The sequence below is a fragment of the Nicotiana sylvestris genome, chromosome 1 (assembly GCF_000393655.2).
Source record: "Nicotiana sylvestris chromosome 1, ASM39365v2, whole genome shotgun sequence".
NCBI classification, from domain to species: domain Eukaryota; kingdom Viridiplantae; phylum Streptophyta; class Magnoliopsida; order Solanales; family Solanaceae; genus Nicotiana; species Nicotiana sylvestris.
Window position 1 is genome coordinate 107,334,610 of NC_091057.1, and position 72,089 is coordinate 107,406,698.

Genomic DNA, 72,089 nt, shown 5'->3' on the forward strand with positions numbered 1-72,089 from the left:
TGCAAGTATCTCTATAATTAGCAAACATAAGTCTTGGCTCGAACTCTTATGGCTTAGATCCATAGCACAATGTGAATTTGAAAGAAAGGTAAAATACACCTAAAAGCCTTGTAGCTTCTTGTTTATATAATGTGATGCACAACACACTATAAACAAGGATCCACTAGACATGACTTGTAGACTCTCTAGGACAAAACTGCTCTAATACCAAGTTTGTCACGCCCCAAACCTGAAGAGGTGTGGCCAGCACCCGGTGCCATACTCGGCCCGAGCGTACCACTCTGTACCTGTGAACTCTAGAGGGGTAAGCCTCAACTTATTCCGATGAGATCATATTCAGAATCATCTAAAAATAACATCTCTCTCATCTGTGGGGTAATACCCAAAAGCTGATATATATAATTGTGTAGGCCGATGAAGTCGCCATGAACATCTACTAATATATAAAATATACAGGACCCGTTTACAAACCTCTAGAGATAACTGAATTGTACCATGGTCGGGACAGCGTCTCAACCTACCAATCAAACCTGTATATATAAAATGAATTCCAAGGTCTAGGCCTGGTAATTTCGAGGAAGTGGAGCTTACCAACCAAGCTAATGTTTGATTCTGTCTACTGGGAGGGTCTGCCCAACTATCAATCAGGACCTGTAGGCATGAAATGCAACGTCCCAGGCAAAAGGGACGTCAGTACGAAATAATATACCGAGTTTGTAAGGAAACGAAATAACTAAAAGCTAAAGCTGAACTGATAATATAAACTGAAAGTAACTGGGAGTCAAAGATAACCTGAAGATATGCTTACCTGCTGATACTAACTCAACTCTCTCAATATAGTAAGTAAAATATTGGTCAGGCCTTATAAGGCTCGGTATGTGTAACTGCTCTGCTGTAGTAGGTTCGCTCATAGGCGCTCGGCCATTATAGGCTCTGTATCTCGGCCATTCTGGGCTCGCTCATAGGCGCTCGACTACAGTAGGCTCAGTATATAACTCACCATCTGGTCAGAGGTTGCCCAATAGGGGCCTGCCCATCGATTATAGCTCGATGGTAGTGAAAATACTATAATACTATATATATATATATATATATATATATATATATATATATATATATAGACTCTCTGCCCTCTTGGCTGAAAAAAGACAAAACTAAACTGAATATGAAGTCCCAATAAGGGAGAATGCTATAACTTATGAGACAAGAAAAATGTGCATAAATTCAGGAATATGAACTTCTCTATATGTCTTGTTATCAAACACATGTAGTTTACTAGATCATGCCAAAATGAAGAAAATGTTTAGCCTTAACATACCTTATCACAATATGTCCAATAATCACGTTAAAATCGTCTATTTGCACCTTAATCTACAACAATGATAACAATACTATCATCAAGTTATGGAAGGTACAACTATCACACAACGAACGAAAAGCTTATTCTGTAACAAAATGGGCAGCATCTCCCTTATAATCTTCACCTAAGTCGACATAACACCAACAATGCAAGAATACAACAATAACCACATATATACATCATTTTCCAACCTTATATCCATCACAAAATAACAAAATAGCCCAACATACCCCTATCACTCCATACACAAAATGACAACCATAGTAGTGTCAACTACCCTTCCATTATGTGGTGTTTTCCACACCATTCCTCCTCCAAAGCTCCACAAAACAGCAGCAAAAGAGACCACCCAACAGCAACATGAAACAACCCACAGAATAGTCCACTAAGAGTTGAAAAACTCGATCTCACAGCTTACGATCCCCATCCCATAAGTTATTACAATTAGTGAATGAATTTCTCTGCTTTAACAACGGAAAAATGGATTAAAAAGGGCAGTATACTTACCATATTTGGTAAATATCTCAGCTCATATCTTGACTCTTCAACCCTTAGGTTTTTCTCCAACTAGAACTTGAAAAGAAAAGAAAATTATTTAGGGTTTTGTGTTGAATTTTTGGGAGGATTTTGCTGGGGTGTACATCTGATTTTTTTATCTATTATGAGTGTAATATCTGAAGGAAATCAGCCCTTAAAATGGCTCTTTGGTCGACCTTGGAGCTTTTAATTGAGGCATCTCCTTTTGGTAAGTAGGTGATGCACCTACTTGTCACCTACCAATGTGCGCGGTCTCGCGAAAATGTGAATATATCTTTATTTCAATGTCGTATCAATGAATAGCTTACTCCATTGGAAAGTAGACTCATATATCTTCAATTTGGTAGGTATATCATCCCGTAATTCCATGTACATTAGGAGAAATGATCAGCTACATTTGACCTAATCTTCAACATATTTATAAATGTAACTTGTGATGACCTTTGCCAACTTTTGTTCCACAACTCGCTTGAATTCAAAATGTAATACACAACCATCATAATACTAAAATAACTCATAACACAACTTCCTTATCATGTTAAGCACCCTAATATCACCCCAAAAGTACATGTTATAATATCCTCAACTTGTCGACATTCGACGAAACTTATTTTCTTCAATTGGTTTAGCTTCTAAGCCTTCCAACCCTCTTGGTACTTGAAGTTCATGATCTTAAATATTTGTAACCTCTAAGTTAACATGATTAACTTACTTTATGTACTTTCAAAGATGATCTCATTTCAGAGCTTGCATCAATTGACTTACGACATACTCTCACGTACGAAAATATGAGGTGTAACAGGTTCGTTCAGGGTTTCTCGTATTTTGCATCTCCCTTGACCAAATTAACCCAAAAGGGTTCTCCTTTCAGGTGGTCAGATGAGTGTGAGACTAGCTTTCAAAAGCTCAAGACTGCCTTGAACATAACTCCAGTGTTAGTTCTGCTATCAGCTTCATGCTCTTATACAATATATTGTGATGCTTCTCGGGTCGGCATTGGGTGTGTTTTGATGTGTTATGGTAGAGTGATTGCTTATGATTCGCGTCAGTTGAATCCCCATGAGAAGAACTACCATGTTCATGATTTGGAGTTGGCTGCCATTGTTCACGCGTTGAATATTTGGAGGCATTACCTCTATGGTTTATCTTGTGAGGTGTTTACTGATCATCATAGCCTCTAGCACTTGTTCAAGTAGAAGGATCTCAATTTGAGTCAAAGGAGGTGGTTGGAGCTACTAAAAGACTATGATATTACCAGTTTGTACCATCTGGGAAAAGCCAATGTGGTGGCCGATGCCTTGACTAGGAAGGCAGTGAGTATGGGTAATCTTGCATTCCTTCCTATTGGTTAGATACCCCTTGAAATTTATATTCAGGCCTTAGCCAATCGGTTTGTAAGATTGGATATTTTGGAGCCCAGTCGAGTCCTAACTTGTGTGGTTTCTCGGTCTTCCTTATTTGATCGCATCAGAGAGCGCTAGTATAATGATCCTCATTTGCTTGTACTCAAGGACAAGGTTCAACATGGTGATGCCAGAGATGTGACTATTGGTGATGACAAGGTATTGAGGATTCAAGGCCAGATATATGTGCCCAATGTGGATGGGTATTCCATCCATCCGGGTGCGGCGAAGATGTATTAGGATTTGAGACAACACTATTGGTGGGGGAGAATGAAGAAAGATATAGTTGGGTTTGTAGCACAGTGCCTCAACTGTCAACAGGTGAAATATGATAATTAGAGACCGGGTGGCTTGCTTCAGAAGATAGAGATTCCAGAGTAGAAGTGGGAGCGGATCATCATGGATTTTGTAGTTGTGCTCCCATAGACTTCTAGAAAGTTTGATGCTATTTGGGTGATTGTGGATCGACTGACCAAGTCCATGCACTTCATTCCTATGAGCACTACCTATTCTTTAGAGCGGCTGTCTGAGATTTACATAAGAGATATTGTTCGCCTTCATGGGGTGCCAGTTTCCATCATTTCAGACAGAGACACACAGTTTACATCGCAATTTTCGAGAGCTGTGCAGTCAGAGTTAGGCACTTAGGTTGAGTTGAGCACAATATTTTACCCTCAGACGGAGGGACAGTCCGAACGCACTATTCAGATATTAGAGAACATGCTACGTGTTTGTGTCATTGATTTTAGGGGTTCATGGGATCCGTTTCTACCATTTACGGAGTTTGCTTACAACAACAGTTATCAGTTGAGTATTCAGATGGCTCTATATAAGGCTTTGTATGGGAGGCAGTATAGATCTCTAGTGGGTTGATTCGAGCCGAGTGAGGCTAGGCTTTAGGGTACAAACTTGGTTCAGGATGCATTTGTCAAGGTGAAATTGATTCAGGAGCGGCTTCACATGGCACAGTCGAGATAAAAGAGTTATGCTAACAGAAAGGTCTGTGATGTGTATTACATGGTTGGGGAGAAGGTCTTGTTGAAGGTTTCACCCATGAAGGGTGTTATGAGATTTGGGAAGAAGGGCAAGTTGAGCTCTCAGTTTATTGGGCCGTTTGAGGTGCTTCGGAGGATTGGGGAGGTGGCCTATGAGCTTGCTTTCCCGCCCAGCTTATCGAGTGTACATCTAGTATTTCATGTTTCTATGCTTCTAAAGTATATCAGAGATCTATCTCATATTTTGGATTTCAGCACGGTTCAGTTGGATGGTGATTTAACTTATGATGTGCAGCAGGTGTCTATTTTGGGGCGTCAAGTTTGAAAGTTGAGGTCAAAGGATATAGCTTCAGTGAAGGTGTAGTGGAGAGTTCAGCCGGTGGAGGAGGCTGTTTGGGAGACCGAACGGGAGATGCGGATCACATACCCATACCTATTTGAGGCTCCAGGTATGTTTCTAGACCCGCTCGAGGACGAACGTTTGTTTAAGAAGGGGATGATGTAACTACCCGACCGGTCGTTTCAAGAGTTACAACCTCGTTCCCCTATTTTTCTGATTCATTTGTGTTCTTCAGCTCTATTATGTCTTACCAGATCAGTTGGTTCGGGTCCGGAGTGGTTTTGGAGTGAATTGAGATACTTAGTCTCTTAGGTGAAAGTTTAAGTTGGAAAAGTTGACCGGTATTGACTTATGTGTAAATAATCTCGGATTTGAATTTTGATGGTTCCGTTAGCTCCGTTAGGTGATTTTGGACTTAGGAATGCGTCTGGAATGTGATTTGGAGGCCCATGGTAGAATTAGGCTTGAATTGGCGAAGGTTAGAATTTTGGCCATTTTGGTCGGCAGTGGAAATTTTGATATCGAGGTCAGATTGAAATTCTATAAGTTGGAGTAGGTTTGTGGTATCATTTTTGACTTGTGTAAAACATTTGAGGTCATTCGGACGTGGTTTGGTGGGTTTCAGCATCGTTTGTGGAATTCAAAAGTTTAGAAGTTCTTAGGCTTGAATCCGAGTGTAATTTAGTGTTTTGATGTTGTCTTGAGTGATCTGAAGGTTTGACTAAGTTCATATGATGTTATGGAACATGTTGGTATGTTTGGTTGAGGTCCCGATGGCCTCAGGTGAGTTGCGGGTGGTTAACGAATCATTTTTGGCCTTGGAGAGATTGCTGATGTCTGCTGTATATCTCTTTTGGTTTCCTCTTTCGCATTTGTGAAGAGTGTTTTCTGAGTGATGAGGATTTTGTTCTTCTTGTTCGCGAAGAAGAGGACACGAACGTGAAGGTATAGTCTATGTGTGCATCGTGAACGCGGGAGCAAGATCGCATTCACAAAGAGGAGTGAGGCAGTTGGGGACCTCATGTCCTTGTTCTACGCATTCACGAGGTGGTGGTTGCGTTCGCGAAGGTCTGAGCCGGTAAAGCATTGATTTCACGAGGCATGTGTTACGTTCAAGAAGCGTAAAGCGGAGAGGCATTCAAGTTGTCCTACGTGAACGCGAGAGGACAGTCGCGTTCACGAAGAAGGAAATTTGGGCAGATAGTGTTATATTCAAAATCGAGGGTTTAAGCCAATTTTTCATATTTTGAGCTAGAGACCATGGATTTGGGTGATTTTTTAAGGCATTTCAGGGAGTTGATTGGGTTAAGTGCTCTTTACTTAATTTTGGTAAAATTCCATGATTATATCTTGATTTCTTTATCTAAATTGAGATTTGAGGTGAAAAATTAGGGAAAAAGTGGAAGAGTTTTTGAGATGGAATTTTGAGGTTTTGAAGGGGATTTTGTTGTCGGATTTGAGTAAATTTGGTATGGTTGAACTCGTGAGTGAATGAGCTTTCAGGTTTTATGACGTTTGTCGAATTCCGAGACGTGGGCCCAGGGATCATGTTTTAGCCAATTTCGGGGTTTTAGTCTAATTTAGTAGTTTTTCTTGTGGAACTGATTCCTTTAGCATGTATTAATGGTATTGTACTGCTTGTGGATAGATTCGGGACATTCGGAGGCCGATTCAAGAGGCAAAGTCATTGTGGAGTAGAGATTTTCTCGGATTGAGGTAATTAACAATTGTAAATTTGGTCCTGAGGGTATCAAACCCCGGATTTTGTATCTTGTGACTATTTTGGAGGTGACACACATGCTAGGTAACGGGTGTGTGGGCGTGCACCGAGGGGATTGTGACTTGGTCTGTCCCATACAAACTGTAAAATGCCCCTATGTGTTATAGAAAGATTGACTGTAAATCATCCAAGATACCATGTTCAGGCCTTATGCTGGTATTGTTGAAACCCGTAGTGATCGTTTCTTGCTGTCATCTTACTATTTTTATTGATATTCCATACTCAGTCATGTTCATGCATTCTTATATAATATCTCAGTCTCTATTATTCAATTTGATGCATCATGTCATTTCTGTTGGGCTAATTATCCTGATTTCTGAGAGCCCAAGAAACTGGAGAGATTGATGACTGAGTAATGCCGAGGGCCTGATTGTAAGGATATTTATGGGATTGGGATGCAAGCCACAACATATTTCATTGATTATGCAATGATTGACATTGATATAGCACTTGAGCTGAAGGAGCCCCTCCGAAGTCTGTACACACCCCCAGTGAGCGCAAGTACCTACTGAGTGCGATTGCCGAGTGTTGAGCGATTGTGAGGAATGAGTGGCTGTGAGGTTGGAGTGATTGGGAGGACTGAGTGATGATTGCCCGAGGGGCAGTATATGATTTCATCATTATTACACATAGTTACCTTATATTCTTGCTTTGAAAACTGTTGAAAGATGATTTATCTGACTCTACTTGAACTTGAGTTAAATCAATTTATTTGACATAAACTTTGGATTGAAAGCATGCCTACACTTTACCAAATTTTTATAAAAATAAATTATATTTGCATAGCTCGTCACTACTTCTCAGTTCCCTATTTATTTCTGTTACTTATTGAGTTGGTGTACTCACATTACTCCCTGTGCCTTGTGTGCAGATCCAGGAGTAGTTGATCGTGGAGGTTGTTGATAGTCTTTGCAGCAGTTTGGAGATTACGAGGTAGCTGCCCGGCGTTCGCAACCTTGATTTTCTTCTTCCCCATCTCTCTTGAGTGGTATTTGGATTTCAGACTATGTTAAATCTTATTGTTGTCGGACCAGTTCTATTAGATGCTCGTGACTTAGTGACACCTCGATGTTTGGGGATTTTGTTCAGCATTTCCATATTGTGTTCAACTCTTATTTCCTTTTTATGAAAAATCTTGTTATAAAAAAGCTTTTTAGAATACATTTGAATGAGTTATTGAAGTATTGTGAGAGTCGCCTGGCCTAGTATCATCGATAGGCGCCATCACGAAAGGTTTGAGTTTAGGGTCGTGACAGTGCAACTCGATGATAAAAGATATAGCATAAATCAATGATTCCAAATAAGGATAAGTCAACAATGAAAGGGATAACAAAAACTTCAACTAAGGTTAAGCAATTACGGAAGAGATAACAATAACTTCAATTAAGGTTAAACAATTACGGAAAATGCAACAATAACTTCATTTAAGCCACATAAGAGTTTATTGGCAACAAGGTGTCACGCCCCGAGCCTGAGGGCGAGACCAGCACCCAGTGGCTCACTTATCCTTGCATACCACTTCCGACTAAGAGACTCTGAACATGTAATATCATACTTTGGCCATGGGCCACATTGCAAGATAATGTGTGATACAAAATATAAAGCTAAATAGAGAGCAACGCTGACTAAATGTCAACATAAAGCTGGGACGGCAAGGCGGTCATAATTACTACAACTGACAAGCCAACAAAATATATGTACATGGCCTACAAGCCCAACATAATGTACTAAATGACAAGATGTATCTACAAGCCTCTACTGATAGATGTACTATGATCGGAACAGGGCCCCGACCTACCCATAACCTATCTACATATATACACAAGATACACACCATACTGCTAGACCCGGTAACTCCAAAAGAAGGGGAGCTTACCGATAAAGTTGATCTCGGGCAACACCTACTGAGGAAGTCTACCCGTCTGTCTGTCTGAACCTGCATGCATGAAATGCAGCGCCCCCAGAAAGGGACGTCAGTATGAAATAATATACCGAGTATGTAAGGCAATATACTGAAGCTGAAACTGAACTGATAATATAATAACTGAGAACAACTGGGAGTCAAAGAAAATCTGAAGATATGCTCATCTGCTGATACTGACTCAATTCTCTCAATATAGTGAGTAAAATAGTTGCCTGGCCCATAAGGCTCGGCATACATATATATATCTACTCTGCCGTAGTAGGCTCGCTCATAAGCGCTCGGCCATACTAGGCTCTGTATCTCGACCAACTGGGCTCGCTCATATGTTCTAGGCCACAGTAGGATCGTCATATAACTTACCATCTGATCAGAGGTTTGCCCAATAGGGGCCTGCCCATCGATTATAGCTTGATGGTAACGGAAATACTTTTAATACTGTATATATATAAACTCTCTGCTCTCTTAACTGGAAGAAGGAAATACTCAACTGAATATGAATTCCTCATAAGTAGAATATGGTAATTTACAAAACTAGGAAAATATATGCAATTTGCGAGACTAGGAAAATATAAGTAAATTTTGGAATATGAATTTTTCTTTATGCCTCGTTATCAAACTTGTGTAATTACAAGATCATGCCAAAATGAAGGGAGGGCTTAACCTTAATATACCTGTTTCTGCAAAATTCTTGAACGAAATTTATACTTGGATTTGAAATTGGAACGAAATTGGTTTCTGATCTTCCGTTCTTGGTTTCAAGCCACAAGAAGATTATTGTTTCAAGCTTCTTAAATCATATGAATGAAATTTCTTTTGAATTTTTAACAAGCCTTGGCTTTGAAATTGCTTCTGTTCGTGAGTTTTAAACAAGAAAAGTAATATAACTAACTTATGCTATTTCCATTTCTTGATAGAACTTTTAACGTGAAAGGTTGGAAGATTTTGTCTAGTTTCAAAATATATCTTGAGTGGTAATTGCTTTAGTCATTACAAACAGTTATATTATAATTGGTGTCTTCAAGATAAGGCATAAGGTTGCCACCTCCCAAATAATTTTAAGAATCATTATCTTGGTTAGGGAGGGCTGCCACATGTCTCATAATTAATTTAAATTTTATCCACTTATTAGTTAATCGGGTAATGTCCTATTACCCGGTAATTAATCAATTACCCGCACAATTTAAAAATTACCACAAATTACTTAAAATTCTATTTAGTTTTAAAATACTTCATATATACTTTATATATTATACTAATGTGGTCATATTGTACTTTGCATGGTACTAGTTCCTAATTATCGGGTATTATCGCTCGACCTGTATTTTAGTCCAAATTGACCACTTTCAACGAAACTCGTTTTCTTTAATTCATGTACCCCTTTATCCTTCATAACATTTATTTATCGCTTGCTATAAATAGCGTAAGTACGTTAACGTCAAGATAATCTCATCCCTAAGTCTACGTCGATTAACCGAAGACGAAACTTTTAACGTATGAAAATGCGAGATGTAACATCCTTCCCCCCTTAGAAACATTCGTCCTCGAATGTTCAACTCCCTATGATCTATAAAACTTTGGCAAGGTCGCCTCTGTAACAACACCACTATCAATTCTCCCCATATAAGCTTAATAATTCAGTGACATACAGGACCATAATTATGAATAATGACAATGGCCTCACATGACCAATGATAATAACCAACACACGAATTTATACTTGTACCTTATGATTATGATGTCTCAGTCGGAACCTTCTCTGGAGGAGGAAATAGGTAGGGATATCTAGATTTCATGTTTTCCTCGGCCTCCTAAGTCATTTCTTCCACATTGTTATTTCTCCAAAGTACTTTCACGGAGGCTACCTCCTTATTCCGCAGCTTACGGATTTGTCGATCTAGAATGGCAACCGAAATTTCCTCGTATGATAAGTCCTCTGTAATCTGTACATCATTCGTGGGCACCACTCGGGTAGGATCGACAATGCACTTTCGTAACATAGATACGTGAAAAACTGGATGGACAGACTCCAAATCCGAGGGCAATTATAACTCATAAGCTACTCGGCCCACTCTCTGAATGATCCTTTAAGGCCCAATATACCTTGGACTAAGTTTGCCCTTTTTGCCAAATCTTATCATACCCTTCATAGGCGACACTTTTAAGAATACCCAGTCATTAACCCCGAACTCTAAATCTCGTCGCCGCACATCAGAATATGACTTCTGTCGACTTTGAGCTGTCAGCAGTCGCTCCCGAATAAGCTTTACTTTTTCTATGGCTTGCTGAACCAGGTCTGGCCCATGTAATCCAAATTCTCCAATGTCGAACCACCCTATAGGCGACCTACACTTTCGTCTGTAAAGAGCTTCATATGGAGCCATCTGAATGCTGGAATGGTAGCTATTATTATACGCAAACTCAATAAGCGACATATGATCATCCCAGCTACATTCCAAGTCTATTACACAAGCTCGCAACATATCCTCCAGTGTTTGAATAGTACGCCTAGCATGTCCGTCTGTCTGGGGATGAAATGTTATACTAAGACTTACTTGAGTCCCCAATACCTTTTGGAAGGACCTCCAGAAGTTAGCTGTAAATTGAGCTCCTCTATTCGAGATAATAGATATAGGGATACCATGCAGTCGTACTATCTCCTTGATATAAAGCCCCGCATAATCTTCTGAAGAATATATAGTTCTAACAGGCAGAAAATGGGTTGACTTTGTGAGCCTATCAATAATCACCCATATCAATTGAACTTACGCTAGGTACGAGGTAAGCCTACGATGAAGTCCATATTGATTATTTCCCATTTCCAAGTCGGAATTTCCATAGCCTGTAATAATTCACCGGGTTTTTGATGCTCAATCTTAACCTGCTGACAGTTAGGGCACTAAGCAACAAATTCTGCTATATCCTTTTTCATTCCGTCCCACCAATATATTTCCCTGATGTCATTATACATCTTTGTTGCTCTTGGATGGATAAAATAACCAGAATAGTGAGTTTCTCCCATAACCTGCCGACACAGCCCTGCAACATTAGGTACACATAATTGTCCTTGATATCTGAGGACCCCATCTTCTGTAATTTCAAATGGCGTCTTCTCCTTTTGAAGGGTGGTATCCCTATAATGAACTAACACAGGATCTTTGTACTAGCGTTCCTTTACTTCAGTTACTAAAGAGGATGTTGTCGTATCCTGAAGAGTAATTCCAATGTCACCTGAGTCCAGTAACCGAACTCCAAGACTAGCTAACTGATGAACCTCATGGTCTATTCCCCTCCTTTCTAGCTATAAGTACGACATGCTACCCATAGATCTATGGCTGAGAGCATCGGCAACTACGTTTGCCTTCCCCGGATGGTATAAAATATCAACGTCATAGTCTATAAGTAGCTCTAACCATCTCCTTTGATGAAGATTCAATTCTTTTTGCTTGAAGATGTACTGGAGGCTCTTATTATCTGTATAGATATCAACATGAATGCCATACAAGTAGTGCCTCCATATCTTTAGTGCATGAATCACCGCAGCTAACTCTAAATCATGGGTCGGGTAGTTCTTCTCGTGCTTTCTTAGTTGTCTAGAAGCATAAGCCACAACCTTACTATGTTGCATCAGTACACAACCCAATCCAATTCCTGAAGCGTCACAATAGATAACATAAACATCAGTCCCTTATGGGAGCGTTAGAACCGGTACTGAAGTTAACCTGTCCTTTAATGCCTGGAAACCCCGTTCACAAGCATCAATCCATTGAAACTTTTCTCCCTTCTGAGTCAACTTTGTTAAAGGTGCTAAAAGGGAAGAAAATCCTTCCACAAATCTCCTGTAATAACCTGCCAACCCCAGAAAGCCACGAACCTCCATCGGTATTGTCTGCCTAGGACAAGTCTTTACTGCCTCAATCTTTTGTGTATCCACCCTGATGCCTTCACTCGAAATGTTATGCTCAAGGAAAGTTACAGAGTTCAACCAGAATTCACACTTAGAAAATTTTGCATACAACTTCCTTTCTTGTAGAACTTTGAGCATAGTACGCAGATGAACAACATGCTCATCCTCTGAATGAGAATATACCAATATATCGTCAATAAATACAATTACAAACAAATCTAAGAAAGGCCTGAACACACGGTTCATCAAATCCATGAATATTGCTGGGGCATTGGTCAGACCGAACGACATAACCCAAAACTCAAAGTGCCCATATCTAGTCCTGAATGCTGTCTTCGGAATATCTTCATCCATAACCCTTACCTGATGGTACCCGAACCTCAAGTCTATCTTTGAAAAGCACTTGGCACCTTGCAACTGATCAAATAAGTCATCAATCCTCGGGAGCGGGTACTTATTCTTAATAGTTACCTTGTTCAGTTGCCTATAGTTGATACACATCCTTAGCGATCCGTCTTTTTTCCGTACAAACAATACCGGTGCACCCCAAGGTGAGGTACTGGGTCTGATGAAACCTTTCTCCAGTAAATCTTTTAATTGTTCCTTCAACTCCTTTAATTCGGCAGGTGCCATTCTATACGGAGGGATGGATATTGGTTGTGTTCCCGGAAGCAAATCGATGCCAAAATCAATCTCTCGCGCTAGAGGAATACCTGGAAGTTCATCTGGAAATACATCCGCCTACTCATTTACTACTGGAATAGACTGAAGTGTAGGTATCTCAGCATTTGCATCTTTAACTCGCACAATATGATAGATGCACCCTTTTGCGATCATTTTCCTTGCCTTTATATAGGAAATAAACCTGCCTCTGGGTGTCGCTGTATTACCTACCCATTCAAGGACTGGCTCACCGGGAAAATGAAATCTAGCTATCTTTGCTCGACAATCAACTGTGGCATAACAAGCTGCCAACTAGTCCATGCCCGTGATAGCATCAAAATCCAACATCTCTAGTTCAATTAGGTCGGCTGAGGTTTGACGACCACAAACTGTTATCGTACAACCTCGGTAAACGTGTCTAGCGATAATTGATTCTCCAACCGGTGTAGATACCGCAAAAAGATCACTTAGTATTTTAGGCACTATGCCAAATTTCCGCGCGACAAATGGGGTAACACATGATAAAGTATATCCTGGGTCAATCAAGGCATAAACATTGTGAGAACAAATGGTCAACATACCTGTCACCACGTCTGGTAAGGACTCTTAGTCCTGTCGACCTGCTAGCGCATGGATACAATTCTGGTTACTACTTGAACTGGACCCTCTACCTCTACCTCGACCTCTACCAGCCGAAGACTGAGACTCGTGCCCTGAAGGATGCACGAACATCGCTAATCCTGTTACTGAATTCGTTGGTTGCGCCATACCCCCAGAATCTTTATTTGGGCAATCTCGCATCATATGCCCTGGACGTCCACATATATAACAAGCATTAGAACCAGCTCGTCATTGGCCCAAGTGTCCTCGACCGCAGATGGCACATCGAGGCTGAAATGACCTTGTTTGTCTCAAAACTCATTGTTGCTACAAACTTGACGCCTGGGGGCTCTCACCTGGTCCTGACTGAGTATAGTGGTCATACCTGTAACCCTGTACCTGAGATGGCTAAGGTCTAGGTGGCTGTTTGAAGTACTGGGTCCTGTAGCTCCCCTGAGACTACTCCTTAGACCTGACAAATCTTGTCCTCATACGCTGCCCTGACTCAGTCCTCTCCGTACTCTACTATCAATGCCTACCCCTATCTATATTCTAGGCAAATTCCTGAATCCATGAAATATCCGTACTATCCTGTAATGCAGCGGTGGCACACGCCTCGGTCAACTCTGGGGACAACCCCGCTATAAACCTGTGGATTCTATCCCGCATAGTAGCAACTATGGATGGTGCATATATGGCCAATGAGTCAAAACAGAGACTATATTCTCGAACACTCATATTGCCCTGCTTGAGGGCTAGAAACTAATCGAGTCGGGCCTGTCGGATTTTTTGTGGTAAGTACTGGTCAAAGAAGGCATCTGAAAAATTCTCCCAAATAGCAGGAGGTGCATCACGTCCCCTGGACCTTTCCCATCCCTCATACCAAATGATGGCTATATCTCGAAGTCGAAAAGTTGCCAACTCAACTGCCTCTTTCTCCATGGCATGCATAACCCGAAAGATCCTATGAAGTTGATCTATAAAATCCTGCGAGTCCTCCCTCTGATCTATCCCCGTGAAATCTAGGGGATTCAAAGTAATAAACTCTCGGACTCTTGAACTCCCAGATCCCTCAGAAGGTCCTACACTAGCGGGTGCCCTACCTGTTGCTGGGTAGCTACCAACTGTGCCAACAAATGCACCGCACTCCTCAAGTCCTGATCTGATAGAAGCGGAGGGGGAACTAGATGTGTGGTCTCCCTAGGAATATCCTCAGGTGGCGGAGGAGCCAATAATCTCTAGGTAGGAGTCTCTCCCTGCGACTCCGATTAGGCCCCATCTGATAGGGGTACCCTGCTAGTCCCCTCACCTACTGCTGTTTCTCTCCTCTGGCTAGGCGTAGTCTTCCTAGTTACCGTCATCTATGCATGCAAATGTCAACACGTAAGTTTAAATCAAATTTCCTATAACTCAGTGCTACAACATGATTCAGATTTGAAAGAAGGGTAACCAACTCCTAAATGCCCTGTAGTCCCCTGCTTATATAATGTGGTCCACCACACATCTATAAACAAGATACTACTAAACACGGCTTGTAAATTCTCTAGGATAGAACTGCTCTGATATCACTTTTGTCGCGCCCCGAGCCTAGGGGTGAGACTGGCACCCAGTGCCTCACTTATCCTTGCATACCACTTCCGACTAAGAGACTCTGAACATGTAATATCATACTTTGGCCATGGTCCACATTGCAAGATAATGTGTGATACAAAATACAAAGCTGAATAGAGAGCAATGCTGACTAAACATCAACATAAAGCTGGGCCGGCAAGGCCGTCATAATTACTAGAACTGACAAGCCAACAAAATATATGTACATGGCCTACAAGCTCAACATAATGTACTAAATGACAAGATGTATCTACAAGCCTCTACTGATAGATGTACTATGATCGAAACAGGGCCCAACCTACCCATAACCTATCTACAAATATACACAAGATACACACCACATTGCTAGACCCGGTAACTCCGAAAGAAGGGGAGCTTACCGATAAATCTGATCTCGGGCAACACCTATTGAGGAGGTCTACCTGTCTGTCTGTCTGAACCTGCATGCATGAAATGCAGCGCCCCCAGAAAGGGACGTCAGTACGAAATAATGTACCGAGTATGTAAGGCAATATACTGAAGCTGAAATTGAACTAATAATATAATAACTGAGAACAACTGGGAGTCAAAGAAAATCTGAAGATATGCTCATCTGCTGATAATGACTCAATTCTCTCAATATAGTGAGTAAAATAGTTGTCCGTCCCTATAAGGCTCGGTATACATATATATATTTTCTCTGCCATAGTAGACTCACTCATAAGCGCTCGACTATACTAGGTTCTATATCTCGACCAACTGGGCTCGCTCATATGCGCTCGGCCACAGTAGGATCATCATATAACTTACTATCTGATCAGAGGTTTGCCCAATAGGGGTCTACCCATCGATTATAGCTCGGTGGTAATGGAAATACTTTTAATACTGTATATATATATAAACTCTCTGCTCTCTTGACTGGAAGAACGAAATACTCAACTGAATATGAATTCCTCATAAGGAGAATATGGTAATTTACAAAACTAGGAAAATATATGCAATTTGCGAGACTAGCAAAATATACGTAAATTTCGGAATATGAATTTTTCTTTATGCCTCGTTATCAAACTTCTGTAATGATAAGATCATGCCAAAATAAAGGAAGGGCTTAGCCTTAACATACTTGTTTCTGCAAAATTCTTGAACGAAATTTATACTTGGATTTGAAATTGGAACGAAATTGGTTTCTGATCTTCCGTTCTTGGTTTCAAGCCACAAGAAGATTATTGTTTCAAGCTTCTTTAAATCATATGAATGAAATTTCTTTTGAATTTTAAACAAGCCTTGGTTTTGAAATTGCTTCTGTTCGTGAGTTTGAAACAAGACAATTAACCGAAGACGAAACTTTTAACAAATGAAAATGCGAGATGTAACACAAGGGTAGGACATTAATCAATCAAATTCAAATAAGATACCTAAGAGTGGATTTAGTAAATGGATGATTTAACATGATAAGACAACTTAATTTTTAATGAACATAAGAGCCTAAGAGCCTAAAATGGTCAAATTCCCACAAATAATCCCGAGTATGTACTCATCACCTCGCGTACATGGCCTTCACATGACACAATTAGCAAAAATGACTCAAATCCTAACGGTTAGTTCCCCCATACAAAGTTAGGCAAGATACTTATCTCAAAGAAGCTAAATTGATACTCTAAAATGACCTTCTCGTGTGAAAAAACCTTCGGACGGCTCAAATCTGGCCAAAATAACTTGACATCATAAATAAAATCATAAGAAACAATTCCAAATAATAAATCTTTGATCTCGAAAGAAAAATAAGAAGTCAGCTCAATTAGTCAACCCCAGGCCCGCGTCTTGGAACCCGACCAAAGTTATAAAAATCCGAATATCCATTCGATAACGAGTCCAACCATACAAGAATTACTCAAATCCGACTTCAAATTGCCTTTCAAATCTCAAAAATTTAGTCTAAGGAGTTTTCCTAGTTTTACTGCAAATTTCTAACTTAAATCACTAATTAAATGATGAAAATAATGGATTCATGAACTATAATCAAATTGGGGTAAAGAACACTTACCCCAATAAATTTCTTGAAAAAACCACGAAATATTGCCTCTAACCGAGCTCCCTAGGTCCAAAAATGAGTAATGAAATCAAACCCTCGATAATATACAGTCTACCCAAGCCTTTCCGCGCCTGCAGAATAGTAGCAACATCTGTGGCATCGCTTTTGCGTCCAAAAACCCGCTTTTGCGGAGACCACTCATTAGCTGACCCCTCGCACTTACGGACCTTTTCCTCTTCTCCGAAACCGCAGGTTCGATACCCAAAACGCTTCTGCTCTCCAGCTCGCTTCTTCGTCCAAGATATCGCTTCTACGAAGTCGTAGATGCGCCCCAAATTTCCACATGTTCAAAAACTCCAAGCTCAGCCATTTCTCGCAGGTGCGAACACAATTCCTCTTTTGCGTCAATAGCACCTGCGTAAATCAATCGCATGTGCGCAACCTCAGTACCAACAGCTACCAACAATGCAAATATGAAGGAAAATGACCCAAAATTAATTCGAAACACGCCTGAGCCCCTCGGAAGCCCGTCTGAATATTTAAACATAAAACGGACCTACTCGAGCCCTCAAATCACACATAACAATGCCAAAACTATGAATCACACCTCAAATCGAACTTAATGAATTTATGAATTTTCAACTTCTACAACTCGTGCCGAATCATATCCAATCAACTCGGAATGATGTCAAATTTTGCATGCAAGTTCCAAATGACACAATAGAGCTATACCAACTTCCGAAATTAAATTTCGAACCCAATATCAACAAAGTCAACTCTCAGTCAAACCTCTCAATCTTCCAAACCTTCAACTTTCCAAATTTTACCAAAATGCATCAAATCAACCTACGGACCTCCAAATCCGGGTGCACGCCTAAGTCCAAAATCACCATACGAAGCTATTGAAATCATTAAAACCATTTTGAAGTCATCTACACAAAAGTCAAAATCCGGCCAACTCTTACCTCTTAAACTTCTAAAACATAAATTGTTCTTCCAAATAAATTTTGAATCATCCAAAAAACCGAGCCGGACCATACACGCAAATCATAAATATAGAATACGGAGCTACTCGAGACCTTAAGCCACCGAACGGGACGCAAATTCTCAAAATGACATGTAACGACGCGATCGGTCATTTGGGCAATTGCACTTTGCTTGGTTGTTTGAGGGCATGAGTAGCTCTGTAGGAAGTATTATGACTTATGTGAATCGTCAGGTTATTCGAAATTGATTTGGAAGAATGATTCTCAACTAGAAGCTTTAAATTTGAAAGGTTTGACCAAGTTTTGAATTTTTAGAATTTAACCTCGGATTGGATTTTTGATGGTTCCGTTAGCTTCGTTGGGTGATTTGGGACTTAGGAGCGTGTCCGGATTGTGATTTGGAGGTTCGTATTAGAATTTGGCTTGAAATAGCGAAAGTTGGAATTTTGGAAAGTTTGACCGGGAGTGGATTTTTAGATATCGGGGTCGTATTTTGACTCTGGAAGTTGGAGCAGGTCCATAATGTCAAATATGACTTGTGTACAAAATTTGAGGTCAATCGGACATGATTTGATAGGTTTCGGCATCGGTTGTGGAAGTTTGAAGTTTCAAGTTCATTGATTTCGAATTGAGGTGTGATTCGTCGTTTCGATGTTGTTATGTGTATTTTGAGGCCTCAAGTAGGTCTGTGTTATGATATGAGACTTGTTGGTATGTACGAACAGGGTCCCGAGGGGCTCGGGTGAGTTTCAGATAGGTTTGGGTTGTGTTGTGCTCGTTTTTTGATGTTTCGACGTCGTTTTTCAAGCACAAATGGTACTACATTAAGCAAATGAGCTTCGATTTCTGTTTTTATTGAAGCATTAGATTTGTATTGTAATTACGGATCCATATCAAAAATAATCATCGAATTTGGACATCGTGAGAATTTTATGGTCATTTTACTAAGAATTGGGTTGCTAGATTTTTCAGATTAATTACGAAATTGCCATTGAATTCATATTTAAAACTCTGCACTATTTTCAAATATCGAAACCAACATATATCCTTCATTATAATGTTAAATTGAGTGATTCAAGAGCCTAACTTGACTAAAATTTCACAAAAAATCCATTGGAGGTATCATAAATGAGTTTCAGAATCATTTAGCACAAGAATCGAGGTAGAATAGCTGGCAAAAAAATATATAAAATAAAAGTTTGTTCATTTGATCATATTTTGAGTTGGGGAGCTCGGATTTGGGCGATTTTGGAGGCGATTTTCACCATATGTATTGGGGTAAGTGTTCTCTACTCGGGTTTGGTTATATTTCATGAATCCACCTTCCTTTTTGGCATTTGATTGATGATTTCAAAGTGAAATTTTGGAGTTTTTGCCTAAAGTTTCATAAAGTGAATTTTTAAGTTTTGAACATCAATTCGGAGTCGAAATTGGATGAAACTAGTATGGTTGGACTCATAATTGAATGGGTTGTCGGATTTTATGAGTTTTGTCGGGTTTCGAAATGCGGGCCCGAGTTGGGCTTTTTTGCCAATTATGGGCTTTTGATTAAAGATTCGACCTTTTTCGATTGGGATCGGTTTCTTTAGCATTATTTGTTGTATTTGAGTTATTTTTGGTTAGTTTCGAGCCGTTCGGAGGTCGGAACTCGCGAGATGGCATTTTTGGAGCATTGCTTGGCTTGCTTGGTATTGGAATTGGCTTGTTTGAGGTAAGTAATGATTGTAAATCTAGTCCTAAGGATATGAAACCCCGAATTTCATATTGCTTTACTATTTTGAGGTGACAAACATGCTAGGTGACGGGCGTGTGGGCGTGCACCGTTGAGGATTGTGATTTGGTCAGTCCCGCAGCAACTATAAAGTTGTGTATTTGACTTAAATTATATGATAATTATGTGTTTTAGAAAGAATTTCCTATAAATTGGGATGAATACCATATTTGGGCCTTGTGCCAGAGCTGTTTGGACTCTTAAGGGCTTTTCTTATTATCCTCTCACTATTTTTGATTTAAGATTTATACTCAGTCATGTCGTATGTACTGCTTTCATAACTCAATCTTTATTACTCCGTTTTGATGCATAAAATGATATTTTTGGGCTGAACACCCTGTTTTACTGATAGCCCAAGTGGCTTGAGAGGTTTCTGACTGAGTGAGGCCAAAGGCCTGTGTTGTGAGGATATTATGGGATCGGGCTGCACGCCGCAGCATGTTGTTATTGATTCATGATTTTTGTGAGATCGCGGGCCTGATTTATTTATGCCACGAGGTGGCTTGTTATGAGGCCGAAGGCCTGATTGATTTATGCCACAAGGTGGCTTGTTATAGCGCTTGGGCTGTAGGAGTCCCTCCGGAGTTTGTACACCCCTAGTGAGCGCGGGTACCCTGAGTGAGTGATATGATATTTTGCCCTAAGGGTTGTTCTTGATTCATGTTGTTCCCGATGGGCTATTTACGAGCGATTGTGATGTAATGCCCGATGAGCTGTATATGAGTGACTGTGAGGTTTGCCCGAGGGGCTGTTTATGATTCATGTTCGCCCGAGGGGGTGTTCACGAATGATGTTCGCCGAGGGACTGTTCTTGATTTATGTTGCCCGAGGGGCTATATACGAGTGAGTTTTGTCGGACGGGCTATTTATGTTTTCATCATTTTTACTCACTATTTCATCACTTCATTGAAAACTGTTGAAAGATGTTTTAAATGGTTTTACTAAAATTGGATTTAAATGAGCTGAGTTGATTCGAAATTCTGATTTTAAAAGCTTGCTATATTTTACTGAGATTTCATGATATGAACTGTATGTATTTTATTGCTCGTCACTGCTGCTTAGTCTCTATTTACTTTATTACTTACTGAGTTGGCGTACTCACATTACTCCCTGCACCTTGTGTGCAGATCTAGGTATTTCTAAACCCGGTAGTGGGTATTAATTACTCAGTGGCAGGTCCATCGAATTTAGTAAGGTAGCTGTCTGGCAATCGCAACTCTGCTTTTCTCCCTCCTTATCCTCCCTTAGTTGTATTCAGTTATTTCCAGGCTATGTTAGTCTTTATGTTGTCAGACGGTTGTAATAGATGCTCATGACTAGTGACACCTCGATGTCGGGGCTTTTTTTCCGCACTGTTGTTTTGATTTAAACTCTTTATGCAGGTTTATTGTTAAATAACTTGGTTTTGTCTTAAAAATGAAAATATTGATTTGTTTTGGTAGTGTGTCAGCTTGCCTAGTACCACGTTAGGCGCCATCACGACAGGGTTAGTTTTCGGTCGTGACAAGTTGGTATCAGAACCTAGGTTACATAGGTCTCACGAGTCATGAGAAGATTTAGTAGAGTCTTGCGGATTGGTACAGAGATGTCTATACTTATCTTCGAGAGGCTGTAGAACCTTTAGAAAATCCCACATTCTTAAATTCTTATAGTGCGGCATTGATTCAGCTTGAAATGTAACTCTTGAAATTCCTTCCATGCGTTCATATGCGCGCATGAGCGCTCGGTATCAGTTGTGCATCAACGGCTTGTGATTCCCTGAATAAGAGGCGAGATGTGATTTTTGTGTGTTGATGTTGGGCCAGTCTGGAAGACTTGGGGACGGGCTTTGCCTGTAGCTTGAGCATTGAGGTGTTGATTGTGTGAGCGTGCATTTTTTGGATTTATATGTTCGGTAGTGTCCCTATTAGTGGAAGTGATGGCTGGATGACTACGTGATGAGTATGATGTGACTGTGAGATGTGTTCATATGATTTGGATATGACGAAGAGGGTTGCTTGAGGGTAGAAAGAACTATTTTGTGCTTGATTTTCATCTTGATTTGATGTATAACCCCGAGTTATAGGTGTATTGAAGGATCTTTTCATGTTGTTTAGTTGGGGAATGAAGTAGATTTCATGTCGTGATATGAGTTCAGACTCTGGAAGATTAAGTGATTGCGTGATGTTTATGACGGTGGAAGGGTATAAAGAGATGTTAGTTTGAGATGAAGCAGGTGGGCTATCTCCTGCGGTGTGTCCTGAGGGCGTGTAGTCCCTATGCTGTTTTGTAGTGAGTCCTCCTTTACCAGTGAATTATATGTGCTGCAGATTGAGTTTGGATTGCGTATGAGAGTTGTCTTGACTGTTACGAGGGTGAATGCGAGATTTGCAGATGATTTGAAGTACTAGATATAGTTTGTGTTACACGAGCTTATGAAGGATTTAGTTCAATCTCACTATGGTATAATGGCAGTAATAGAGTATGGGCATTGTGAGTTTTTTTTATGTGTTTTGACCTATTGATTTGAGCAAAGTGGGGGAGTCTGCTATTGATAAGTTGATTGCGCGGCTAAGTGTAGTATCAGTTTCAGTTTGAGACATACTGGCGAATCAGTTGTGGCTTACAGGGGTTGAGATCGAGGATGACTTGAGTAAAGGAAATTTTAGATAGGGGTTATGTTATGCATTATGGGTGTAAAAGAATCATGGAATGACTTGAGTTGTTATTGGTGAAGGATGTAATGTGCATGGAGCAGGAATTTATTGGTTGCATTAAGGTAGGGTTACTTCCTGGGGTGTTGGAGTGCTAATGGACCACAGGTCGTTCAGTGTGTTTGATCAGTCTAATTGAGCTTTGAGCAGAGTGGATGACTCTCGAGAACGGTTCTAATGAATTCAAGATTTATATGTGGTAATTGAGAATTTTTGCGGGTTCACATGTGGCTAGAAGCTGAGAGTTGCATTGGATGGTGTCGAGGCTCGCAGTATTTCTACATCGTTGTGGATTCTACATTTCAGTATCACGAAAGTAAGATGAACAACTTGAAATTCATATAAGGTCTTTTCGGAGTGAGTATCTCGGTTGTGGTCCTTTTGGGGTGCTTAAGAGAGCATTCAACGGCTTATGAGCCTTAGAGATAATGGTTTGAGAAATAAGATATTTTATTTACTAGAATCAAGATGAAGAGAAAACATTCGGTAACTTCATGTCGGAATGAGTACAATTACCATAAAGTTTTTGGTTGGGATTCAAAGACTCATTACAAGTAATAGTTACGATGTTCTGCATCAGGGATATTAAAAGTTATGTCTGATAGTCAAAGATTTAATGGGAAACTCGAATGTATTCCTACAACTTTGGGGTCATGTGCGATTTGAATTAAATTCAAGTATTGACGGAGAACAAGGAAGTACTTTAAACTATACGTGGGATTAAGTGGAATAAATGTGTGCACACTTTAGAATGAGATGAAATAGAAAAGGGTAATGTAATGCGCATTTTTTAATGAGAAAAGACTCTTCTATACAAAAAAAATAAATAAAGTAAGCCAGTAAAGGGCATGGGTTCAAAGAAGAGCACTAATATTAAAAGGGTGCAAGTACCATCATGATAACAGTGACTCTCGACTGTTGTAAAGTTATGGGCTACGGTAGCATATCTATGGTGAACATGGAGATAAATGCAATCCCAAGTTATGGTAGAAAAATATCACAAGATACTCAATAGGGTCAAGGAATTGTTAAAAGTTAAGAAATAAAATTGGAACACGTATGTCCGCAATTAGGTGGCAAACTAGTGTCATGAAATTGAATGAAGTGAGTTGAATTGCTTTTAGAATAAACTTGTGGTTAATAATAGTTATCAAGTTATGAATCTAGCATGAGCTCTAAAGGTATGAGCGAAAGTATGAGTATTAAATTACCATATGATGGATAAATCTGAGATAAATATCTTATTAATCTTTGGAAGGAACGAAAGGATATTCCAAAATAGTTTTGATGATTAGAGAATATTAAAAGTCTTAAGTGGGAAAACCTTTCTTGGAAACATGACTCAAACAGAGCAACAGATTAATTTGAAAGTATTGTTTATAAGAAAATTTCGAGACTATGAGTCGGAATGGATAAGTTTACAGGTACCAAGTGGGCAATATAATTTTTCTCTCACCAAGCATGAGTCATAGCTTTGAGGAAGCTGAGAATTTAGGTAGCATGAAAATGTGCCATTCTATGTTATTCAAAAAAAATTATTAAGGACGTCCAATCACAGAGAGATTTTTGGTTTATTTGAAGATACTTTTCAGGTACAGGTTGACGTATGCATGACTAAAGAAAATGCATGCATGTATAATAATGATATGGGAGCTATGTGTAGTAGTTATTATTGATATTTAACGGTATTCATATATGTCACTAGTTAAAAGTTTTAAAGATTTATATTTGATGGACTTATGGTATATGTACGGCCGAGTGGGGTCAAGATGATACATTATATTGTGTATTGTTGGTTGTTGAGCGATATTGTTATTGGTGCCCGTGTGGGGGCTTGTTTTGGACAGGTTAATATTTTTGGATAGTCCTTGTTATAGGAGAAACTCTGCCGAAAATTTTAAGAATTTGTAAAGATAGCCAATTTTTGAGGGCCATGAGTAAGTTGAGATTTTGGAAAGAAAGTATAAAACCCATGTAGTCATAAGTGCATATGCATAATGGTTGGAGGTAAATGGATGATAACTCTATTATGTGAAGCGACTTGTAAAATATTCGAGGATGAATGTTCTTAAGTGGGGGAGAATGTAGCACCCCGAAAAATTTCGAAGTACTTAAGCGCTATTAAGAAAGTTGACGTGTGCTAATTGTACTATTTTGTGTGCAGACGAGGACGATTAATATGATGGATATTAACTGAATATAATAATAAGTGTACGATGTGTATTTGAAGTGATATAATTCATAAGGAGATCCCTTGGGGCAAATTAAGATGGAAATTATATGTTAGACTAAAGTTCCAAATGAGTACGCACAAGACCTAACTTTGGACGAGTATATCTACATATGTATAAGGAGTTATGTGATGTACACTATAAAATGAAAGGTCGTTGAGTATATTTTCTAAAACTTCAAACCGTTCATCATTTGGACTTTCCTACAAGAAGTTATGACCAAATTACCAAAGGCTGGCGGAGGAGTGTGCGAAGCATCCGAGGTTGTGTCCAAAAAGAGGGGCTGGCAGTGAAGTGTTGCCGTAGCGTCCAGGTCAGCATCCGAGCTTCGAAGAGGAGTGATCTACGGATGCTAAGCATCCGAGTCCGCGTTCGAAACCTAGAAATCTAGGTCTATAAATACAAGGTTGGGGGAGGAGAGTATTTTGAGTATTTGGGGGTTAGGGTTCTTGAGGTGAAGGGGCGATTTTTAGCACAAATCAAGTCCAATCATCTAAGGTAAGTTGTTAATGATGTTTTGGGTTGATTCCTACTCAATATACATGAGTTCTAACATCATTCTAACATCTAAATTCTAGATTTCATCATCAAATCCTCAAGAACACAAAAATCACCAAAGTTGTGATTTTTCAAGATTTATCTACTAAAGGTAATTTCAATGCTTCAAACTCTTTTATTATGAGTAGGTAGAAGTATTTGAAGTATTTATTACAAGTTTTATTGGTGGAAAGATTGGATTATAAAACTCTAGTTCATGGCATGAATAGTATTTTTGAGAAAATAATAGAGAAGATGAATGGTGAATCTTTGTGATGAAATTGATTGAATACAATGAACCTATCAAATTATTGTTAGCAAAATATGGAATTGATCTACTAAGTAATCATCCGAATTGTATATTGTGCAAGTTTTGATTATGGAAGATGATGAATAGTAACTTGGTGGCGTTGGACAATTGATGTAGTATCATTAATGACTTCGAATGGGTATTTAAAATATAAGGATGAAGTTGAATGGTCTAGCTTGTAAATGTATTTGGCGATTTGAGTTATTGGAGGCGTGTAGCCAATTTATGAGCCATATATGGATATTGATATATATAAATATATTAGGTCATATTTTGATGTAATTAGGATATCTAATTGTAGATATCGACTTGTTGGTGATGTTGAGCTTTTTAATCAACATCGGAATGATGGAAGAGGATTGAAAGCTTGTGAATGTTAATAAAGCGAAAGCGAGGTAAGTTGATTAAAACTTACTCTTCTTGAGGGACTTTTTTCTAAAAAGCATGTTTTACGTCAATACTTAAGTTGTTTGAAAATGTGCTTTCGTGTTTGTGGGGACAAACAAGTACGGATGTCTCCATGTACTAAATATTATGTTGCATATGTAGTGTCATGTCGTTTTGTAAAAGTTTATTTTAAATCTTGTTGAAAAAATGACACTCAAGGTAAATGTTATAAGTTTTTATCAAAACTTACGTATTGACAAGAGTATACGCATTTGAGTACTAAAGATAAATTTTCACGGAAAGTTTTTCTTTTAAAAATTAATGTGCAGAATAGCTCTTGTGGTATCTTTTAAAGATTGATGTTAAATTGCTAAAGGCTTTAGCATGTAAAGGGTTGTTTATTTAATTTTTATTCAAATGATTTAGATTTTATATAAATGCTATGATTTGATAAAAATAGATCCTTTGAAGCTACTATGCTATGAATCTATTTTTGAAGTATCAAATGTTTTGGGAGTTACTTGTGTTCACCGAGATTGACTTCGGATATATTGTGTTCGTCGTCATGAAACTATACGTGCCGGTGTAGGCGTAGACGGTCACTTTGTGGTATAGACTACGGCAGAGTGCTCTCCCTCGAGAGGGTACTATTTTGTGCTATTATTAGCATGGCTGAGTCGATTCGTACGGCACTACGATGAGACGACCTGAGCAAGCATAGTATATGATACTTGCCGCTAGGTACATAACCTAGTTGACCTTCTTATGTCAATGATGGTATAGTACTCCCATTGAAAGGTAAGGATGGTTTTCTTATGATTAGGCCTAAAGAGCCGAAAGCGATTTCGATGATTTAAAGTATATGAAATGATTTTGTACGATTTATCAAAAATCTTGGATTGATGAAAATGATTTAAAAGTTTATATTGTGAGTTATATTCACTTGGTTGTTATTTAAAATAACAAGGGTCATGAATAGATAAAATTTCTTATTATTTTATATCAAATATTGGTGCATTATTTTTATAAAGTTTGTCCCAAGAACTTAAGTAGAGAGAGTCTATGACACTTATTGAGTACCGCTGTGGTATACTCAACCCTAAGGGGCCCCCTCCAGGGCCATGCTTACTTTACATGTTTCAGGATGATGTATGATACGTGGAATACGGTCAGGCCAGGATGACTCTCTTCCCGAGGTATTATGAAGCACCACTTTTATTTCGTGGTAGCTATCATGTTCTTCCTTATTTTATTTTGTTGGAATTACTCCAATCGTTGATTCTATTCTTTGGTGTAGAAGCTCCATAGATGGTTGTGAAAGGTTGTAGTAATGGGGTTGTACATGACATTCATGAAAGTATATTTATTTTACTTACTCTCATTGGTATTATCATGAAAGGGCGTCATGTGTGATTTTGAATTGGAAAATATTTTATCATTTAACTTGAGAATGTATATGGTTTTCGAGGAGCTTCTGCAGTTAAATTGGTTTTCATGCATATGATTTGGGTGCATCATATGAGTTGGTTCACTCGGGTCGGATAATGTACCGGGTGCCGGTCACGTAGATTTGGGTCGTGACAGTTTATTGTTCGCATCTTTGAACTTAGAACAATTAGGTTGTATCTTGTAATCTCTGAGGACTTGTACTGACCATTTATATAGAGTTTAATGCCTTCACATGTGCGATTCTTCTTTACACTTGGTTTATATCGTAGTTGAACCTTTAAATTCCCTCTCTTCCTTCACTTACATGATCACGTAGGACAATTATAATCCAATAATTCCACATAGCGTGAATTTTGGCCGGGAATCACAGTTGTGGACCTCGAGGAGTGTCTAACACCTTCTCTTCAAATATAATTAAGTCCCCAATCATTGGTGACGTGGACTAGTTAAACAGAGTTATTTGCAAATAGGTGCCCTAATGCACACTCAAATCGTTAGATAGCGACTCCTCTTTTAATACTCATTTAAAAGAGTTGTCATACGTTGAAACCCGCTTTTGCGATAAAACAGGACGCTACAGTTGTTGTTGTTGGTGTTATTGAGGAGGTTCTTATAGGACATGTTCTCACAATTGAATTAGTTTGTTTTAATATGCTAAAAACTGTTTTAATATATTTGGATGCGCTTTGATCCGTTTTATTCTAAATTATGGTTCAACAATAATTAAGTAATTGATATATTTATGTCTGATCAATAACAAAGAAAAAAAAAATCAACTTACAGCAATTTCATTTCAACTGTATGCACTATGGAGCTACACTTCAAAAATGGCTGCTTATAGTTGTGCATTTAGGTTATATACTTTCTACAAGTGATTTTAAATAAATTTTCAATGGGCAATATTATGTTATCGAGTCAAACACTTGTGAAGTAGATATCTTTATTCTACATTTTGATCAATATGAATTCTAATTAGCTGCAATCAAACATTCGACAAATTCGTAAATATATTTAACTTTACTCTTACTTTTTTTTTGGGGGTGGGGTGGCGGGGTTGGGGGTTGGGGGTGGGGGGCATTTACCTTTCTGCCCAGTCAATAATACCGAATTACAAAGTGCTTCCATAAGAGATGTCCTAAATACAAATATATATTTATATATACACGAACTAGCCAATTCAAGGCATCACGTGACCTTGCAAAGTAAGATGATATAGTACGTATGATTGAATAGAATATCAACAGATAGACGATAGTACCTATATATAGCTCTAGCCACATCTGCTGGAAACAACATTCTCATTAGACTGTTGACCCCTCCTCGATTAATCCCAAAGTTTTTCGAGGTCTGGTCAACTGGTCTAATCAATTTATATATTTCATTAGATGATGCATCAATAGAGAGTTACCCTTTCTTCTTTCAGTAACTATATATCTTCAGTTCACAAACCAAGCTCAATAAGGAATAGGCAAGCTGCAAACGTTCAGCAAATTATAAATGAGTATAACGTATGACACATGAAAAGTGTTCAGTTGGCGGTTTGGAATTCGGTAAGATATATACGTATATGTGTGTATATATATATATGCTCCTTCCTTTCCATTTTGCTTGGCATTATTTCCTTATAATAGTCCGTTCCAAAAAGAAATGATGCATTTATATGAGTATTTTCTTAAAGAGAAGTTTCTATAGTCACATAAATATTATTGACATGTTTAAGACCACAAGTTTAAAAAGTTTTTTTCGCCACACAAGTATTATGATATATCTAAGACCACAAATTTCAAAAGTTTTTCATTTCTTTTTTATATTTCGTGTTAAGTCAAATTATGCCAGATGAATAGGAACGGAGGGAGCAGTACTTTTACATACCCTAACTTGAGGCTAGTAACTGAGTCAATGTAATCGAGATGACCATTGACTAAGCTGCGATTGGTCGTGATGGAGTCTGCGGAATGTCCTCCCTCAATTGCATTATGGCCCTCAACTTCATTCAATCTTGCCTGCTGCATGCCACAGATTTAATGATTTAGTACTCATAGAGAAGTAAGGGAACTTGTCACAAAAAGAAGATAATAATGCAGATTTTACTTCTGATTGCTTTTTCAACTGGGAATTCTCTTCTTGTAGTTGAGCTTCCTGCATATCAAAAGCTACATATAAGGTGATAAAAGATGTTACTAAACATCAGCCCTCAGTGCGCTTAAGCTAGTAAATCTCAGGAATAATAGAATTCCTGAGATTGGATTTCACTGTTTGGCGAATAGATTCTCCCATCAAGGAAAATTTAGAAGGTCAGAAAAATGAATTAAAAAGAAAAAAAAAACTTTCAATAACCTAAAAAGCCGTGTTTGTTTTCAAAAACAAACCGAAATTCAAAGCAAAATTGTCTTCCAGCAACCAAAGACAATCCAAGGTAGGTTATCAGAGCAACCATGATAAATTTAAGGTTCTCCGTTTTTTCTCATAATCTCAACACATAAGTTACCTATAAATTATACTCCATTGTTTTCCGAAAACCTGATATTTCAAAGACCAAATTCAAACTTCATTCAATATTGTTAGAATTGTGTTTGAGGGTGAGCTTGAATTTCGATGTGGAGCTCCAATGGAGTCCTTCTAAAGAGTTCTGTGAGAGGGAGCTCTAAGAGAGTAAGAATTGGGAAAGTGAAAAGATCAATTCTTTTCACAATACAGTAAAAAGTATATACATGTATAGTACTAGGAAAATACAACTAATGCTGAGTTGGCTAAGTTGGCCCACTAATTAGCCAACTAACTCCACTAACTATCATTACATATAAAAATATAACTATACAAGTCTTAACACCCCTTCAAGTTGAAGGTATTGTAAACACAACCAACTTGCCCATATCACTATGACATCGTTTGGTAGAGTGTGTTAGAGAAAATAATGCATGCATTAGCTTTGTGTATTAGTAATGTTTTGTTTGGTACACTTTTTTTAACCTATGTATAACTAATACAAGCATTAGTTATACACTCTATTTGGTATTATCATATGTATAGCTAATGCGTAGAAAACCATGACATTAGCTATATAAAGGCTATTAATGCATGCATTAGCATGGTTAAAAATAAAATTATCCTTAAAGTCCCTTAAGTTAAAGAATATGGAGGGCATTTTTGTAAACAATAAAATTTCTTAAAAATTATGTAATGCATTTTAATTTTTAATACACCACACCAAACAATGCATAAGAAATAATCTTTGTATAACTATACTTGCATTACTAAACCATGCATTATTAACCCCTGCATTACTAATGCACCTTATTTAGTATTATTCTTATACGCCCTACCAAACGACCCCTATATGTTTTACTCCTGTTAGAGCCTTGGTGAGAACATCAGTCAACTGATTCTCTGTTACCACATGGTAGAGTGAAATAAGCCCTTCTTGCAGCTTGCTTCTGGCAAAATGACAGTCCACTTCTGTGTGTTTAGTCCGCTCATGAAATACAGGGTTTCTTGCTATGTGTAAAGCTGATTGGCTATCACAAAACACTTCTACAGGTTTAGCAAAAGGCACAGTAAGTTCTTCAAGTAATCTGCACAGCCACACCAACTCCCCTACAACTTTTCTGAGTACCTTGTATTCTGCTTCTGCTGATGACAGTGAAATGGTCTCCTGCTTCTTGGATTTCCAGCATACAGGGCTGGTTCCTAATAGAACTATGTATCCACTCACTGACTTCCTTGAGTATGAGCAAGCGGCGTAATCAGAGCCATAATAAACTTTAATGTTGTAGTTTGGATCATGTGACATAAAGATTCCCATGGTGGGATCACCCTTCAAGTATCTAAGCAAGTGAAAAGCTGCTTTCAAGTGGGGTTCTCTTGGATTTTGCATGAATTGGCTAAGGTGTTGTACGCTATAGTCTATGTCCATCCTTGTGTTAGTGAGAAAATTCAACTTTCCAACTAGTTTTTGTAATAAGTAGGATCAGTTAATGCAGTTTCTTCTTTAGCTTTCAACTTCACTATTGGATCAAGTGGTGACAAAAGGCTACTATAATCCATACAGTTGTACTCCTTCAGCAGATCAATCACAAACTTTCTTTGTGAGATTATAACTCCATCAGCTTTATAGAGTATCTCCAGCCCTAAAAAATTATGCAGCTTACCCAAGTCTTTGATGCTGAAGTTGTCATGTAGGAATGTTTTGAGCTCCTTTATCTCCTTTTTGTTTGTTCCTGTCAGGATGACATCATCTACTTACACTGCCACATATACTATTGAATTAGATGTTTTCTTATAGAAAAGTGAGTAATCATACATAGAATGAGTGTATCCTTTACAACACAGTGCTTCACTCAGTTTGGCATACCACTGTCTACTTGCTTGCTTAAGGCCATATAAGGACTTCTTGAGCTTACATACCAGATTTCCAATATCTACTACTAAGCCTTGTGGCACTTCCATATATACCTCTTCATGGAGGTCCCCGTGAAGGAAGACATTATTCACATCTAACTGGAATATGTCCCAGCCTTTCTTGACTATAGCAGCTGTGAAAGCTCTTAATGTTGTGATTTTCACCACATGACTGAATGTTTCTGTGTAATCAATTCCAACTGGCTGGGTATAGCACTTTACCATGAACTTAGCCTTGAACTTTTCTATGCTACCATCTGCTTATATTTCACTTTATACACCCACTTACACCCTATGGCTTGTTTCCCAACTGTAGTGGTACTAGCTCTCAGGTGTTATTGGTATGAAATATTTCAAATTCTTCTGTCATGGCTGCTTGCCAGGCAGGATTCACAACTGCTTCCTCATATGAATTAGGCTCTTTATCACTGCAAATGTTTTTCACAAGGTACCAACTATCCTAGTTCAGATCCTTAGCAGATATGTGATTGTGGGGAGAAGATAAGGCATGGAGAGAAAAAAGTGCATTGGTTTGGTTATTAATATTGCAAACATTGGTATTTGGTTTCAGCTAGGGTAATTTAAGGACATAATCCTTTAAGTATGTGGGAACTTTAAGCGTTCTATGAGATTGTCTTGGTTGTAAAACATGATCAGGTGAGGTATTCCCTATATGTCTTATTGGTGAATTATTTTGTGAGTCTTCTGGAACAGGTGAATCTACATTATTGGGAGAATGTGGTGAAAGAGATGGATCATATGACAAATGTGGATGTGTGACATTTAGAACCCCTTGATCATTTGGCTCACTAGTTTGAGTCTGTTTATTATCACTAGACACATAATAAATAAAAGGAATGTAGTTGAGAACAGAGGAAAAGGAAACAGTATCCTTAGACATACTAAAAGGAAAGATATTTTCATTGAACACTACATCTCTAGATACATGTGTTTTCTTAGTGGCCAGACTGAGAACTTTGTACCTCTTTACCCCAAAAGGATATCCAACAAAAACATGTGGAGTGGTTTACGGTTCAAATTTATCTTTGTGGACCTTGGGTACTGTAGGATAGCACATGCAACCAAAACTCCTCATATGAGAGTAAGTGGGTTTTCTGTTGTATAGTAGTTCATACAATGACTTGCCCTTGGAATGAGAAGAGGGTAGTCTATTTATTATATAAGTTGCATACAAGATGAAATCACCCCAATATCTTAGATGCAATTTTGACTGAAATAAGAGGGTTCTGGCAGTTTTTAACAAGTATCTATATTTTCTTTCTACTATGCCATTTTGTTGTGGTGTATAAGGACATGTCTTTTGGTAGGTGATCCCTTTAGAAAGGAAAAAGTGATTTGCTTCTGTGTTATTAAACTCTAGACCATTGTCTGATCTTATAGATTGGATAGTGGTATTGAATTGGTTTTCAATAATTGATACAAAGTTCTTGATGACACGTAGGGCATTACTTTTGATGGTTAATAGGTGGGTCCAGCTGGGCCTACTATAATCATCCACCATGGAAATGAAATATCTGAAGTCATCATAAATTGGCATATGGTAAGGACCCCAGGGATCAAGATGAAGTAGTTGAAAATTTCTGGTGGAATTGGTGGATTTTTTCTGGAAATGGCAACCTCCCATGTCTTGCCGTTGGCCAGACAGAGCAGGTAAAGGGTTATTTTGGTGAGAAAGATGCTGGAATACCGCACATTTCCCTCATCTTGGCAAAGGGTACATGATCCAGCCTGTTATGCCACAACAAATTTATATCATCACTTGAAGAGATAGAAGGACTGATGCTATTCACAATGGGGAATTGCACTTTATTATTTTGAGGGCATGCTGAATGAGATGTTGTATTTACAACTGAATGAGATGTGCAATTATCCCTAAACAATGAGCTATTTACAGTGGAATGATGAAAACAGTGTAAGTTGTGTGTGCAACAAGTGAAAGAAACAGATCAAGCAATAGAACTATTTACTGTTGATTCTGAATGGTTGTTCCTAAGACACCTTGGGCAGAAAAGATATAGGCCAATCACTGGCTTTACTAATTTCCAGAGGCCTCTTTATTGAAGGGGCCTGCAGAAGACAAATGTTATTAGTAAAGGCAACAATGTTGTGAGGGGTTGAACTGGTTAATGAATGAATTGATATGATGCTATATTTGAATGAAGGTATATACATGACTTTATGCAAAATGATCTTGGGAAATAATGTCACACTTCCAATTTGTGTTACTTTTACCTTATATCCATTTGGAAGAACTACTAATAAGGGATATGGTAGGATTACAATGTTGGTTAGCAAAGATATATTGAAGGTCATGTGATTAGAGACTCCTGAATCTAATATCCAAAAGTCGGTTTTTGAAGCATTCATAGGACAATTTGCCAAAATCAATAGAAGAAGTACATACTATTATAACTGCAAAGTTCACAACACTATTGACATAGTTTGTGCAGCTGGAACTCTCTCCTCTTGTTCCAATCTGAAATTGTTGCAGCAAATTCAGGATCTGTCCATATTGTTCCTTAGAAAGGTTGATTTGCCCAACCTTACCATCTTCTGATCCATTCTTTCCAGCTAGCATTGCTTCAGAAGAAGTCCTTTGCACACTGACTACTATTCTCCTTCCTTTGTTGAACCTTGCAGCTTGATTCGTGTTCTGCACTGCATTTGAATTTTGAGTGTGTGAACTTCCAAAGCTCTAAGGGTACCCGTATAGTTCGTAGCATTTGTCCTTCACATGCCCTGATCTCTTACAGCAGTCACAAAATGGTCGAGGCCTATTGCCTCCAGTGAAATTGTTATTTGCAGAGTAGTTTATTCTGTAGGAACAAGATTTTAATGTGTTGACATTTAGGGAAGCAGACTCAAAGAGCATTTGGTTATTTGGTTTGATCTCTCTCTGCTTCTCATCCTGAATGAGCAGTGAAAAGCATGTGCAAGAGTTGGGAGCAGATTCATCACAAGAATGCTTTCACGTACAATAGTGTAGACCTCATTAAGTCCCATAAGGAACTGTATATAGCTCGGCCTTGTGCATGTTTTCCTTGGCACCACCGGTATAGGTACAACTGCAGTGAGTCTTCTTAATCAAATTATTCAGCTCTTCCTAGAGCTTTTTCAGCTTAGTGTAATAACCTGTAATGTCTAGCACGTCTTGAGACATGTCATTTATCTCCTTTTGGACTTGGTACAGCCTATCACCATTAGTTTGCTCATGGCGATCCTCCAATTCTCTCCACAATTCAACAGTATTATAAGCATACTCCACACTATCCGTAATGTCTTTGGAGAGTGAATTTAGAATCCAAGACGTCACCATGTCGTTGCATCGCTCCCACTGTCGAAACCTCTGAGATTGAGGATCTGGTGATTTACACTCTCCACTTATAAATCCTAACTTTTTTTTGACGGACAGACCTCGGATAACACTACGTCTCCAAGATCTATATCCAATTCCACTGAAAGGAACTGAGACGAGCATTGCTCTAGGATTGTCTGATGGATGTAGGTACGGTGGATCACTTGGATCTATTCCGGTGCTCGCTGCAGCGGCAATACTGGTATCACCAACAGATGTATCTTCATGATCTAATACAACCATGAGTAGATGAATTTGTTGCATACACACTAATTTCAGGTAAAACTTGAAGAATTAGTTGCCAATTTTGCGATTCGAACGAATTAGGGCAAATGTCGGTCGAACTATAGAGATAAGTTCAGAAGAAAGAAAGGAGTGGGCTAAATTGAGAGAGACGATAGCGGATTGTCGAGCATGAGCTTCCTTGCTCTGATACCATGTTAGAACTGTGTTTGAGGGTGAGCTTGAAGCTTGATCTGGAGCTCCAATGGAGTCCTTCTAGAGAGTTATGTGAGAGGGAGCTGTAAGAGAGAGAGTCGGAATTGGGAAAGTGAAAAGCTCACTTCTTTTCTCAATACAGTATAAAGTATATATATGTATAATACTAGAAAAATACAACTAATGGTGAGCTGGCTAAGTTGGCCCACTAATTAGTTAACTAACTCCACTAACTATACAACTAACTATCATTACATATAAAAATATAATTATACAAGTCTTAACAAATATTATCCATGATAAAATAAGAAAATATCCTTCTTTTATTTAAGTAAGCAGCCTTGTGACCTGAGTTTTGCTTATAGTCCTACCTTGTAAAGAAAATATCCTAATTAAGAAATTAACAGAATCGAATGAAAAGTAGAGAAGTACTCTTGCCTTTTTCTTGAGGGAGCTGATCTCTCTCATAAACTTTTCACCCTGAAAGGCACAAAAATCCCAAAGTTAATGGAATCAACGTATGTTGTAGGACCAATCTCATTAGTGCAAAAGGAGGGGAAGTAACTATAGGACCTTAATTTTCATGACACGACTTATTCCTCCCTCGACTATTTTCTCCAATTTCATTAATTCCTCCAAGCCAAGTCCTTGCAGCTCTTCTCCATTAAGTTGCCTAGCATAATAAGTCATTTGCATTTTCATATAACTACAATTAGGTAAACTTTGGCAGCAGTAAGATATATCTAATGGCGATGGTTCTTACTATTGGAATATATTTGAGACGGAAATACTTATTAGTAGAACTCTTAACCAATGATAATAAGAGGCAACAACGCCAAAAAAAAAAAAAAAAAGATATATAGATTTTTGGATGTAAAAAGTATGTTCAAGGCACGCTATGAAAGGTGTTTGTTCTGTTCATATTAGTTTTCCGTCACTACTATAGTGCAAGAGCAAGGTGACGTCGTACTCCCAAGACACAACAAATTACTTAGCTAGCGTTTGACAATAGGTTTTTAAATTTATTTTGACCAATTTAATTTGGGTGAAGTTTGGTTTGAAGATGAAAATGTGTTTGGACATCAGTTTTCAAAACATGCTTCACTTTTTAAAAAAACAAACATGAAACATGAAACATGACTTATATCCACAAGTTCTAAAAACTATCACAAATACCCAATAATACCTTCATCAATAACATTCATTATCATTATCACAAATCATAGTCCTGAACATAAATAAATTTGATACAAAATTATCATTTTTATAACGAACTACATAATACACTATCAGATGACCGAGAAGACGAAGTAGCATTATTACAAAATAATAAATGGTGACCTCTTTTATAAAATACAAAAATTTGGGACAATTTTTGAAATTTTTAAAAATGTAATAGTAAAATTTTGGGTCAGAACTAGCTTTTGAACTGGTTTTGGGATTTGGGTTTTGAGATTTAAGAATTTGCCAAAACATGAATAAAATTTATGAACAAACATATATTTTTCAAAATAAATTTGGAAAAAAATTGGCAAATCTTCAATTGTTTTCTAGAAATCAGAGTGAGAGAAGAAAAGGGACTCTGGAAGGGAGTGAAAAGATGAAGTGCTAAAAGATGACGATTTTAGGATTTTGTAGATTATGTGGGGGTTTGGACATAAGAATTGTAAAATTCCAAAAAAAAAAAAATCAAGTGAAAATGATATTTGAAATTTAGAGTTGTTTTTGAATAAGAATATAATTTTGGGTTTTTTTTTGTGAGTGATCTGAATTTTGGAGTTTTTGAAATTTTCGAAAAATTTCAGAATTCATGTTCAAGTAAAAAATTGAAAATTCTATGGCCAAACACTAATTTCGAAAAAAAAGTGAAAAGAATTTTATGTCCAATCGGGCTCTATATTTTCTTGGTGGTAAGATAGGATATATTCATAGAGAGTGAAACATATAAACATAACCTTCTATAAAGTCCGAATACACCTCTTCATTAACGTATTGTGTGACCAACAATAATCAGATAATCTTTTCAGAAAATATTGTGCATTTTCAATAAAAAGCATAATTAAGTATGAATTAAAAACTAACAATTACCTCAACTCCCGGTTCTTCTCCGCAAATTCCCTACTAAGAATTCCATAGTTTTTCTTCTCGCTCTGGAAAATGCAATATTTGCTTCTTTTTAGTAAAGCTAGATCGAAATTAAGCTCAACAAGATTATTGTCACTAGAAGATATCAGAGTAGCAGATACAATAATATTTTACCTGAAGGTTAAAAGATTGCAGTTGGTCTGGACTATCCATATCCCTGTCTGAGTGCACCTTGTGCTTGTCAATCAGTTGCATCATACTGTGCAAGGATATATGACAATAATATATAGACAATCAACTTCTTAAAGTAGAGAAGATCACATATACATGAATAATTAGATTCGACTCTCATAAACCTAGGAATCGAAGTGTATATGCGAATATTTAGATTAGTAACGATGGAGAGTGTGGTCATTGCATATACCACAAAGGAAAATAGACATTTAAGCATCTAGTACCTAAGAATGCTTGAAAAATAAATGAGAAAAAACTAAAAAAAAAAAAGGTACTATATAGCTTAAAAAGTTTTCTAATTTGGATATATCCTACTCAAAACTCACTAGATCATTAATTCAGATTCGTGTAGTATATATAGGCCCATTAAAGGGGAAGCAATCGTGTAAGTGACATGATTATGTAAATCATTTAGTACCTTTTGCATATAAAAGACAACCCCATTAGCAATATCCTATTTTATACACCCTCTATTTTAATTTATTTTATCTTTTTTAGTATACGAGGATCAAATTGACTAATTTTTATTGTGAATTCGGACATAGATTCTTTAAGTTTGAATAAAATTTACATATTTAAAAACTACATAAAAAGCACTATAAGTCATAACAGTTAATAATTCAATATCTAAAAACTATGGTTAAAAAAAATCTTGTTTGATTCCCCAAATAGTAATAGGTTCATTCCTTTTGAACCGGAGAAAATACAGCTTTTTTATATCATATAATTTACTTTATTTTTATAACATGAGAATCTTAAGATGAACGTTTTTTATCGTTTTCTGTAGTAATTTTTATGATCTGGAAATAATTTGAATCTCTATTTTCCCTTTTAAACGTTGATAACATCTAAGTTTCACTTTAATCTATTGCTGATTTGATTAATTCTTTTTAAGGGAAATATCAAGCTTTCAATCTCTAGAGGTTTTCTGAATTCCTATTGTTTTTTTCTGAATTACTTGTGAGTCGTGATCATATATACTAATATAGGTTGCCGAGAGGGTCTATTCGTGAGGTCTAGGGTTAATTAATCATCCATCTTCCACATTTAAGGCGCAATACTAACTTGGCTATTTGTTTAATTAAAAGAGATACGCTTAGTGAAGAAGGTTATACGGCTAGACCTATCTATAACAGTCATCTTTTAAAACAGAGCTTCACTATAACAGCTAAGTTTTCTTTGTAATTAATTTTTCATGTTATGTTATAATACATGTTTTATATAACACTTTACTATAGCAGCAAGTCTGCTATAGAAAGATTTGACCGTATATAGTGGTCGGGGGTAATTGAGAGATGCGCCTATAATATAGAAGCTAATTAGATAAAGTTGATTTGAAACTTAAGGCATTTCGATTCCTTAATTGTTAAAATCAAAGAAGTACTTCTAGTTAAGAAAGCTGTAAGTTGTAACAGTTGAATGTAATCAAGGAAGGAAGAAAATTGAACACCATAGGTTAGTCATACTAACAGGTAGGGTGTAGACTCAACTCATTAAACCAACTTATTTATATCCTTTAACCATCATTTGTGTCTTGAAACTAAATTCTTAGTTTGCTTTATTTCATAGGGTTACATTCATTCCTCAACTTTTTGATTTCTCAAATAATAAATAATTCAATGATGATCCCAAATACTACGCAAAATCGAAACCTAATCCTCACGGAATCAGCAGTTTCTGTACTATATCAAATGGGAAGATACATAATAACATACAGAGAGCACAAAATTATTGTGTAAAATTTTTAAATTTTGTATTGGATGCGGAACACAGTTTGCCATGGGTATAGAGTATACTTATCTGTGTGTAACTTCTGTACACTAAACATGTAAAAAGACAAAAAAAAACTTTACATTATTAGGTGACTGGAAAGTCTACATATAATCATCTATGGTAAGCATAAATTGATGGTTCTTGAAAGGGATTGTTACACAAATAGCAGGCTAGATTAACTGCTTACTTTTTTAGCTAGTATACATTGATTATACACATGATATATATATATATATATATATATATATTGAATAATTTTAGTGTAAATTCAAATAAGATTTTTAAAATAAATCTTACATATTTAAAAACTATATAAAAAGCTTGTTTAACTCCCCAAATAGTAAAAGTTCATTCTTTTTGAAAAGGAGGGAGTTTGATAGAATTTTGTAGGGGTTCCAACCTATGTTGTGCGGACTTTCTAAAATATTATTGCATCCATGTCGGATCCTCCAAAAATACATTATTTTTAAAGAATACGACTTCTGGAGGATCCGACTCACATCCGACAATATTTCTAAAGAGTGCGAGCAACAAAGATTCCAAATAAAATTGTTTTGAAAGTTCCATCTATCAATCAACTATGAAAGGGACAAGTGCCCTTAACTTTCTTGCTAGAGAGTGGTGACAATATAATTAGCACCAAGAAGCCCCTTTGCCAATTCTGAACGCATCTAAATGAAGGTCACCCAAAATTAATCGAACACATATGCCAACTCGCTCTTTGTCAACCCACCGCCTCTTCCTAACAGTTGCCCTCGCCTAGATCTGAAGTATTTTCACCATCATTATGTTTTCTTTTCTCCGAAATCTAGATATATGAAGCTTCATTTTTGCGGTTTAATGCATAGATCATTGAATTGTTAATAGCTTTAAGTTGGACTGATGATATCAACATCTAATTATCATTATATGGACATACATTGACAGTGCAATGTTAAAGACTATCACAGTACTGTGCACACATAGATTATCTTAGACAAGAATCTTAAATTATCTGATACATTCACGACAACAATGCTACTTTTGTCACAAAAGGTATACTTCCAACTTCTAATATGCAACCCCTCAAAACTAAACATAAGGAAGAAATTCTGAAAACAAAAGAAGGATTAATTCATAGTCGAGGAGCAAAACTATGTATTTTGTAATATTTTTTTTTTTTTTGGGTATAAAAGATGACTTGCATAAATTAAAAGTTACTAAAGAATGAAACTCTTACAAATGATCATGTGTTAATTTTATACAGACGTATAGAACTTAAGCATTCTTAGTTCTCCTACCATAGTCATGAGTATTAACATATGTGTTCTTAAAGAAGTAGTTTTCTCTCTCAGTTCCCAAATTTGAGGACCCCGCTTGCATTATTTTGAAGGATATTTTTTGGATCTTTATTATATGTGTCATATTTTAAAATGAAGATTCAAGTACAAATCTCTGAAAGATACCGTACGGTAAAAATGAAAAAAGAAACAGCATTTTCTTATACATTCATAACCAATTTGTTAGTATTACACTAATATTATTACATAAAATTTCGATAAAGATAACAATCTCTTTTGTAATAATGATAACGAGTGTAGGACAGTCAAATGTAATGAGAAACTTTAATAACCTGGAAATATTTCCAGTCACTAGTTGTACTGCTTATTAATTACAAAAAGAAGCATTGCAGCCGAGTTAAAGCAAAATATTATGTTAACATCAAATATAGAATTATCAATCTTAATACTGCTAACTTTTACGGTTTTCCCCAAGGCGTGGAACTCTCCATATATAAATCTGATGGACAAGAAAAGTAAGAGATTTTCTTGGACAAGATGGATATCTGACACGCAAGTCATGGGCTTTTTTAAACTCCAAAAAATAACATCCTTTCATCAATTAGTGAACGAACCAAGTACTGGGGCGAGGTAGTTCATTGGTAAGTACCATTTATTTGAAGTATAGTTCATTCTTAATTCTTATGTATATTCAAATTGGATGAAGTACGTACTCATCCTTGGAATTCCAAGAAAATCTACCGTAACAAGTAATTGAAAAAAAAAGCTGAGAATTAAAGAAAGAGAAATATATACCTGGAGCTTGAATATTCAAAAAGTTTTCCAGTAGCAGAGAAAACGATGAGGCCAATATCAGCATCACAAAGAGTGGAGAGCTCCTGAGCTTTCTTGAAAAGCCCTCTTCTTCTTTTTGAGAAAGTCACTTGCCTTGCTGTCAAGTTGTCAATCTTCTTGATCTGAATCTTTTGTCTCACCATTTTCACCTCTATATATCATTATCATTGCACAAAGTCAAAGATTGAAGTAATAGTAGGTCTAATATATAAATAATTAAGATGTAGAAATCTAAGTGTGAAGTCGAGAAAAGGATCTTATAAATAAGAAAACCTAGCCAGTCATTCTCCAAATTTGACTACAGTCGACACAAGAATCTTTTTTTAGTTTTATATATTAAAATATAGAGGAAATTAATTTTCAGAATGTTTGTACCTCTTATCATGGACAAGGAGTTAAAAAAGAACTAGTGAACCAACCATTTATAGAAAAATAAATAGAGCATAGTACAACTAAAGAGAATCCATTAACCCTAGAATTAAACAGCAAGAGAGATAAGGGAAATTAAAGAACCTGAAATTCCAAGAAGGGAGATCAAAAAAAGAAAATAGAGGAGATCCAGAAATTAAAAGATGATCTACTACAAAATCAGAAAATAAGATAACTAGAAGAAGTGAATTAACTTAAAAAAGAAATAAAACGAAAAAGATGATGGAGATTTATAACCTAAAAATGAGAGAGGAAGAAGGGAATGGAGAGGAGATCTTGAAGTTATTACCTTTACTAGGATAGTATAATTAAGGTTTTGGTTAGAGTGCAGCTCTTCTAAAAATACACACCACACAGGAACAGTTTAGACCAATGGTATATGGAGAGAGAATAATGAAGATGATAAATGAGAAAGAGACTCATAAAAGAGAGAGCTCAGTCTTTTTCTTTTCTATTCTTTACTTTTCTTCTTAGTTTTTTTCCTTTTTGCTTGCCCTTATGGGTGAAATGAGTTTCCTATCATATTCCTTATAGCCAAAAACCCTTCCAAACTCTATATATGGCCAAACAGAGTTGCTACTAATTTTCTTTCACTTTCCTCTATTAGTAATATGGTAATCATAAATCATTTCCTGAAATTCACTTCCTTCCTTTCTTTTTTTGGTAACTTGATGAAAAAGAGATTCTTCGGCATGTTTGTTTTAATATAACACAAATTAATGGAATATAGGTGAAAAAATATTTTAAAAGAAAAATACAAAAATTTAAATTTTAATTAGTTAAATGAAATAAAATTTCTTTAAAAAGTTATGAAAGTGATATCAAACGATATTATTAGTGAAATTATACCAAACATTTGGGACTTAGTGAGCGTTTGGACATAAGAATCGTAAAATTTTGAAAAAAAAGTGAAATTCTTTTTCAAGTGAAGGTATTTGAAAATTAAAGTTGTATTTGGACATGAATATAATTTTGGGTTGTTTTTGAATTTTTGCAAGTGATATTGAGTGAAAAAATTTGAAAAATAACTTTTTGGAGTTTTTCAATTCGAAAATTTCCAATTCATATTCAAGTGAAAATTAAAAAATTTATAACCAAACACGGATTTCGAAAAAAAAGTAACAAAAAAACGAAAAAAATAAAAAGATTCTCATAGTTTTATACAACCACAATTTTCTCCCAAAATTATTTCTCAAAAACTTATTGAAAAATGAGAGACTTTGTTATTATTAAAAAGTAAAAATAATAGGAATAGTAGTAGTACTAGAAAAGAGTAGTTAGATGTGTGTGGAAGTGGGGAAACTTTACCGTACCAGGTGAATGGTGACAGGTGACTGAGGAGCCATATCATAACACAGAAATTATGACTTTATTGTACCCTCGTATTGTTCCCCACTCGTACCTCTTTCTTTCTCATTCTTCAACTTCTTACAACCCACGCACCTCTATTTCCTACATATATGAGCGGTAGTTTTCGTACTTTTTAGATTAATGGAGCTGACTTCATAACCACTCGCTCTACTTACTGCTCCATCTCCCCAAAAATTAGAGCGGAAAATGTCCAAATATACCTACCCGGAAAACAAGTTATATCATAATTAATTATTTTTGAAATAGTTATTCCATCATCCCATATAAATAAAATATATTACAATTCTGAAATAACTAATTTTAAGATTAGTTATACCACAATTTTATTCTAATCAAACATCGGACAAACTCATCTCAAATTTAATCTCGGGATTAATTATTCATTATCCCTCGTGTCAAATGAGCCTTTAAGGTTAAGTTGTTTTATATTTGCCTTCCGTTTATCTATCAGTCCATGAAAAGTCGCTCCATCGTCGCAAATATGCCCATGTCATTATGAATTTCTACCTGGAAAAATTAGTCTTATTTGATGATACGATTGATGTCACACCAAATAGCATTTTATTTTGTCTTTTTCATTTATCTATGAGTATATTTTACATTTTTAACTGTTTAGGGGATGTTCAAATGATTGCATAAGCGGATATATAAACCATATTCGATAACTTAGGGGTAAATTTACATCTTTTGTTTGTCTACGTTGCTCCACCACGGCAAATATCAGATAATAGATGGACTACCGTTAAAGGGAGAGGCATACTCAAGGGCGGAGCCACAATATTGGTTGCGGGTTCGGTCGAAACCAGTAATTTTTGTTTAAATTATGTATTTGTATTAAAAAAATACAATAAATAAATACCAATTATTAATTTAAAACCCAGTAACTTAAAAAAAAATTATAATCCCAAATCTATAAGGTTCAAATCCTAGTTTCACCTTTGGGCATACTTGAGATGAAAGATACGATTTTCCTGAATCAATGGGCATACTTGAGATGAAAGATACGATTTTCCTGAATCAAAATATAAACATTGGTCAAATGTAATAAGACAATCAAATACTTTGGAGGTAAATTTAATAATGAGATTCAAAGATTAACGATCGACATACTTAATATTTTCATATAGGTTGAGACACCAAGTTTTTAATTTAAAGTTTTAAAACTAATAAAGTTATATGTTACATCACAATCTTTATACTCCATCTATTTCAATTTATATGAATTTATTTCCTTTTTAGCAAGTTTCAAAACAAATGAATCTTTTCCTAATTGTATGACCTAAAAAATATTTTTTGATTTTATACAATTAATTTACTAAAAAATCGGGGTTAATCACAACCAACAGATCAATATTTAAGGACATATCTAGTGTTTTATGATAAATATGTTAAAGTGCAACACCAAAGAAGATAACTTTTGATAATAAATTAAAGAAGCAATAAAGATCTAGAAGTGTAAAGGGTAGCAGTAAATAAAAATAAATGACTTCTAAATAGTAAATGTGATAAAGACAACCTGACAAAGATGAGATTTTCCGATGTCTTTCTGAGAATGATGGATGATGATGAGCAACTTTGTATTCCAATCCTTCTTGGATCGGGTGAGAGGGATAAAAGAAATAAAGTATATAATAAAGTGAAAATTTTGTACAGAGAATGTTGATGAAATTCTTTACAAAAAGTTCAATGCCTTTTCCGATCTACATCCCTTCATACTTATAAGAGAACATGTGCGTCAAAACCCTAGTTAGTATAACAAAAAAGAATATCCATTAGAATATTCTATAGGAAACCTAAAACTGGTCGTCACTTCGTATCGAAGGCGGATGCTCATCCTCGTCTTCGTTTTCTGTTAAACTATTTGGACCTTCGACAATGATTTATCCTCCACACCTTACCTCGACCTTTTGGAGTTAGGTTGACACGTCACAACTTTCAGAGGCTATATTGACGTTGATTGGATCAAACACATAAAATAAATTTTTTGCCCATACAGTTAGTCCATCCACTTGTTGTAGTCGTCCTCAGGGATGGGATTGATAAGTGGATAATAACGGTCGTGGTCGTCGTCAAAGGCGAATGACGTGGAATTTTGAGAGCCACACATTTCATACTCTTGTCATCTTAATTTTTTCGAGTGACCTTTGGAAAGAGCCCGTCGTGGATAAGATGTGATGTCATTCGTCATGATGACGTCTGTTCTCGATGCGTCGCATCAGAACACGCATATCTTGTGGATTGGCTCTGCCGTTTCAACTGGAGCTGCCATTATGATGAGTTGCTTCGAATCCCAAGGTTTGTCCTTTACAAAAAGGGGGATGACCACTATTATTTGAATCTTTTCTTCACTTTCGCTACTAGAATTATCTTTGCTTTCTCTAAATTTTGTTTTCTTGCCTACCATTCCTTAAAGCTTCCTCCTATTTTCTCAACTATTTCCTTCCCTAAACTCCATATATATCTGCAAACATGCCTAGCTCCCCTTCCGGCGTCCATGATAGAGGTGTTCCTAATGTGAATGAAGAGGTTCTGGCCACTCCATTAGCTATTGTGGCCCCTTATGCTACCGCCTCCTTTGAAGCGGAGGCTCTTCCCTCAGTGGAGGAGATCGCTCCTCATAACACTAGCACAAAGTCGTACTTGCATCAGCAACAGGAGGCGGTGGTTGAAGTTTTTCGGTCTTCTTTAATGGCCAAGCGTTTGGAGGATTTCAAGGCCAAGTACTGCATTCCTGACCAAGTAGAGGTCATAATTGCAGGCAAGGACGAAGTGTATACTCACCATCCAAGGTACTACACCCTTTACGCCTACCCCTTCACCATCGACTACTATTTTTCTCTTCCCCCTTTAGTAGAGGATTTCTATCGTTATTATCGGGTCTGCCCGACCCAACTTGCACCCTTGGTTTACAAGGTGGTCAAGATGATATCTAAATTCGCTGAACTGGCCAACGTCGAGATCACTCTACGACATCTTATGCATATGTTCATGACCAACTTCTATCAGGTTACTATGTCAAACATTTGCCACCGTGGAAATAAATCTCTGGTCATTAAGACGGACGACAAGGGTAGTCGACAATTCTGGCTCGACTTCTTTTTTGTCAAGACCGAGTCTGTCGTGGCCGATATCGCAAACTTCTCAAAAGCTTGGAACCATGCACGCAAGTGTTTTTACTTATCTTCGTTCTTCCTTGTATTCGTATATTTTGACTTTGTGAATTAACTCATCTTTCTTTGCAACTACAAAGCTACTACTCGGAGCCTTCAGTTGGTGACACACCTTTCTGATTGGGTCAGGCAGGTCCTTCCCTTCACTGTAGGAATTTAAGATTGGTCGAGCTTCGTGCATAAGTACAAAGCAGCTCCCCCTTTAGCATTGTTCACACTTTTTTACGAATTCCTAAGCGTCTTTCTTCATGGCGGACCAATAGTATCCTGCCCAGTATGAGGCATCTAACAAATGATTGGTCACCGGAGTGATTGCCATAATAGTCTTTATGGACTTCCTCGAGGACGCGTTGAGTCTAATTTGGTCCCAAGCACTTTGCTAAGGGCCCCCCATATGTCCTTTTATGCAATTCGTTGTTGAGATGGTTGTACCTTGCCGCTTGCATCCTCAGCTTCCTAGCTTCCTTTTTATCATTTGGGAGAGCACTGTCCAGCAAGTAATGTATGATGCAGTTGCGCTAGTCCCATTTTAAGTTAATGGATTTTAACTTGACGTGATCTAAGGCTGAGCTAAGGAGATGAACCAAAATTTTCTACCCAAGGGTTATGCTTTCTGTTACGCCGACCACTTTTGCTAGGCCGTCTGACTCGACATTCTGAGTTCTTGGGATTTGGTCGAGCTGGCATTCATCAAATTTGGGTAATAATTTGCAGATGTCGGTCTAGTATTTCTGCAAGTTCTGCTCTTTGATCTGGAAAGTCCTAGTAACTTGGTTGACAACGAGCTGGGAGTCGCAGCGTAGCCTTAGGCGCCTCGCTCCATATTCGAGTGTTAGCCTCAGTCTTGTAATTACGGCCTCTTACTCGATCTCATTGTTAGTCATATTTGGGCACCTTATAGATTGGAGGATTATTTTGCTAGTAGGGACTTCGAGCACGAGTCCCAGTCTGGATCCACCGGCATTGGATGCGCCTTCGCTGTGTAAGACCCAAAGGCCCTATGTCAGGCTAAAAGCTTACGTGGCTCCCTTCTCTGCCTCCGCATTACCTTGGCGCTAAAGTTTGCGACAAAGTCAGTGAGTACTTTTGACTTTATGGTTACGCGAGGCTGGTAAGTGATGTCGTGCTCGCTTACCTCTATTACCCATTTGGCCAGCCTTCCCGAAAATTTGGATTTATGTAGTTTTCTCCTCAAAGGAAATGTGGTGACGATTGATATTGGATGGCATTGGAAGTATGTCCTTAGCTTTCCTTAAGCTGTGACAAGGGCCATAACTAATTTCTCGAGATGGGTACCTCGTCTCGGCGTCGATAAGTGTTTTACTGATATATTATATGGGAGATTTCGTACCTTTGACTTCTCGAACCAGGACCGCACTTACCACTACTTCTGAAATGACGAGGTAGACGAGAAGACGTTCTCCGGGTTTAAACGGGTGGCGATGACCGGTATTATTTGAGTTCCTTTAGCGTTTATTTGCACTTTGTCATCCATTCGATGTTGTTGTCCTTTTTTAGTACATTGAAGAATATGTGGCATCTTTCATACGATCATGAGATGAACCTGGATAAGGCTATCACTCATTGGACTTTTTTTTGGTAGTTAGGTGCTCTGATATCCCGTCGATGGCCTTAATTTGATATGGGTTGACTTAGATCCCGCGCTGTGATACCAGGAAACCAGAAATTTACTCGAGGTCTGATAGGAGGCAACCCTACACTACAAAGTGGTGAGAGCGGTCGAAGAAGCTTTTACCCAAGATGGTCGGGATCGAATCCACAAGGAGCTAGAATTGGGAATTGGATTCCTATCTAAACTAGAGATGCGTAGTACTCTTAATTACACTTCCAATCATCTTTTGGTTGGTTGTTACTTCTAATATTTATGCTAATGATAAGCTAAATTAAACTAAGAATGATTTCTTGTAAGGTTTTCTAAATAGTTAAAGAGGCACTAGGGAAGTGACTTTCTCCTAGGTGAATACTTGACGGGATCTAAAGCCTAAGGCAAAGAAGTTATGTTGGGGATTGCGATATAGCCAATACACGGAATTACTCACTCTATACCTCTCGGTAGCTTGAGTGACTTTGCCCTAATTGACTTTCTCAAGACCAATTGGGTGCCAAAATTGTGCAAGCAATATAGGCTCAAGTCGGGTATTACTATCTCTAGGTTTAACCCTTTAATTGGAGCTATCAATCTCTTGATTACACCCGAATTCCTTGTTGGACTGATTTTCTTAGACTCAAGCTCTCTTTCTCAAGAAGAGCCCAAGTCAAATAGGCACAAATTAGTGTTTGCAACCACTAATTCAACATGGAAAACACAAATCAGTCCAAATATAAACTACACATAAATATCTAAGCCTTAAATCAAAAGATCCATCAAATATCCACACTAGGGTTGAACCACAACCCTAGCTAATGGGTGTAGGTACTCATAATATTGGAAGAAAATAGAGAAATAGATGAAGAATAACCCATAAGATTTAATTACAAACTAAGATAATGAAGATTTATTGTTAAAATGGCTACAAATTACTCAAAATGGAACAAAATAGTCGTTCACATGCTCTGGAGTCTTACAAATTACAAAAGATACCCTAAAAATATGAAAAGAAAGTATTTATACTAGGCCGAATTTTCTGGACAAAAATACTCCTGACGAGGTAATGTGGTCTGCATAAAATGCAACGCGGACCGCGATGAGGCCTCTTGGCTTGATTACACATTATCTGAATCTGGCCACTGCGAGCTGCATAAAATGCACCGCGACCGCGGTGGCTTCAACTGCGGTCCGCACAAAAAGGACCGCGGACCGCATTGGCTTCTATCTTCAAACTCCCAACTCTCTGAACCCTCCTCTCCGCGGACCGCACAAAATGGATTGCGGCTGCGAAGAGGGTACTGCGGTCCACACGAAATTCTTCACGAACTGCATTGCCTTAGGCTCTAAAAGTGCACCTCTCTGAATCTCCTCACTGCGGACCGCACTAAATGGATTGCAGCCACGGTGGGTCTGTTGCAACTGTGCTTTGACTTGTTCTTGGTACTTGTGCATGTTTCACTCTTTTTTGAGCTGGTTTTGACTAATTGTCACCTTTTTGACCAAACCCTGCGAACAAGTACAACATGTAAGCCTTTGGGACTATTTTTTATACATTTTTAATCAAAACTCAAGTAAAATAGAGTGTAAAATAAACCAGAATCCCTAGTTATCAAGGTCACACCAAACACACATTTCTTGGGGTTCAATTTCATCCCGTACTTCCTTAAGATTTCGAATGCTTCCTTCAGGTTGTCGATGTGATCCTCGGCCCTCAAATATTTGACTAACATGCCATCGATGTATACTTCTATGGTTTTGCTGAGCTGATTTTTGAACATCTTTATGACCAACCTTTGGTACGTGGCCCGTCATTGTTTAACCCAAATGGCATGACCCTATAGCAATACGTACCCCTATGAGTGACAGACGTAATTTTCTCCTAATCGTCCTCCTCTATGAGTATTTAGTGGTAGCATAAGTATGCGTCCAGAAAACTCAGCAACTCGTGTCTTATTGTGGCATCGATGAGCTGGTCAATATACGACAATGGGAACGAGTACTTCGGATAGGCTTTGTTCAGATCGGTGAAGTCCACACATATCCTCCACTTTTCATTATTTTTTTTTACCATTACCATGTTAGCAATCCATTTGGGGTATTTTGATTCCAAAATAGATTCGTTTTCCAGTAGTTTCTCCCCCTCATCGTGGATAGCCTCGTCGATGGCGGGGTTGAAATTTCATCAGACCTACCTGACTGGGGGTAGTAGGGGTCGACGTTCAACTTGTGTCTGGCTATCTATTTGGGGATTCTTGGCATATCTGCATGGATAAAAGCAAACAAGTTTTCGTAGTTTTTAGAAATTGACTGAACTTACATGGGTTCTTGAGTTTGCTGTCTTTGTAGGCCTTTTTGTTAGGGTCGTCTGAAGGGACCCCGATCTTGCTGATTGCTATGACTCTTTTCCTTTCTCTTTCTTCTGTTGAGTAGTCGTACTATCCAAGGCGACACGATAATATTTCCTAGATGTGCGTTATTCGCCTCGTATGCTGAATATTCCCAATACATTTGGGAACTTGATCACTTGATACAGGCCAGAAGGATTGCCCTCATAGGGTGTATCCATGGCTGACCCACTATAGATTTGTATGTCATGTATTGGTCCATGAAGTGGAATGTGGTCTTCAGCTTCACCCCACTGGCTAGGACGAGGAGTGTGATCTTTCCCGAAGTCCATTCAACTGCATTGTTAAAACCGGCTAGTGGATGGATAATGCATGCTACGCTTTCATCATCAACCATAATCCTTGTAACATCAGTATCAAGAATGTGTGAGGTAATAACAAGTGCATCATTATGAGTGAAGGTCAAACCGTCGACGTCCGACTCATCGAAGAGGATACTTTCTTCGAGGCCATCATACCGTTTGTGGGTGATCGATCTCTTGAATTTCTGGGTGGAGTTGAACCCGGCGCCATAGACTTAGATATCATTGTCACACCTCCTTTTTCACCTACACCCCCGTAAATGGGCATATAAGGGAGTTTTTTCCAACTTAAAGTGACAATCAAAATAGGATTATTTTATTTAAAAATTCAGAGTCGCCACTTAGGAGATTTATGGTGTCCCAAGTCACCGGTTCCAATCCCGAATCGAGGAAAAGATTGACTCTGTTTTACAATCCGCGAACACAAAAAATTCGGGTAAGGAATTCTGTTAACCCGGGAGGAGGTGTTAGGCATTCCCGAGTTCCGTGGTTCTAGCACGGTCGCTCAACTATTATAATTGGCCTATTATCTGATCTTAACATAGGTTTTAGCCTATGGTATAATTTTAAACTTTAAATCGCTTTTAATTATTTTAGGAAGATTTCAAAGCCATCTAAAACATGTCTTTGGACCGCGCCACATGAAATGCACCCGCAATCCGGAACACATTTTATTCAACATTGTTAAGATTTGAATTTGGGTCACATGAAATGCACACCCGAGTTTAGGAAGGTACTATTATTAAAATAGCGCGCCTAAAGCAACTACGCATTTTTTTAAGTTTGTGAGGGCCATGGTAATTTGACTAAATGGTACGCCTCGGTTTCTAAGGATTAAAATTAATTACATAAGGCCCATGGATTATTTAATGAAAATGGTGCACTTCAAGTTTTCTATAAAAAGCTAACTAGTTTTGTGAGGGCCATTAATTATGGAAGGTCAATGTGGATAGATGTGTAAAGATTAATTTTTGACATGTACATCAAATGGATTCTACCAACATGGATCTTGAATTTCAAAAAAAAAAATCCTTATACACTTTGTATTTTCAAATCAAACTAAAAAGAAACTGATGATATCATGAAACAATTGTATAGCAATATTACATGAGCCAGAATACATAAATGACTTGTACAAGAACTAATACCCAGTTCAACATTTGTTAGGTGCATGAATAGTCGACTTAAACGATTATACTGCCAATCACGCAATACTCTTTCAATGCTTGAAATTACAAAAACCCATGTACTATTGACACATACAACTTCAATTGACTTTTCACTAGAATTCCAATTTTAACACACTACCTGCTAGTTATATGAGAACTCATGTAGATCTTTGAATACAAATGAGATCGCAGCTAATCATAAGAAGCCTATCAAAAATTCGTACAGAGAAACAAGAATAGGAAAACAAACCATCGGACAATTAGCATCAAAACAAATCATATTATCATAAAAGTCCATACATTTCAGAAACTCATAAGAGAGCAGGAAGCAAAATACTTATTTACTTCGACAAATAAACCTTGGAACAACCTTAACTAGTACATATTTAACAATCCAAAAGATCCTGAGTTAGCTATATTCAACTAGGCTCAAATCCAGACCTTAAAGCAAAAACAAGCAACCAACCAGATATATTTAAAAGGCTTCAACTAAAAGAGATACCCATCCAAACTATCATGTAATCTACAATATTCAGAAAATTATTCTCTTGATCACATATTCAGGGGTGGAGGGGTAACGATCAAAACTACCTAAATGAAATAGAAACAAACAAGTAAACTAACACAACACAACTCCTACTCAAAGCTCCATAAATCCATCTTTTATATATTCCAAGCCAAGCTTTACATTAGGTGGAAATAGAAGCGTATACCTGGAAAAGAGGGTAAACAATGAAGAAATGAGATTCAGCAAGCTCAAACAATCAGCAATACAACAGATAAATCTCAGATTCAAACCACCAAGTATCGAGATCGACCCCAGAAACCCGTAGAGTATCTACTTGTTCAGCAAACTTCACATCCCACTCAAAACGAAATCCATTCCACTTCAAACACTCGAATGAACTAAACTAGATTGGACAGATTGAAAATTTGAAAAAAAATCGAAACAAGAGAGATCAATGAAACAGTAAACTAGGATTCATTTCAGGAATTCAAAATCTAAGAAATCACCAAGATAACTTAATGAAACAATAGTTTTACAGCTGCCTGGTATTTTCAGAATTTCTCCTCTCAGTATTTCAGAGTATCCGGATCTCACTCTCTCCTATTTCAGAATATCCAACTGCTGTGTATATCTTAATGCTTATCTCTCTCTATCTCTGCCTCTCTCTCCTTTTTTTTACACAAAGTCAGTCCTTGCTTCTTATATATCAGTGAGTATCCCCCTTTTAAGGTGTATTCTGTCCTTTTTTCTTCTGTTCCCCTCCCTTTCCAGACTGTATACCCTTTTACACCTGTATTTTTTAGTCTTTAATTACATCCCCCATGTTCTCTGATTTCCAGCTCCTAAAAGAGCATTAAGCCAGCCACTACTAGTCCCCTTTTCATTTTTAATTCATTCCACTACTTAATGCTTATAATTAATTCAGTAGTGCATTTCCTATACCCTACCACTATTGAGAAGCCCTCTAATTAATTATTGACAGGTTTCCCTGCCCAAATTACCCTCAAGGCTTCTGTTATTCATCCCCCTAAGTTCCGAAGTACCACAATTATAGTAAACAAAAGACTAAAACCTTTAACTAGATTGAAAAATCAAAATCGCTATTAAATTAATTAACGACATACATGAATATTCACCAAAGACAATCGAATGGACAGTTCACAATTTTAAACCTAATTCAAACCTAAGAAGAGAAGAAGACGGGGCAGAAGTGGAATAATAACAAGGAAAGAGAAGAAGTAGTATTGGATACTCACCAACTCAATGGGTTCATTTGGCACTCGAATATTTTCCGACTTCATCGCCAAATGATGTTAGTCATTTGTTCTTTGTTAGAACAAATGATTAACACCATTTTGCGACGAAATCGGCCCTGAAATCATCAACAATTCTTGTGTTTAACTCTGACTTTTAGAATCGGAACTCAAGATTTGAAATTCGACCTATTTTAGACAAATTTGAGGGAAACCAGATATGTATTGGGTATGAGGAGGTCAAGGAGGTTATGGGGTGTCAGTTTGGGGTCGATTGGGTAAACTAGGATTCAGGGTTCAAATTTCGATCGAAGATTCGACGATTTCAGCTGTGATTCGAAAGGAACGGTTTGAGGATTTGAGATAATGAGGTGAAGGAGAATCACTAGTGTTAATTTGGGGTTGTTTGGGCCACCGGAACCGCCGTGAGGCGATTTCCGGTGGGCGGAAGAGGGCGGCGTGCGGTGGTGCATGTTCTTGGTCTCTGAAGAGACGAGTGGGGGGTGTTTGGTGTATTAAAATGGGGAATTAACCGGGGCCGTTGGATTAGAGGAGATCGACGATCCAGATTGATCAAGGGGAAAAACGGGGTCGTTTGGTGGCTAAGTGGGTGGTCCGGGTATGGGAATGGTCGGGTTGTGGGAAAGGTTTGGGACCGTTCGATCAGGCTGATTCAACGGCCTAGATTAGAGCATGTCCAAACGACGTCGTTTTGGTTGAGGCTGGAGATGGATCGGGTTGGGGGAGACGGGTCTGGGCTGGTTTGGGGTGTATTTGATTTGGGCTTTGGTGGTTAAATTGAGTTTGGCCCAATTTGATTTCCTTTTCTTTTATTAATTCTTTTTCTTCCTATATTTTCTTCAAAATTAAAACCAAAAATCCTAACTCAAATTATAAAACCAAAATTGACTTAAAATACTAATCCACTTTAAATAATATTTATCACAAGTAATCAAATACTAAAAATAAAATAATCACACAATTTGATATTAAACACTTTAAAAATGCAAAATAAGTTATTTTTTGATTCTTTTATTTTTGTAAAAATAAGTAATTTACTACTCAACTAAAAAAATTATAAAATTAAATCCTAAATGCAAATGCAATCTATTTTTTGTATTTTTCATTTATTTAAACATACAAACATGCACGAACTCATGCAAATAATGACAGAAAATACTATAAAAATCCACAAAATTGCAAACAACGAAAAAAATTATTTTATTTTGAATTTTTTGGGAGTAATTCTCATAGGGGAAAAATCACGTGCTCACAATCATCACTCCCTGTGATAATCATATTGATGGTACGAGCGGGAGACGACAACTTTGGCAGACCTGGGCGTTATTGCCTTTTTGCTAAGGTATTCTTGCCTTTGTCACTCAGCAACTTCCTGAGGTATACTTGTTGTAGCAGAGTCTCCTCTTAATCTTAGAGCGTGGCAGTCCTCGGTCATGGTGGAATTCATGGAAGGCATCCAACTTTCTTGTGTTTGGATTGGACCTCACCTTTGATGCACACTTCACCTTTGGTCTGAGCTTTTCGAGTACGTAAACCACATATGCAGGTGTCACACCTCCTTTTTCCCGAAAGGGGGATATAAGGGAGTTTTTCCAATTAAAGTGACATTAATTAAAATGGGATTATTTATTTAATTTCAGAGTCGCCACTTGGAATAATTTATGGTGTCCCAAGTCACCGATTTGTTTTAAATCCCAAATCGAGGAAAATTTGACTTAATTTAAAAGTCTGTGAGACCAGAAAAACTAGGTAAGGAATTCTGTTAATCCGGGAGAAGGTGATAGGCATTCCCGAGTTTCGTGGTTTTAGCACGATCGCGTAACAATTTATACTTGACTTATTTTATCTAATTACTCATTTTAGGACCTATGTTTATTTTATCTTTTACCGCTATTAATCACTTGATAATCCATATTTAAAGAATTAACTTAAGATGAGTTACGCGTATGTATACTCGTTCAGTTTTAGAGTGTCAAAAATCATGTCACGCGTACGCATACACAATTCATAACACTTAGTTTATTTAAGAAAAAGGTTTGGTCAAAGTTGCACGAACACATATTTTGAATTTATTCGAAAAAATCGCAGTCGCGATAGTAATTTATAAACCGCGCCTAAAGCATTTCTACGAATATTTGATTAAGGCATTTTATTTACTAAATATTTGATCATAGTCTCACGAACGCATACCTTGGTTTATCTTGGGCATCACAACTATGTCACGCATGCGCGTACATAATTGTAATAGTTAGTCCAATTTAAAGTATACCTAAAGTTATGATCATGTCTCTAAGCTAAGTATCCTACATCATGTAACTAGGTGTAAAAGTTCAATACTATGTGAGATATTTATTTGAATCAAATGGGACAGCTTATGTATTAATTGCCAAACTGGCCCAGATTTTAAAGTTTGGGGGCCTGATAAGGACTGAGTCCAAATGAACTCTAGCCCGAGACCTATATTATAAGTTATTGGATTGGGCGAAGGAATTCATTTCGAAAAAAGACAATTGGGGCCTGCTTGAGTCTAATTGACTCTGGCCCAATGCATATTTCGCTAAATAAATTTAGTCAAAAAATAATTTGGGCCTGGTGATCATGAGTCCAAATGACTCTCGCCCAATATCCATTTCTGGGTAAATAAATAGAATTACTAAAAAAAAGATTTAGGCTTGATGATAATGAGTCCAAGTGACTCTGCCCAATGCTTATTTGTGTGAACGAGTTTGAAATTAAAATTTGTAATATCAGTCATAAGATTTTGCCCATGCTTTGTTTGTCTTTTAAGCAGAAAACTAAAAGGGGACTGGGAACGCGAATCAAAATTAAATTTGAATAATTTTTCCTACTGATCGCCTAAGTCTTCTACTTCTTATATTAACTTATGTTAAATCGATTAGTTTAAAACTCATTTACATTTGAAAATCTTAAAGTGAATGTTTCTAATTGAGTTGTTTTCTTAATTTAATAACTGAACCCTAAGATACAGTTTCATGGACCCAATTGGTTTGGGTTTGAAACTGTATTAGGGCCTGCTACTCAGTTGACTTGTAAAAATCTAGTTTTATGACCCAAAATTAATAAAACTTGAGTTACTATACTTAATTGTTTTAAACAATATGGTAAACTAAAAATCTATTCAACTAATTTATATAGCACAAAGAAATGCAGTAAAAATTAAATTATTATATTTTTGCTAATTGGACAATGATAACCAAGCTGCCTATTAATATTCTAACAAATGTTTTTTTCTAAAAAAAATGATTTATGCGGTACTGTTGTATACGAACATACAAACCTTATAAATACATGAATCCTTAAATAGATTTTGTAATTTTTCAGAACATTTTAACATTAAAGCTAATATAACTGAAACGGCCTAAGATAGTGTAAATAACTAACTCTATATAAAATTATACACAATTTCTAACCATACAACTAACACGATTTATATAGTAACTTAGTTTATGCTTAAAATCACATTCAAACCAAACCCAGACTTTCATAAGCAGCAAAATAATAGTCATGATTCAACAAAATTAAACTTTACATTGTTAAGAAAGTACCTTGATAGCAGCAAGAAAAACAGATAAATAAAGAAAATACGCCTCTGAAAGACTTGAGTAGAAACAACAGTAAGAATACCAAACAGGAACAACCAAAACAGCTTAAAATTCAAACCCCAGAAATCTCAGTCAAAATATAAAACCAGTAGGAGTTCTTTGCTCAAAATGAAGGAAAAAGTCTCAAAAGGCAGTGTAGAATCAGTGTATTTTCAAGGATATTTTCTCTGTGTGTCTCAATATGCTTAAAATTTTGTGTAGGTCTAGCTCTATAAATGTGTCAATAATAAAGAAGGAAGAGTGTTTATAAAGAGTGAGGAAATGAAATGGATCGGGGTTAGGGTACAAAAAAGGAATATGCTAGCATCCCTAAAATCAGGAGAAAAGCATCTTTTCCTCAACAGAAATGGACAACTGTCCAATTTCTAGTACCTTTCTATCTCAAAAAATGGACAAGTGTCCAATTTTTTGATATATTTGGATCTTATCCCTATTTTCCTACTCAGCATTAGGATAGTTGTTTCTATTCTAGAAGTTTCTAGTGTTTCCTAAATGATTTTCAGAATTAGAATTCCAAAATTTACCCTTAAAGGTCTTGCAATTGCCTCAGAGCTTGACTGGCTTTGGGCCTGAGTCGTGTGACTCTTGGCCTAAAGAGCTTGGGCTCTTAAGCTTTTAACAAAGCTAGGGTCACTTCAGTGAAGCCATATTCTTTAACAATTAACAAAAAAATAGTAAATAAACAACAATAATTAATTTAACTTAAATAATTTAAATAAATAACAAGCAAACAAAATAAAGACAGTAATTATGAAAGAGAAATAATAAACGTAAAACACATAATAAAATGGAATAGAAAAAATGAACAAGAAATTAAACAACAACCGCTTTTTGGCAAAAGATCTAGTCAATAAAAACCCTCGCGCCAAGACAATCTCCCGGAATCTAAGATCCCGAGTGAGAAATCTTGTCGCGAGGATAATTATACAAACTAGATTAAGTTTTGAAAACGGGAGATCTAGCCGCTAAAAACCCTCATGCCCATACACCCATTGGAGAATTGAGATCCCTTATGGAAGATATTCGCACGAGGATTATTATACGGACTAGATATGTTTTAGGATTTGAAAATCTTAGATTTAAGATCTGGAGCTTTCAGTAGAGTATTTTTTGGGTTTTATAGGTAGATTGAGGTTCTAAGGGGTGTGGTGGTTGTAGGGTATGAGTTTAGGCGAGTTTAGGGTTTTGTCGCCGCCATAGGCAATTTCCGGCGGCGGCTTTAGGGTTTATATTTTTTTAAGATTTAAGATTTGAGATTTTTGGTGGGGTTTTTGGAGATTTGATTAGTAGGATGAGGTTCAGGGAGGTAAGGAGAGTGTATGGGATGAGTTTTAGGGATTTTGGAGGTTCACAGCCGCCGTAAGCGATTTCTGGCGACGGGGTAGGGCGGAGCTAGGGTTTTTGGGGTTTTTGGGCTTGGGATCCACTGGTTTATTATCACAACCCTAACCCCTAACCCGGTCGTGATGACGCCTCTCGTGAAGACGAGGCCAGCCAGACCAAAATAGAACAGCTCTTTTAAACAGTTAAATACCATAAATAGTTCTAAAATATGATATAATAACCATAATTTGCGGAAATAACGATAACAACAGTAGAAACCATCCTGACACAGCCCAAACCGGGGTATCACAAGTCACGAGCAACTAATAAATCCGGATACCAGTCTACTAGATACGTAATCCGATACAGAAGTTCAAGAACATACAAATAGTAAGATAAGGGAGGCACGGGGGCTGCGGACGCCAACAACTACCTCGTAGTCTCCATAAAACACTGTCTGGACTGGAAGGATCAGCACTCAGGAGAGGACTCTGAGATGCCTGAATCTGCACACACGGTGCATGGAGTAATGTGAGTACTCCGACTCAGTGAGTAATAATCATAAATAATGGCTGAAAGCAAGAAAACACGTAAAGGCACAAAACAATTCTATATCAAGCAGTAAGATCACTTAAAGCAGTAATTCCATGAAGAAGTCAAATGAAATTCCTTTAAACCAAGAAAAACAAGTGATTTAGCAGGTAAATAACAAGTAGAAATACGCCCCTCGGGCACAATAACAATCGCTCAGAACAGTATCAGCCCCTTAGGCTCACTCTCAGTATAGTATCAGCCCCTCAGGCTCACTCTCAAATCATGATGGGTACCCGCGCTCACTATGGGTGTGCAGACTCCGGAGGGGACCCTTACGGCCAGAGCGCTATATCAAGACACCTCGTGGCATCATCTCTCGGCACTCGGCCTCACATCACTCAAGCCACCTCATGGCACATAAAGTATCTCAGGCCCTCGGCCTCATATCACTCAGCATATCCTCACATATGGCCCTCGTCCTCACTCAGTCCGAAAATCGTCACAAGCCCCTTGGGCATTCGTAAAACAGTAGTTCTTAGCCCAAAACATCATTTAGAAATATTATTTAAGTTTCAAATCTTAGTAAATGTGGCTGAGTTCGTAAAATAGTAGTTACCAACAAGACTGAGTTCAAATAATAAGTCAAAACAGTGAGGAAATAGTGATAAAAATCCCCGAAGGATTCAAATAGTTGGCACGACGCCCAAATATTACAATCAGCCCAAATCATGATGATAACAAATAAGTTTCAGTCAAATACGCAGTAAAATCGTCGATCGGGACAGACCAAGTCTCAATCCCCAGTAGTAAAAGACCTCACGCTCATTATCCAACGCGTGTCTCACCTCAATATAGCACTATGATGTGCAATCCGGGGTTTCAAACCCTCAGGACATCATTTACAATCATTACTCGCCTCGAACAAACTACAACTCTAGCTCGCGACGCCTTTGACCCTCGAATCGGCCTCCAGGCGCATCGAATCTATCCAAAATCAGAACGAATTTGTCACAATATGCTAAGGGAACAAAACCCAAGCGAAAACAATCGAAAAATATCAAAAATCCCGAAATTGGCAAAACTTGAGCCCCGGGCCCACTTCTCGAAACTCAAAAATTTTCACATCATTAGATTCCTTATCACCCCACGAGTTCATACATACCTAAAGTTCTCAATTCCGACCTCAAATGGTCCTTCAAATCCCAACTCAAAAGTTCAAAATCCCAAGCCCTAGTTCTTCCATCTTTAGCTTAAATTCCATGAATTTCTAGGTTAATTTCACAATAGAATCATGTTTTAGGTTCATAAATCTTACCTCCACTCAATTCTCCTTGAATCCATCTTCAATTTCCCTAAAAAAGCTCTCAAAATACTCAGCTATGGTGAAAAAATGGCTCAAAATCGCGGATGAAATGTTTTATAAACTCACTGCCCAGTTCTGATATTCCTTCTTCGCGATCGTGAAGCACAAATTTTAACTTCCCAAAAATAACCCTATGCGAACGCGACTCAATCCACGCGAACGCGAAGCTTCAGGCCTCACACTTACGCGAACGCGTTCCCTCACACGCGAACGCAAAGAACAAACTCCACTGGGCTCCAAATCCTTATACGCGAACACGACCAGCTCCACGCAAACGCGAAGGCCAATTCTTCTACAACAGCTGATGATCAATTTCTGCAACATTTCAACATGGAAAATGGTCCGATTGACCACCCGAAACTCACCTGAGGCCCCCGGGACCTCAACCAAAAGCACCAACACATCCTAAAACCTCATTAAAACTTGTTCCAATCATCAAAACACCTCAAACAACACCAAATCCATCAATTCAAATCGAATTAAAACCTAATTTTTCTAAAAACTTCTGAAATACGTTTTCGATCAAAAACCCAACCAAACCACGCCCGAATGACCTGAAATTTTGTACACACATCAAAAATGACATAATGAAGCTACACCAACTCTCGGAATTCCATTCCGACCCTCGGATCAAAATCTCACCTACCAACCGGAAATTGCCAAAATACTAACTTCGCCAATTCAAGCCTAATTCTACACCGGACCTCCAAACCCAATTCCGATCGCACTCCTAAGTCATAAATCACCTCCCAAAGCTAACCGCACCATCGGAACTCACATCCGAGATCTCTAGCACATAATTCAACATCCGGTTGACTTTTCCAACTTAAACCTTCTAAAAAGAGACTAAGTGTCTCATTTCTTAGCAAATCTACCCCGAACGCAAACTAATTAACTCGATCACATAAAATGCGGATAAAGAAGCATAAATGGGGGAAAATAGAGCAGTAACTCATGAGACGACTAGCCGGGTCGTCACATCCTCCCCAACTTAAACAAACGTTCGTCCTCGAACGAGTCAAGAAACATACCTGAAGCCTCAAATAGGTGAGGATATCTACTCTGCATCTCTCGCTCGGTCTCCTAGGTATCCTCCTCTGCAGGCCGACCTCTCCACCGTACCTTCACTGAAGTTGTATCCTTTGACCTCAACTTCCGAACCTGACGACCCAGAATAGCTACTGGCTCCACATCAAAGGTCAAATCATCACCCAACTGAACCGTGCCAAAGTCCAAAACGTTATACGGATCCCCAATATACTTTCGGAGCATAAAAACATGAAATACTGGATGTACACTCGACAAGCTGGGTGGCAAAGCAAGCTCATAAGCCACCTCCCCAATCCTCCGAAGTACCTCAAAAGGTCTAATGAACTGCGGACTCAACTTTCCTTTCTTCTCGAATCTCATAACACCCTTCATGGGCGAAACCTTCAGCAAGACCTTCTCACCAACCATGTAGGACACATCTCGGACCTTCCGGTCCGCATAACTCTTCTGTCGTGACTGTGCTGTACAAAGCCTCTCCTGAATCACCTTCACCTTCTCTAAGGCATCCTGAACCAAATCTGTCTCCAATAGCCTAGCCTCGCCGGGCTCGAACCAACTGACTGTAGATCTACACCGCCTCCCATACAAAGCGTCATATGGAGCCATCTGAATACTCGACTGGTAGCTGTTGTTATAAGCATGCAAGCGGTAGAAACTAATCCCATGAACCTCCGAAATCGATAACACAAGCACGCAACATGTCCTCCAGTATCTGAATAGTATGCTCGGACTGCCTGTTTGTTTGAGGGTGAAAAGCTGTGCTCAACTCCACCTGAGTACCTAACTCTCGCTGAACAGACATCTAAAATTGGGAAGTAAACTGAGTACCCCGATTTGAAATGATATAAACTGGAACACCATGCAGCCGAACAATCTCTCGGATATATAACTCTGCTAACCGCTTTGAAGAATAGGTAGTACACACAGGAATGAAGTGCGCGGACTTGGTCAGCCGATCCACAATCACCCAAATAACATCGAAATTATTTAAAGTCCATGGAAGTCCAACAACAAAGTCCATAGTGATCCTCTCCCACTTCAAATTAGGAATGACCATCCGCTGAAGCAAGCCACCCGGTCTCTAATGCTCATAATTCACCTGCTCATAATTGAGATACCAATCTACAAATCCCACAATATCTTTCTTCATTCTTCTCCATCAATAATGCTGCCTCAAATCCTGATAATCTTCGCGGCACCCAGATGAATAGAATACCGCGAGCTATGGGCCTCCTCCAGAATCAACTCTCTCAGCCCATCCACATTGGGCACACAAATCCGGCCCTGCATCCTCAACACCCCATCATCACCGATGGTCACATCTCTGGCATCATAATGCTGAAATCTGTCCTTAAGGGCAAGCAAATGCGGGTTATCATACTGGCGCTCTCTGATGCGATCAAATAAGGAAGATCGAGAAACCATTCAAGCCAACACCCGACTGGGCTTCGAAATATCTAATCTCACAAACCGATTGGCAAAGGCCTGAAATCAACTGCAAGGGGTCTCTCCCCAACTGGAATATATGTCAAACTCCCCATATTCACTGCCTTTCGGCTCAAAGCATCGGCCACTACATTGGCCTTCCACAGATGGTACAATATGGTGATATCATAATCCTTAAGCAACTCTAACCATCTTCGCTGCCTCAAATTAAGATCATTTTGCTTGAACAAATGCTGAAGACTGTGATGATCAGTGAATACCTCACAAGATACACCATATAAATAATGCCTCCAAATCTTCAATACATGAACTATGGCAGCCAACTCCAAATCATGAGCGAGGTAGTTCTTCTTATGGGGCTTCAACTGTCGAGAAGCATAAGCAATAACTCTACCTTCCTGCATCAATACACAACCAATCCCAACTCTCAAAGCATCACAATATACGGTATATGAACCTGAAGCTGATGGCAAAACCAATACTAGAGTTGTGGTCAAAGCTGTCTTGAGCTTCTGAAAGCTCTCTTCACAGTCGTTTGACCATACAAATGGAATGCCCTTCTGAGTCAACTTGGCCAAGGGAGATGCGATAGATGAGAATACCTGAACAAACCGGCGATAATAGCCTACCAGTCCAAGAAAACTACGAATCTCTGTGGCTAAGGACGGTCTGGGCCAACTCTGAAGCGCCTCTATGTTCTTCGGATCAACTTGAATACCCTCGCTGGACACCACGTGCCCCAAGAAAGACACTGAACTAAGCCAAAACTCACACTTGGATAACTTTGCATAAAGCTTCTCCTCTCTCAATCTCTGTAACACAACTGTCAAATGCTCTGCATTCTCCTCCTGGCTATGAGAGTACACTAGAATATCATCAATGAAGACTATAACGAACGAATCAAGATAAGGCCGGAACACGCTGTTCATCAAATGCATGAACATTGCTTGGGCATTGGTTAGCCTGAAAGACATCACAAGGAACTCATAATGACCATATCTGGTCCTGAAAGCAGTATTAAGAATATCTGAGTCCCCGATCTTCAACTGGTGATAACCCAAACGGAGATCAATCTTGGAGAACACTCTCTCTCCCTAAAGCTGATCAAATAAATCATCAATGCGAGGTAAATGATACTTGTTCTTAATTGTTACTTTGTTCAATTGCCTATAATCAATGTACATTCTCATCATGCCAAGGTGACACACTAGGCCGAATAAATCCCTTATCTAGCTAGAAGTGCATAGAAACGAGCCTAGCCACTGCCTGATCGACCTCCCCCTCTGGGGTGACCCCTGGCTGCCTAACCTCCACCCTTAGCTGGTTGGGCGTGTGGTGAAGTAACTGGAGCAGAAGTCGAGGGCTGACCCCTCTGCTGGGACAAACTAGCAACACGACAAGGACACTGCCTCCACACATGCCCAAACTCTCCACACTCAAAACAACTCCCAGGTGCTGGAGAAGGGGACTGAAGGGAACTCCTCGCACCTGAGTGACTAGATGATGCACTCAGCATAGAAGAACCCTGAGCTGATGGGGCACGAGATAAACTCTGAGCTGGGAGGGCGCTGAGTGAAGGCTAGCCCTGCTGAGACCCATGATAACCATAACCTGAAGATGCCTCGCGATACTCTGGATGGGCCGACTGAGCGGGCCTGAAAGAACAACCGCTACCATGCTGGAACTGGCCCCTTAAAGGAGCACCACTATAACTGCCCGATCCTCGAGGCCTCTTGGCCGCCTTCTCCTCTCGATCCTGACGGTGAACCATCTCAATCTCGCGAGCGATATCAACCACCTCCTCGAACGTAGCACCCAACACCCTCTCTCAGGTCATAAGAATACGGAGATGATAGTTAATGCCATCAACAAATCTCCTAATCCTCTCACGGTCTGTCGGAATCATCCAAACGGCATGACGAGCCAACTCAGAAAACCTCAACTCATACTGTGACACAGTCATATCCCACTTTCGCAACCACTCAAACTGTCTACACAGCTCCTCTCTGCGGGACTGTGGTACATACTTCTCCAAGAAGAGAGTAGAGAATTGCTGCCAAGTAAGGGGCGCCGCACCAACCGGCTTACGCCTATCATACGCCTCCCACCAAGTGAAGACGGCACCAGAAAACTGAAAAGTAGTAAATGCCACACCACTAGACTCAAGAATCCCTACTGTACGGAGCATCCATTGACACTTATCCAGAAAACCCTGGGCATCCTCGCCCTCAGCACTACTGAACGACGGAGGCTGGAGTCTACCAAACCTCTCAAGACGATGCTGCTCATCATCTGGCATAACTGGTACCACGAACTCCTGAGTTGGTGCAACCGGCTGGGCTGGAGGTGCCCCCGGTGTCTGAAGTCCCTGCACTACCTGCTTTGGTGTGCGAGCAGCGGGGGTCTAATTGCCTCCCCCGGCCTGTGAAGTAGCTGCTGTTGTAGTGGCTAAAACTGCCTAAGCCAGGCCAATGCAAACTGAAAAGATTTGTGCCAAGGCCTCCTGAAGACCCGGAATCACGATGGGCACAGCTGGTGCCTGAACTGGTGCTGCAGGCGCATCCATAGTTGGAGCCTGATCCGAAGCTAGGGCAGCTGGTGGATCTACAGGTGCTGCCATCGCTGCTCTACCTCTGCCGCGACCACGACCGCGTCCACAACCTCTGGTGGGCTAAGCTGGTGGCCCTGGTGGTCGTCCACCTCGTTCGGTAGCTTGCGTCCTCACTATCTGTGAGAGAATGAAATATCAGAAGTTTAGTACTCGGACCAATAAGTTCGCGCGATAAGAATTTCAAGAATGTGAAGTTTTTCCTAAGGGTTCTGCAGCCTCTCGAGGATAAATACAGACATCTCCGTACCGATCCGCGAGACTCTACTAAACCTGCTCATGACTTGTGAGACCTAAGTAACCTAGGCTCTGATACCAACTTGTCACGACCCTAACCCCGAACCCGGTCGTGATGGCGCCTCTCGTGAAGACGAGGCCAGCCAGACCAAAATAGAACACCTCTTTTAAACAGTTAAATACCATAAATAGTTCTAAAACATGATATAATAACCATAATTTGCAGAAATATCGATAATAGCGGTAGAAACCATCCCGACATAGTCCAAACCGGGGTGTCACAAGTCATGAGCAACTAATAAATCCAGATACCAGTCTACTAGATACGAAATCCGATAGAGAAGTTCAAGAACATAAAAATAGTAAGATAAGGGAGGCATGGGGGCTGCGGACGCCAACAGCTACCTCGTAGTCTCCGAAAAACACTGCCTGGACTGTAAGGATCAACACTCAGGAGCGGACTCTGCGATGCCTGAATCTGCACACACAGAGCAGGGAGTAATGTGAGTACTCCGACTCAGTGAGTAATAATCATAAATAATGGCTGAAAGCAAGAAAACACGTAAATGCACAAAGCAATTCTATATCAAGCAGTAATATCACTTAAAGCAGTAATTCCATGAAGAAGTCAAATGAAATTCCTTTAAAACAAGTAATTTAGCAGGTAAATAACAAGTAGAAATACGCCCCTCGGGTACAGTAACCATCGCTCAGAACAGTATCAGGCCCTCGGGCTCACTCTTAGTACAGTATCAACCTCTCGGGATCACTCTCAAATCATGATGGGTAGCCGCACTCACTGTGGGTGTGCAAACTCCGGAGGGGCCCCTTACGGCCCAAGCGCTATATCAAGCCACCTCGTGGCATCATCTCTCGGCACTCGACCTCACATCACTTAGCACTCGGCCTCACAACACTCAAGCCACCTCGTGTCACATAAAGTATCTCAGGCCCTCGGCCTCATATAACTCAGCATATCCTCACATATGGCCCTCGGCCTCACTCAATCCGAAAATCATCACAAGCCCCTCGGGAATTCGTAAAATAGTAGTTCTCAGCCCAAAACATCATTAGAAATATCATTTAAGTTTCAAATTTGAGTAAATGTGGCCGAGTTCATAAAATAATAGTTACCAACAGGACTGAGTTCAAATAATAAGTCAAAATAGTGATAAAAATCCTCAAAAGATTCAAATAGTTGGCACGAAGCCCAAATATGGCAATTAACCCAAATCATGATGATAACAAATAAGTTTCAGTCAAATACGCGGTAAAATTATCTATCGGGCGGACCAAGTTGCAATCCCTAGTAGTAAAAGACCCCACGCTCATCATCCAACGCGTGTCTCACCTCAATATAGCACTACGATGTGCAATCCGGGGTTTCAAACCCTCAGGACATCATTTACAATCATTACTCACCTCGAATCAGTTATAACTCTAGCTCGCGACGCCTTTGCCCCTCGAATCGGCCTTCACGCGCGTCGAATCTATCCAAAATCAGAACGAATACATCACAATATGCTAAGGGAACAAAATCCAAGCGAAAACAATCAAAAATATCAAAAATCCCGAAATTAGCAAAACCCGAGCCCTGAGACCACTTCTCAAAACTCAGAAATTTTCACATCATTAGATTCCTTATCAGCCTATAAGTTTATACATACCAAAAGTTCTCAATTCCGACCTCAAATGGTCCTTCAAATCCCAACTCAAAAGTTCAATGACATAATGAAGCTACACCAACTCTCGGAATTTCATTCCGACCCTCGGATCAAAATCTCACCTACCAACCGGAAATCGCCAAAATACTAACTTCGCCAATTCAAGCCTAATTCTACACCGGACCTCCAGACCCAATGCCGATCACACTCCTAAGTCATAAATCACCTCCCAAAGCTAACCGAACCATCAGAACTCACATCCGAGCTCTCTAACACATAAGTCAACATCCGGTTGACTTTTCCATCTTAAACCTTCTTAAAGGAGACTAAATGTCTCATTTCTTACCAAATCCACCCCGAACGTAAACTAATCAACTCGATCACATAAAATGCGGATAACGAAGCATAAAGAAGCAAAAATGGGGGGAAACGGAGCGGTAACTCATGAGACGACTGGCCGGGTCATCACATTTATGGAGTTTTTTTGGGTTTGATTGGTGGGGTGAGGTTTAAGAACAGTGAAGGGAGAATATAGGGTGGATTCGGGGTGGTTTTAGTTGTTGCCGCCGCCATAGGCGGTTTCCGACGACGGCTCTAGGCAGAGGGTGGAGAAGCCGCTAGGGTTTGGGACGGGGGTGTTAGGGCGGCTGAGCGAGAGAGAGAGAGAGAGAGAGAGAGAGAGAGAGAGAGAGAGAGAGAATGAGAGGTTTGAAATAAGGGGGGGTAAGAGATGGTTAGGACATATATATATGTAAAAGGGAAGGGGAGTTCCGAACCGTTGGATCTTGTGAAGATCAACAGCCACGATTACTTGGGGGGGGGGTCGGTTTGGGAGAATTGGGCTTGGGTATTTATGGGTTAAAATTTTGGATTGGGATTGGTTTTAAAGACTTAGCCCAATCCGATTTTAGGCTAATCAAATCCCTTTGTTTAATTAATTTTAAAACCTAATTAATTTTAATTAAATCCTAAATTAAACGCTAAATTTTCTCAAATTTAAAAAATTACACTACTTATCTATTTGTATTATTCTCACAATTAGTCAATCGGAAAAAAAGAAGAAGAAAAATTACTAGTTTTAATCATTGAAACTAAAAACGTCAAAAATAACAATTTTTTGTGATTTTCTTTTAATGATGTAATTAGATTATGTAATTAGGCATTAAATTAAATTAAAGACCTAATAATTCAACATGATTAAGATTAAACATTTTTTGTTGTTATTTTTCACAACTTCAAAATAGAAAAAATGCAACTAAAAATGCAAATAATCTCAAATAATTGCCAAAACTCCTTAAAAACGTTTAAAAAATAGGACTAATTTGTTTGTCAATTTTATATGAGTATTTTTTATAGGGTAAAATTTACATACTCAGAGCCGCCCCTCTTTACTCGGAAAAACGAAGAGTTTTCGGGAAAAGACAAATTGAGCAATCACGAACAAATTTTACCCATTTTGATACTTCATGGGAAGCATTTTGAAAAAGTTTGACCGAACCTTGCTTCAAAGGTTGCCTACATATCCTTGGCTATAAAGGAATCAGGTCAGTGTAGTTCTGGAAGTTTTGGCAGCTGGGACTACCGGGAAGTTGTGATTTCACTGTTGTTACTGCTGTTGAGCTCCTTATTACACCAAAGTCGAAAGATTGGCTAAGCCTATCAACTATAAGTTATAAGATTCCTATCTATAAACCTTCCGGAGCTTGATCTTAAGTCTTGGATGGTTCTTCAATCAGACTCTAATCTGAATCTTGATGCTTGGCAACTGCAGGTGCTAGCTCATTCTTCTTCAGCTTTCGGATCAGTGCGGGACAAATTTATGGATTGATCCATGTTTTGAGCAGTTCACATCTTTTCCCCGCCTCTGCACTTTGTTTTCAACCCTTTTCTTTTTTCTTTTTTCTTTTTTCTTTTATCCTGGATTGAGACTTCTTCTTTTGGTTGTCTCGAAACTTTTCTCAAGGTAAAAACCTTCTCAGGTACCAAAACAAACGAAACAAACGAAATGTTTCTTTCCTAGTTTCACTAGGAAAATTTCGTGAGTTATTTGTAACCAAAAGTCTATACTACTTCTTTATTGAAAACAATAAAATCCAGGATTGTGTATCATTGGGAAAAAGAGATTAGGGAGTGGAGACTCTATGTCTAAAAGTAAAATCAACTCAGGTTATGCTGGTATCAACTGGGGAATGGCGACCCTATGTTGGAAAGTCATCAGGTTATGCTGGAATCAACTAGGGAGTGGGACCCTATGTTGGAAAACCATCAGGTTATGCTGGCATCAACTAGGGAGTGAGACCCTATGTTGGAAAGTCATGAGGTTATGCTGGCATCAATCAGGGAGTGGGACCCTATGTTGGAAAGTCATCAGGTTATGCTGGCATCAACTAGGGAGTAGGACCCTATGTTGGAAAGTCTTCAGGTTATGGTGGCATCAACTAGGGAGTGAGACCTTATGTTGGAAAGTCATCAGGTTATGCTGGCATCAACTAGGGAGTGAGACCTTATGTTGGAAAGCCATCAGGTTATGCTGGCATCAACTAGTGAGTGGGACCCTATGTTAAAAAGTCTTCGGGTTATGCTGGCATCAACTAGTGAGTGGGACATTATGTTGGAAAGTCATCAGGTTATGCTGGCATCAACTAGGAAGTGAGACCCTATGTTTGAAAGTTATCAGGTTATGCTGACATCAACTAGGGAGTGGGACACTATGTTGGAAAGTCATCAGGTTATGCTGGCATCAACTAGAGAGTGGGATAATATGTTGGAAAAATATAGTTAGGTATTGGAGACCCTATACTACCATGGCTTTGAACTTTTCTTCTCTTTTTCTTTTCATTTCATTTTTCATCATTTTTATTTAAGATAGCGAGTAAAATGCAGGAAAGAATTTGGAGGTAACTTCTTTTTTGGATTGATTATTGCTGCAGAACCATTTTAGTCTCTGCGTGGTTTGATTTTGTTGCACCTGCTTCTTGCAAGGTTACTTTGAATTACACCTGTTTCCTGTTTTTCAAACAAAGAATAATTTTTCAGTTTGAAATAGTGGTTGGTTTTGTGGCCTTGAGCGTTTCAGTCACTTGATCTCGGCCCGGCTCCTTCAATAAGGATCTCCATTGCTCGCTTGCTCTCTGGGATTGGTTTCATTTCTAAACCTAGGGATCTTGACTTTTCCAAAACTTTAATATGATGGTTAATCATGTGTGACTTAAACTTTTCAACTTTATTTTGCTTTTGTGGGCATTTAACTTTTATTTTCTTTATTTTTAGTAGTTTTTGATTTCAAAGCATCGGCCATTATGGCTAGCCAAAGTTGACTCGATGCATCTGCTGAGGCTGGGTGCCTTCTTGGATATTGGCTTGTGTCAAACAAAAACCTTGTAAACCAATCTTTCCATCTTTCCTTTTTCTTAGTTTCGAAACAAAATTAGACCAAAAGGGATTCAAAGAAAAACAAACAATGAAATGGACAAATGAACTTAGACGAGAGGTATCCCTTTCGGGAAAAGGAAACAAGGACTTATCTAGAGTGCATGCGGACTTTAATGAACATGAAATTCCTCTTGGACTGAATTCCCGATCTATGTAAACCGTCCAACTCTCATAAATTCATCGTAACTCATACGTCAAAAATGTGAAATCTTTCTAGGACTCTATTGATGTCGATGGCTGTGAGGATCACCTTTTTTTATTAGTGGCGCCCTTTGCGGGTTTTTATCAGCTGGCCTCTCTCATTTCTCTTCTCACCGTCGCCTTATAGTTCTCTTTGCGAGTTTTCACTAACAAGACTCTCTCATTTCAATTTTCGTTCTTACCATCGCCTTATGATACCCGTGAGTGTTTTCACTAATAAGACTCTCTCATTTTATTTCTCTCATTTTGATTGTATCAGATCGCAATGATTGTATCCTTCAATTTGAACGTTCTCGCTGATTGATGGAAGGAATTGAAAAGGATTTGGGTAAAAGAATTTGGACCGAATTACAACTTTGGAACCTTTCAGGCAATACTATTGCCGGATCATTGTAACTTCTGCCCCAGTTTCAATGTTGGGGAAATGTGAATTTTTGTTTTGGTGTGACTGAACTCCGGAG

The 72,089-nt window shown here is 38.4% G+C and overlaps 1 protein-coding gene across 4 annotated transcripts; it reads right to left on the reverse strand.

Moving 5' to 3' along the window:
- Positions 1–28,590: 28,590 nt before the first annotated feature.
- LOC104247797 (MADS-box protein SVP-like) lies at positions 28,591–42,763 on the reverse strand. 4 transcript variants are annotated; one of them, XM_070166613.1, is made up of 9 exons: positions 42,629–42,763; positions 41,872–42,061; positions 37,964–38,048; positions 37,793–37,854; positions 36,278–36,377; positions 36,143–36,184; positions 29,584–29,631; positions 29,365–29,495; positions 28,591–28,965 (listed from the first exon to the last, which is right to left on the reverse strand). In XM_070166613.1, exons 2-9 carry the CDS (start codon positions 42,051–42,053, stop codon positions 28,947–28,949), a joined length of 669 nt encoding a protein of 222 aa, XP_070022714.1. In that variant the 5' UTR covers positions 42,054–42,061; positions 42,629–42,763; the 3' UTR covers positions 28,591–28,946. The 4 variants fall into 4 exon arrangements, with proteins under 4 accessions (XP_070022714.1, XP_009802202.1, XP_009802205.1 ...); XM_009803900.2 differs by having other exon boundaries at positions 29,365–29,498; positions 42,629–42,762; XM_009803903.2 differs by having other exon boundaries at positions 29,365–29,498; positions 42,577–42,671.
- Positions 42,764–72,089: the final 29,326 nt, after the last annotated feature.

What these genes read in the sequence shown, in the direction of transcription:
- LOC104247797 (XM_009803900.2), bottom strand. Translation starts at nt 42,053, where the DNA reads ATGGTGAGACAAAAGATTCAGATCAAGAAGATTGACAACTTGACAGCA. An exon ending in GTCGTGTCATGAAAATTAAG is followed by an intron (nt 36,185 to 36,277) that starts GTCCTATAGTTA and finishes TGTGCCTTTCAG; the next exon opens with GGTGAAAAGTTTATGAGAGA. An exon ending in TCAGCTCCCTCAAGAAAAAG is followed by an intron (nt 29,632 to 36,142) that starts GCAAGAGTACTT and finishes TTTGATATGCAG; the next exon opens with GAAGCTCAACTACAAGAAGA.